Consider the following 72,089-nt stretch of genomic DNA (forward strand, 5'->3'; position numbering starts at 1 on the left):
CATCAGGATATCTCATTGTTATTAGCTGAATTCTGTTTTCTGACACTCACATGTACAGGTCTTAACCCCCAAACCTAGGATATGACCTTGTTTAGAAACATATGGAAAACTGTGGTTCTATTCCAAAATTCTCTAATCCCACAAAGGCTACAATCTCTAAAGATGAAAAGGCTAAGAAATCCCCACCATCACAATCCAGGAATCTTCAATACTAAAATCTTGAGAGACTAAATCCCCCCAATGAACAAGTCTCATGAGGAAAATAAAAAGACTGGGGAACATATCATAAGGAAAGGGATCAGAAAGCCAAATGCTGGGGAAAGGATCAGCCTCAAGGTACGCCAACAATAAGAACTTCAAAGTGGCCAGATGGAGATGGCATACCGCATTAATCCCAGCACAGTGGGAGGCAGACCAGGCAAATCCCTTTGAGTTTGAGTCCAGCCTGGTCTACAGAGCAAGATCCAGGACAGGCACTAAAACTACATGGAGAAACCCTGTCTTGAAAAAATAAAAACAAAAAAAAAGAACTTCAATAACAAAATGTATAAATTGTATTGGTATTCATGTCAGCTCATTCTGTTTTTTTTAATAAATTGAAGGCTCCTGGTGACTAGCTGTAAGGCTGTACTACATACATCAGGGGAATATCATGGTTTGCCACAACATGTCTACAGGTTACTTGAACTCAGCTAGGCTTCAACCTGGAAATCACCAACACATACACAGATGCCAACATCTCAATCAGCCTATGCTTATCTTCAACGCTGCATAGACTCCTGGTTTACAATATACATATTAGTCCTTTTTCCTTTCTGTAAGGTATTTTTTAGAGTTCATTCGTTGACAACATTTGCCAATTGCCTTCTATTTGTCATTACCTGAGGTCAGCATCCACACAGCCCCCTCTATTCCATGAGTTTCTAGGGACCTGTGGCTAGAGCTATGAAGATTACAGTGGGACTATAACGGAACTGATAAAGATGGCTCGTTTGAGCCACTGTGAGCAACTGAAGCTTTTTACTCTACATCAGGACCCTGTCCAACCTGTGGGGGCACATTCTTGAACATTAAGCAGTAATCACTCATAGCATGGGAGATGGCTGAGAGGGCAATGCATTTACATTGCAAGCCTGAGACTTGGGATTGAAACTTTAATGGGGTACCAAAGTCAGAGGGAATGGCAGGGCACTGACATGAACCTGTAGAGATAAGGGCTGCAGAGCAGAGAATGTTTGGAATCTGTAGTACCAGACATACTTATGTACAAAGCTCCTAACAAGAAAGACACTGTCTCAAACAAGGCAAAAATAAAGAACTGACAACACAGTCCTCTATTGTCCATTCGTGCTGTGGAACTGAGGCCAAAATAAAAGCAGACAAAAACTCACAAAATCACAAGCACAGGCCACACAAAATATACATGAGAGGCAATAGTATTACATTTCCATTCATTTATTTAATATGTATCAGGCAAAATTTATAAGCTATTTAAGGCTTTAGAAAAATATTACTTAACATAAAACAGACTCATTTTCTTTATCCACACAGACAGATGGAAAAATCCAGAAGTTACAAATCATGTCTTCAAAGGATACATACTGTTTAGAAGCTACATGCTTCTTCATCTACAGATGAAACAGTAAGCTGGAGCCCTGCTATTATGTGGTGAGGAAGGTACACAGTTCAGTCTGCTTTGTGGCAATTCCTCCGGTGACGGTGGTATGTGGATGACTGGCGGAAGCTACGGTTACACAGGGAGCAGGTGTAGGGCTTCTCTCCTGTGTGAATCCTCTCATGAGCTTTCAGATTTGTTTGATTGCTGAAAGACTTTCCACAAGTACTACATTTGAAAGGTTTATTTTCCTGGTGTATGACCTTATGTACTCTCAGGTCTGAGCGAGTATAGAAGCCCTTATGACATGTTTTACAGACAAATGACTTTTGCTTCTTGTGTATTCTCTGGTGGGCGGCAAGTCTACTGGGATATTTAAAGGTTCTGGGACATTCCTCACATTTGTATGTCTTTGAGTCTCTGAGGGGTCTCTTTTGACGACGCCCATGTGTGGAGCTTGCATCAGGATTCTGGCAGTCTTCTGTCTGCTCTGGACTGGAGATAATCTCTGGTTGTACCTCCATAGGGACATCTTCAGAAGAAGTTCCTCTATGAAATTCTTCCTGGTACCTAGAGGTGACTTGACTTGTTCTGCTTAAATCCAGAGGATTTCCATCAGAAACACTTCTGTCTTTAGGTTCATTAAACTGACCTTGTTGGATAAGGGAAAGGGAGTCCATCTCATTTCCAGGACTACTATCCCCATCATTTACATCACTATTGCTCCAGCCATTGTTTTGGCTATCTTCCCAGTCTTCATGTCCTGTGGAAATAAGACAGTCTATGAAACTGTGCCCAAGAAAAGATCCCGACACAACCCCCTTCCTCTGTGCAGCTTCCTGACACTTACCTGTTGTCAATAACATGTCTTGGGGGATTGGCAAGGGTGTCTTTGCACTCTCTTGTATTGAACTTCTTGCTGATTGCTCCTCTTTCAAAAGGTTGATGGTTTCTTCTAAAGACATGTTCTTAGAAAAGAGGGCTTCCTGCCCCTGCATGGAGGTGTGAACCTATAAACAAAGCCAGAGGACCATTGCCAATGAATCTGTGGATTTGTGGATGAGTGAAAACCTGTCCTCTAACTGATTGCACGGGATCACTGAACTATGAGTTAGGTCATTTGTCTATCTCTCATCTCTAATGGTGTTATTCTGTCATTCACAAGTTATGTTTTCTAAAGTCCTTATTCACAATGTTTTTGCAAGTGTTGAGTCACTGTACCAAGGGAAAAGGTAAGGTTAGGATTCTGCAATGTCTAGCCACAACATCTTCTTCACCGGGTCAATGCATTGAACAAGGAAATGTATTCCTGTTCCAATTCAGAAAATAGAGACTTACTCCATCAAAAAAGGCTTCTCATTTTTTTCCAAGGACTGTCCCCATTCCACCCAATCTAGGGCAACTATAATGAAATAGCTGGTTTACTGAGAAGACACCAAGGCTAGGTAGGACATATCAAGGACGGAGGTAGTCTGGAGATCGAGAAGACCCAAAGGAGCCTGTAAAAATTCTGACATAGACTTGCCTGTGGGCCTTGCACCTCTAGGGCCTCTTCTGTTAATTGATGGGTGTTATCTGTTCTAATAATTTTTTTTTGTTTAACAAAGAGTTGTATGGCTAGTGTTTCTCTGTGTCTCCTTAATTTGTAGCTCCTTATTTTTCCTCCTTCTCTTGCACCCAGGATCTATAGTTATTAATCAGTGCCCAGAACCCTTAACATTTCTGTAGTCTTTGTCTGACAGATGGCTGCTATGCTAGAAGCTCCTTATTCAGCCTTTGATTAGTAATAGTTAGTTTTTTTCTGAAATTCTTAGGATGTCTACAGTAACTGTGTAATTGATGTCCTTTTGGTGTCCTGGTGTCATATTGGCAATTGTAACTTTCTGCTTTCATGCGCATGACTCTGACATTTTCATTCCCAGGTAGCTGAGGATTTCCCATCCCCCACTTATGGCCATTAGTCTGTCAGTGGTCCCTATCTCTTCCACTGTCACTTCACTTTGCTGTGGGAGTGGGTTGTATTTCCAATACCTATATTTTTGGTTGCTAAATTTAACTACTAACTCTAGATAAAAACCCTTGGTTGATGATGCCCCTAGTAGCATAGCTCTATTTCTAAGGTGTGTTGTTTTCTATTATTAAGTCCTTAGTACCACACACATCTGACTGAAACCCTTCTAACACATATATTGTCTCCACCTAAACATGCTGTCTCTGCTGTTAGGAAGCTGACAGCATTTTATTTGGAATTCAGTTTCAATCATGAAATGATCAGTTTAAAACAAAATCAAAGGAGTGAAATGTGGGATAAAACAAACTGAAATGACAACGTGTGCATAGAGTAAAAACCTGAAATAAACATCAGGGTGTGGTGGTGGACAGCTTTAATCCAGTACTTGAAGTGCTGGGAAAGTATAATTCCTCTGAATCCTACTCAAGCCAGTTGAATAAAAGTCAGTCCCAAATGGGAAAAAACCCTAAAGAAGCAACGAAACAAGCCAACTAATGTCCAAATTTAAAAGTTTAAGGCAATAAGAACTTATTTCAACCATGACATTTAGAAATGTATGTATGGGGTGTTTGAAAAATATCACCACCTTGACCATTTCTGAGAGTAACTGAGAATTATGCAAACCTAGACATTTATAGAAGTTTCAATGTAGTTTCATCCAAATTAAGAATTTCAGTTCTAAAACTTTGAATTGCAGCACTATTATTCATCAGGACTTTTCTTCAGGGTGTGTTGGTGTTGAATGCTCATTTAATAGCCACATTTCAGCATCAGAAATCATATTCTACATTCCTGCACATTGAGTTTTTTACATAGGAACTTAATGACATGTAGTAGACAATTTAGAAAACCATTAAGACAATTAGATCCCCAGTTTACACAGCCCAGGTCCTGGAATAACAGACTAGGTCTGAGAGCCAGAATTTTAAGTGTGTGCTGCAATTCCAACTAAATACTCATAATTACAATATAAAATCACCTACCTAAATGAGCCATCTTCCAATCCCAGCCAGGGTCTCTATTCTAAACCCTTACAAGCTTTGCTCAAATATCATCTCCCAGTCTCCCTATCATCATGTAAAGAATCTAAATATAATTGTATCAGTCAAAAGAGCCATGAGCTTCTTAAACTTATAATCCCATTAAATTTATATCACATTTACAGTAGTAAATAATCTCCACTGTAAATATTTTGTTGAAGTGGGACAGCCTCACATATAAAATAACTACATCTTCTTACTTTTCCCCAAATATAAATGACTGTCTTGATTGATAACTTAACCATCTCTCAACCAAGGTACTCACCATGATGGGAGGCTTCAAGCACTCATCAGTCAGATCCTCCATGAATCTCCCCAGGTTTCTGCCATTTGATTGCCACTTCTCTTTCAAGACAGACTTGTCCTTGTAGTGCCCAGTTTTGAGAAACTCAGCCAAGACCAGCTGAGAAATCATCTGCTCCTTGCTACTCTTTTCTGGCTTCAACCAGGAGGTAAACCACTTCCACATTGCTTGCAGTTCCTGCTTTGCACAGTAACCATTGTCATTTGTGGGAAAGTTGAGCTGAGCAGTTGAGAAGTTACAGATATCTTCTTCCCACTGTAGAGAAGTATCCTGGCTTGGAAGGAAGTTCTTGTTGTCTAATACAAGGCCACTTTCTGGTGACTGGGGTTTAAAAGAGTTGTTGTGCTGTGAAGCCATTCTGTTGAGACTCCTCAAAAAATTCAACTTTCTCAGTCAAGTATCTCTCTTGTGACTTGAAGATCTATTTAAGAAAGTTGTGAATATGTTAAAGCTATAAATTAAACTTGACATAATTAAATAACAACAACTAAGAGTCTTATCACAGATGGTTTCTATCTTATTGAGGATTTTCTATTGCTGTGAAAGACACCATAACCACAGCAACTCTAATAAAGGAAATATTTCATTTTGGTGGCTCACTTACAGTTCAGAGGTTCAGTCACTCATTTTGGGGAGCATGGCCTCAGAAAGTCAGAGGTGGTGCTAGAGCTGAGACTGATACACAGTACATCAACAGATATACTCTTACACATTGATTGAAGCTTGAGAAAAAGACCTCAAATCCAACCTGAATAGTGACTCAATTACTCCAGACGGTGAGGTCCACACTAAAGGTGTGCCCTCCACATCAAGGTCTGGATTAAAGGCATGTTTCATTCAGTCTTCTACAACAAGGCCACACCTATTCATAGTGCCACTCCCTATTTGTTTATGGGTCTCAGATACATTGCAATAACCACAGTTCCATTATTTCTTGACAGTAAATACTTCAACAGAGTCCTACACAATTTATTCTAGAGACCAGAACAAAGAGATGGGAGTGTAACAGTCCATGACTCATCAGAGAGAAACAACCTGGGTTGAAGATGTTATGACCTGAAGGAAGAGAACAGCAAGGTGTTCAGTAGCACAGGGCTATCTGTTCCTTCCCTATAAAAGGTGAAGTTGTAGTTGCTGAACCTCAAATATTAAGATTCACCCTTGTCTCCCATTCTAAAGAGCCACAAAGCTAAACATTCATAAGAAAAACTTTGAAACTGAATGACCAACAACCTTTAACTCACAGGACAGCCAAGACAAGTCTATAAAAAAAGCATATTGCTATCCTTCAGAATTTTAATGGTTAAACCCTTAATCAGAAAGCTCCAAAGGACCACACTATATCTTTGAGATCTCCCAAAATTGTGAAGCAGCATCTCCCAAACCCCACAAATATTCACAAAACACACATACTCAAGCAACAAAGAAGTCAAAGGTTCCTATTCTACAGTTACTTGCCTCTACAGTGAATTTCTCCAGTGATTCCAGCTGGCACTAGGAGCCGATGTGTCTCCAGGTCACGACTCTTCTTCATCTGAGGTTCTGTTCAAGTTGAGTTCCTTTTATAGTGCCTGGCTTCAGTGATTCAATCTGAGATGCCAATCATTTGATAATAAGATTGGACCACACCTCCTGTGTGTGGGTGTGGCAGTCAACACTTTCATCCTAGCATTCAGTAAGTGGACTGAAGGGTCTCCAGTCCCAGAATAGCCTGGTAGTGTAGAAAGACCAGTGAAAAGCCTTACTAGAGCAGAAAAAAACAAGCTAACCAAGCGGGAAAGATACTTGCCCCTCTGATTGAATTACACATGGAATCCTCCCTCAGCCCCAGCTCTGCATCTCTATGCAATCCTGGATTATGCCATGGAAGGAGAACACATCCAAAGCAAGCATAGTCAGTCACTGCAGTGAAAGGGGACAGTAGGACGCTGAAAGGAATTATAAAGATTGTCAATCACCTACTATGACTTCTGACATACAACTCATTCCAAACTGGTTAAAAATTTCTGATATCCACAGGGTTGGGAATTCAAATGGTGTAGTGAACAAGGTAAAGCCTTGGCAGTAGAATGAGACACACAGAGAGAAGAGCCTAGGAGGTGTCTGAAGCACAACATAGAAAAGCCAGCCTTTCCTGGGCTCATCTCTAGGAACAAAGTGGAGATGTTTGACTTGTTTTACATGATGTACGATAGATATGTGAGGAGGATTGTAGATTAGGGTGGAATTAAAATGTATATACAAAATGAATATTTTTGCCGGGCGGTGGTGGTGCACGCCTTTAATCCCAGCACTCGGGAGGCAGAGCCAGGCGGATCTCTGTGAGTTCGAGACCAGCCTGGGCTACCAAGTGAGTTCCAGGAAAGGCGCAAAGCTACACAGAGAAACCCTGTCTCAAAAAAAACCAAAAAAAAAAAATGAATATTTTCCTATGGTGATATTTTAATTGTGCTAAAAAGTGATTTTATTTGTATGTTAATAGATAAAGTTTGCATGGAGATCAGAGGTTATAGGGAACCTGGAACAGAAATCAGGCAGTAGTAGACCAAGCCTTTAATCCGATGACATGGCAGGCAGAGTCTTTGTGTGGTCAAGGACACAGTCAAGCCTGGTGACACAAGCCTTTAATCCCAGTACCAACCATAGAGACCTGGAAGTCTGTATAGACAGGCAGTGACTAGGAAGACATGTGGCTGGTCTTAGAGTCAATGAGAAGGCAGAACAGGAAAGTAATAAAAGCTCAGGTTAGGCAGGATGAAGCTCTCTGGTGTAGGAAACTACAACTTGATGGTGAACTAAAGGGTAGTCAGTGGCTCTTCACTAATTCTCTGATCTCTTCGGCTATTACCCCTATATTTGGCTCTGTGTTTCTTTTTTATTAAGACTGTTTAGAAATTTGTCTACATTTTCCTGTCTTTTTTTCTTTGCTTTTCTAATTTTTTGGTGTTTGCTTGTTTTTTCAAATGGCTGCCTTGTTAGCCAGGTCTACTCACAAACTCATTAGGTTGTAGACAATGATTTTGCACTACAATTCTATGGCTTCAAAGTACTCAGTGCTGGGGGCCCAGAGCTGTCTCACTACTTCAAGAATCCATTTTGGTTTTCTGTCTGTTCTTTACTGTCTTGTTGTTGCTGCTGTTCTGTTTTTTAAAACATTGTCTCACTATGTATCCCTGGCTGGACTGTAACTCTTATGTAGTCCAGTTTAATTTCAAACTCGCAAATGCTTGCTCTGGGAGTAAAGTGCAGGGATTAAAGGCTTGTGTCATTATGAATGAATTTCTCCAAGCATGCTGATTGTTAGGCTGAATTGTTTCCTCTGATATCCACATGTTCGGATCTTATGCCCAAAGACTATGGTCTTATATCAAAATGTGCTGAATCCCAACAAATTGAAAGAACCCCAAATGCTATCATCCCAAAGAAGCCTTAAAGCTCAGTGACTAATATTTCTGAAGTCTGAAAACCATAACACTAAAATTGTGAATGTTTAAACCTCAACACTCAGTTCTTCTGGGAGAATAAAAAAATCCACATAATAGGAAAAAATGATCAAAGTTTGCAAATGGATTAACCAAAAGGTGTGAAAATGATTGAATCTTCAGTTTGTTGATAATATTCTGGGTTTTAGGTAATTAAAGCAATGTTGGCCAGAAGAAACACTCCTATGAAAACATTTGTTCCCAGAGAATCATAAACATACCCCTGTGTTTACTATTCATGAGAATTGCAGGGGAAACAATTCAGCCTTACAATTCCAATGCTTGGAGAAAGTCAGGTGCCTTTAATCCCTACACACACCTTTAGTCCTAGCACTAAATAAACACAAGCAGGTGCTTGTCTGAGTTGAGACCATCTCAGACTATGGAGTGAATTCCAGCTGGGGTTTCAGAGATAGAAAGTCTCTCAAACCAGAATTAAAGAGAAAAACAAACAAAAAGGATGCCTGAAGGAGGGAGGCAATCTTCAACCCCACATCGGAGGAGTAGAAGCCACAGAATTGTAGTGAAAGGCCACCCACAATGACTTTGTGAATTTATAAGAAGAATGGACTCAAAGTAAACATATTGCAACAACAAAATTAAAGATAGAGAAGTAAACAAAGGAAAAAAAAGTAATCAAAGGAAAAATGAAGAGAGACCAAAAATCACCTTGCTCTTTTGGGCCACCCAATTTTAATTGCTCCGCAGATCACAGTCCTCATCTCATGTCTATCAAACCTCATGTTTTCCAAAAAGAAATACATGCCACTCTCTCTGCCAACAGAAATGAACCTGCTACAACCTCTGGTTTTTTTATGTTGTGTCTCAGACTCTCCTGGTTGCCTCCTGCCCTCTGTCTCATTCCAGTGCCAATGGTCCACTAGATTGAAGACTATTGATTTGACCTCTCCTGGCAACAATCAATCATAAATAGCTCCTTGGTTACTGATGGAAATTTAACAACTCTTATCAAAACTACATTGAAAATGGAAGGAAGAATGAAGGATTAAATAAATAAAAAAGGAAAGAAAGAAGAAATGAAGAGAAGATTAGAAGATTGTACTTTAAGGTGCAAAGGTATTAAGCATTACTTTTGGGATCTGGTGGAAATAATTAGATTTTCATCAGAAAGGATGGATACAGTTCATTCTACATCTAGTAGTAAATACCCGACAGTTCCTGTTAAAATATTTTTAAACTCAATTCTAGTCACAGCAATATAGTCAATTCACCCTACCCTGGAAACTCTCAAGTTTATCTTTATCTATATGTACATATGAAAGTCATTCTCACCTGCATACTGTGGGATGCCACAGTAGCAATTGCTGAGCTGAACCGCTGAGTCTGTCCTGTGTTGAGATGACACTCTGGCCCCGATTTATTGCTTTCTTATACCCTGGTCCCCTTTCCCACTACAGAAGTGGATTTCAACTCATCTCTCAATCCATAATATCATGTACATAAAGAAATGAAGAAATTTTAAATGACTCTCCATCAATTAGGTGTCAGTTCAAATATGTACAAATCAAAAGAGCAAATCCAATGAATCAATCAGGAGGACTTCAGGAGAAAACATCTCTGTGAGCCAGAAGTTTCTCAAGGGATGCACAACATGCAAAGAGCCTGTGTTAAGAATATGAAGTTGCTGAATGTAGTGTTGTACCCAGAATCCCCAAAGATCACCAAGAGACCAAATCTGATAAAAAATAAAAAAGAAAGCAAAGTCTTTTTACTGTTGTTGGGTATACCCTGCCGTCACTGACTGTCTGATGCAGCAGAGCAGGAGAGACCCAGAGTAGCAATGGGGCAGGGTTTTTACGGGGTAAAGCAAGGGGTTCTTCTGGTCTTCAGACTACATAGGAACAGACTTGGGATTGATTTATGTGAGTGACAGTTATACAAGTAACTTTAATTGGCTAGGGTTATTTTGGGGTTACAGTTACCCATTTCTGAGCAGACATGGACCAGTCCCATGTTTTGTCCCTGAGCTGCTGTGGAGACTGGCTGGCCTAGCAAGTGCTGACTGTAGGGTCTGGCTCAGTGGCACAGACTTGGTGTGTCCTATCCCCTGTCCTGCTGGCAGGGGCATCAGTGATTAACTGTCTATTCATGGCCCTCCCAGAAACTAATAGCTCAGTTCATGAAACTGACATTGAGGCCTGATCTCTGAGAGTAGACTATGGTGGTATTGTGTTCCCCAAAATATTGTGTACCCTAATATCTGTGGTCAGAGAACTAGATACTTAGGATAGGCAGTGGTAGGTAGCACACACCTTTAATCCTACCATTCCAGAGACAGAAATCCATGTGTTCAAGGATACAGCCAAGCATATTGACACATGCCTTTATTCCCAGAAAGTGAGCCTTTAATCCCAGGGAGTGATGGTAGAAAGCAGAAAGGTATATAAGGCGTGAGGACCAGAAACTAGAAGCATTTGGCTGGTTAAGCTTTCAGGATTCGGAGCAGCACTGTTCAACTGAGAACCATTCAGATATGAGGACTCAAAGACTTCCAGTCTGAGGAAACAGGATCAGCAAAGGAACTGGCAAGAACTTTTAAGATTCCTGCTACATCTGGCGGCCAACATTTGTGCTACAAATTCAGGAAAAAGCCGCTTGCCTGTGGCCTTGTGGGCCCCAGCTCAGACCAGAACTACACTCTGCCGGTTGTGGTGGCACATGCCAGTAAGATTTACTGAAGAAAGCAGAGGGAGGAGGATCCTGAGTTTGAGGCCAAGGTAGGAGAAGCTTTGGCTGGGGCCGAGCCACAAACAGTGGTGGGACCATGGAGGCAGTGGCTGCTGCTCTGAGTTGCTGGCTCCTTCTCATCTTATTGGTGATGATGTTGATGCCTCTACCTGGGATGAAGGGTTTTCTGATGCTTGTTCAGAGAATTGCCAGGACCATCGTGTTACAAGAAAACATCGAAAAAGGTCAATTTGGGAAAGATTGGCAAGACTATTGCTGTGAAGATTTTCTCTTCTAGGGAAGAACGTTCACGGTTCCCGGAAACAGAGGTTTATGAGACTTGTGTTTCCTCCAAACCACAGAGGAGGGACAAAAAAAAAATTCTAAAGGGAACCATGACCACACCTAACAGCGACTTTGGAATCTTCAAAGGATGATAGGATCCCACAATGATGATTCCACATGGACTATGGTAAAGCCATTAAGCTGATTAACACCAAGGAAAGATGGCTTTGGACTACAAACTGCTCAGGAAAATTTGGAGATGGCTAGCTGAGATGATTCAGCCTGACAGACTACTCGAGCAAGGACTTGAGACAAGCCCTGAACTTTCCCACTAAGCAGCGACTGGACAAATGATACAGGACTTGACAATTAACCCAAAAATTTTCTTTTCAGGATTCCCTACAGATATCTTCACACCTAGAAAGCAGGAAGTAACTTTAAGAAAACAACACCCACATTCCCAAGCGGTGGAATGGGAGGTTTTTGGTTGTTTTATGAGTTATGAATATTGTCATTGTTTATGATGGTTGGTTACAAGTTGTTAATTGTTAATGGTCAGGAAAAAAGCTGATCATGGAGATTAGATTCAGAGGTTTTGTTTTAAAAAAAAAAAGGAAAAATAAAGAAGAGAATATACATATGAGGTAGATCACTGAATCTACCCTGAGAAAAACAGATAAAGAAGTAATAAGATAAATGGGTAGATAATTGAATGCACTCTAAAAAGAAAAAGAGGAATATATAAAAATGACAAAAGGTAGATTACTGAATCTATTATGAAAAGAAAAATACTTTTAAAAAGGAACTACTTGTTTTACATAGGATAAGTAATGAAAATTAGTTTGTCTGAGTTTTTCAAATGTTACTGGACTGGACATTGTTAATATATATATAATGGAGTTTTTTACTGTATATATTGTATATACTTATTAGATAGTTATTCTTGTATTAGTTATAAGCTTTTTTAATTTTAGACAAAAAGAGAAGAAATGTGGTGATATTGTATTCCCCACAATACTGTGTACCCTGATAAACTTATCTGGGGTCAGAGAACAGAAAACCCACTAGATGCTTAAAATAGGCAGCAGTAGGTAGCACACGCCTTTAATCCTACCATTCCAGAGGCAGAAATCCATGTGTTCAAGGATAGAGTCAAGCATGGTGACTCACACCTTTAATACCAGAAAGCAAGCTTTTAATACCAGGGAGTGATGGCAGAAAGCAGAAAGGTATGTAAGGCGTTAGGACCAGCATTTGGCTGGTTAAGCTTTCAGGCTTTGGAGCATCAGTTCAGCTTAGAGCCATTCAGATATGAGGACTAGATACTTAGGATAGGAGGTGGTAGCACACGCCTTTAATCCTAGCGTTCCAGGCACAGAAATCCATCTGTTCAAGGTTACAGGCAGGCATGATGACACACACCTTTAATCCCAAGAAGTGAGCCTTTAATCCCAGGGAGTGATGGCAGATAGCAGAAAGGTATATAAGGTGTGAAGACCAGGAACTGGAAGCATTTGGCTGGTTAATCTTTTAGGTTTTGAGCAGCACAGTTCAGCTGAGAGCCATTTGGATATGAGGACGAAGAGGCTTCCAGTCTGAGGAAACAGGACCAGCTGAGGAACTGGCGAGGTGAGGTGGCTGTGGCTTGTTCTGTCTGTCTGATCTTCCAGTGTTTACCCCAATACTTGGCTCTGGGTTTGTTTTATTAAAAAAGACAATTTAAGATTTTTGCTACAGCACTCTTTTATGTTGCATTTGTTTAACTCTGTAAAGCTGTTTTGCTTTGCCTGTCTAAAACACTCACTTAGTCTAATAAGGAGCTGAACAGAAGGTAGCTAAGTAGGAGAGGGGTAAGCATAGCTGCCAGGCAGAGAGAATAAATAGGAGGGGAAATCTAGGCTGCATAGAAGAGAAGAATGAGGAGCAAGAAAAGGAAATGGAGAAGAGGATTCCAGGGGTCAGCCACACAGTCACACTGCCAGCCAGGGAGTAAGAAGAAAAGCAAGATACATAGAATAAAGAAAAGTAAAAATCCCAGAAGCAAATCGTTTTGGGGTCACATGCTACTGTCTCAAGCCATATTTTAAGGGTGTGCTGAGGTTCCACCTCAGACCTCAAGATTACATTGTAAGCACCTCCCTGACTCCCTGACTGAGCCATCTCTAAGACCAGGGTATCTCCTCTAAAGCCTTAAGTTCCCAAATATTAATTCCCCAGTCTCTCTGTCACCATGTAAATAAATTACATTCAAGTATGTCTATCAAACCAGCAATGGGTTTATTTTGCTTTATTCGTGCTAATTTAGGGCACTGGATATCCTCCCTGGTAACGGTTTTGTTGGGGGAAGTACTTTCTCATGAATAATAAAAACTACAACATCTTCTTAGTACTTCTTCTCAAAATGACTGTCTTCCTGAGTTAGCCATCTCTCACCCCAGGAACTCACCTTGACAGGAGGCTCTAACACTCATCAAAGAGACCTTCCGTGTAACTCCCAGGGTTCCTGCCACTTGATCACCCAGCAATGGACAAATGGATGAGATCTACATGAGCAAACTGGGAGTGAGGAAGGGTAATGGAGGGCAAGAATTGGGAAAATAGATCTTAGGGGAGCAGGAGGTCATAGCTGGATCAGGAACACAGTGGGAGAACAATGAAAGAGATACCATGATAAATGAAGACACCATGGGAATAGGAAGAAGTAGAGTGCTAGAGAGGTCGCCAGGACACACCAAAAATGTGTCCACTATAAACTACTGGTAATGGTTGAGAGGGTGCCTGAGCTGAACTACATTGGTGATCGGATGGCAGAACACCCTAACTGTCATCAAAGAACCCACATCCAGTGACTGATGGAAGCAGATGCAGAGATCCATGACCAGGTCCCAGGTGTAGCTCCAGGAGTACAGTCAATGGGGGAGAGGAGGGATTCTATGAGCAAGAGATATGGAGACCATGATTGGAAAAAGTACAGCAACAACTAGCCAAACTAGTGGGAACACATGATCTGTGGACCAATAGCTGAGGAGCCCCCATGGTACTGGACTAGGCCCTCTGGATAAGTGAGACAATTGTTTAGATTCAACTGTTTAGGGGGACTCAAGGCAGTGGGACCAGGACCTATCCATAGTGCATGAGCCAGGTTTTTGGAACATAGTGCCTATGGTGAGACACTTTGTGCAGCCTTGGGGCCAGGATCAGGGGCTTGGACCTGACTCAACTGAATTACCAGGCTCTGCTGACTCCCCAGGGGAGACCTTGCCTCGAAGGAAGTGGGAATAGGAGGGTGGATTGGGGGAAAATTTTGGGGGGTGCGAGGAGGGAGGACAAGGGAATCTGTGGTTGATATGTAAAATGAGTAGAAAATCTCTTAATTTAAAAAAGGAGGAAAAAAGAAATCACTCCACAAGTCTAAGATAAAGTTTTCAGTGAAAATGAGAAACACAATAAAACCAAAATTTGTCTTTTCTCAGACCATCTCAAAAAAAAGTCATGGTTTAATCATATTGATCTCTATATTTTTTCAGTTTGTAATAGTTCTCTGAGAGTTTGGTATAAGCTGTTTTAACATATTCACCCCTCCCCCAACTCTTCCCAGAGCGACTCTCCCTCCCCTACCCACTAACTTTCTGTGTTTTAAAAACAGACCTACCAAGCAAGACCAATTGGTGCTGCGCAAATATTCTTGCATGCATGATCTTCCACTGGAGTATAGTCTTACTATAGTATTACCAGGAACTACGCTGTTAGAGAAAACAGTGTCTTTTCTTATCTCAACAGCTGACAATTGCCATTAGCCCCCAGCTAGGGAAGAATTTAGTGCCAATTCCGTTTTGTATGATGGGATTTGGTATGGCTTGGACGTGTACAGGTCTTGTGCATGCTGTCACAACCACTGTGAATTCACATGTGCAGTGCCCTGCTGTGCACAGAAGACATTGTTTCTGTATAGTCATCAACCACCTCCAGCTCTTACAGTCTTTCCATGTTCTTTTCTACAAAGATTCTTGAGTCTTATGAGGAGGGGATGTGATCGAGACATCCTGTTTAGGGATAAGCATTGTCATACAGTCTCTTATTCTCTGCACCTAGACAGTTATGCATTTCTAAGTTAATCATTATCTACTGCAAATAGGAACTTACCTGATGAGGACTGGGAGATGTAGTAATCTATGGGTCTGAGAAGTCATTAGGAGTCAGTCTAATACTATGTTCATTTAGAAGAATAGAAGCAATAGGTTCTCTCCTAGAGCCTATGACCTGTCTAGCCATGGATTCTTGGTCCAATAATGGTGCCAGGCATGGTTTTCAGCTTGTGGAGCAGGACTGATGCTTGTGTCACTATTACACCAGTGAGCATGTCTTTCAAAGTTATTCATTGTCATGGTGCACAGTGGCAAAGCTGGGTATAATTGATGATAACTTTTCAACTCCAGCAATGTAATAGAAATCCCTGGCACTTTGAAAATTACCCAGTAGGGATCAAGTTCCTAGGTCTATACCAGACTGCTTTCTCTTTCACTTTCTGGGGGGTAAATAAGAGCAATTGACATACTAAGTCCTATTTTTTTAAACTAAGACAACTTTTAGTTCTCAGTCTTCAAATGTTTTTGGTGGTGGTGCTGGTAGTGGTGATAGTGTTTTTTTTTTAAGTTTTGATTTGAATTGCTTGGGTCTCAAAAGGTATGGTGGGCTAGCCTCAGACTTTCTATCTTGTTTGAACTCACCTCAGATTCATAACCATCCTCCTGTCTCAGCCTACAGAGTGGTAGAATTATTGTACTAAAACACGATAACAGACACTACACATGTCTTCAACAGATTATCTTTAAATGATATTCACCTTATATAGATGTCTACTATCTTGGAAATCATGGAACTGAATAATCTCTTATAACCTATCCCATTATTCATATAGTGCAACTATTCAGACAAAAACACAGGCTTCAATACCCCCACCCTCGAAATATAAATTAGTAAAAAGAAGTGGATGAAGGAAAAAGTGCTTTAACAGAATTAGATAATATTAGATTAGAAATACATAAATCTTAAAAATCATTGTAGGAAAACTTTCAGTTTTATAATGAATAAAATTATGTATTTTTTTATTTATTAGCATTGATTTAAATGAACTTGTTCCTTGTTTAAATTCTTATTCCTGTTATTTCATAGGAAGAGGAAAAAATAGTTGTTGTCTTCTCTAGGGTATGTATTTTTTTCTCTTGTATATACAAAGCTGAAATTCTAAGCATGTATTAATCACATAAGTTGGAAAAATATAGACCCCATTCTACATAATGTTGTAAGTCCTGGAGGATCAACTTGAGTTGACAGCCTCCCCAAAGTTGCAGTATTTGCTATCTTCTGCCAGCAGCATTGAGATGTCCATTTTACAGCAATGTGAAAAGACAAAAAAAAAGCCTCAAAATTTAACTCCATTTAAATATGCTGTAGCCACCACAATGACTCATAAGATTTTATCAGTACAATTTAGAATACTATTGAGTTATTTAGTTAATTTCTTCAATGTTTTGACTAAAAAAATGACTAAAACAATTTAGAGTGGAATTGGTTTATTTCAGCTTGCAGTTTGAGTACACAGTCCATCATGGGAAGGAATCATGGTATCAAGAGGTTGACGCAGCTGATCACATGGTATCTCTAGACAGATAGCAAAGAGAGATGCATGCCAGTTCTCAACTTGTTTTCCCCAGTTTATTCAGTCCAGGAATCTAACCAGAGAACCAATGGCTGTGCCGAATTAGAGTGGGTCCTCTACCTCCATTAACCCAGCTTTAAACTCCCTCAAAGATGTATCCAGATTCTGTCTGTTGTGTGATTCTAGATCTTATAAAGTGGACTATCAATATTAACCATCATGTTACCTCATGTTAGACTTGCACAAATAATAAAGAGCATATGTATATATTCATGAACAGAAATCAACAACTGTGACACATTGAGAGATTAGAAAAATACTATCTTTTCTATGGCAGGGAAAAGAGAGTGTGGAGATTAAGTTGGGAACACTGATGAATACAGTAGGACAACGTATGGAGAATGCTTGTAGAAATGTAGAGGTTAACCTCCACAGCCTTGGGTTGTCATAGACTGTCATACAGAATGCCAGGGTGCAAGCAACTGAGTAGGAGGTAACAACGGCCCACAGCAGAATTGGGATGACTAGGAAAGTCTCTCTTTTCCAGGGAAGTCTTAGGAAACAATGGGCACAGCAAATAGACAGCATTTGTCATTTCTTCCCATAGAGGAACCTGGAAGTGGAGCCATAAACCCACATCATAAGATCAGATGCAGAACATCGGTGAAGTCAAAACGTGAATGAATAAAATGGAATTGATCATATAAACATGCCAAAGATTCTGGATTTCTCTTTGCTCTTCTTTTCTGTAATTCAGTTGCAGCAGTGGGATCAGAGTCCAGGCTGTGCTTGAAGAGAAACACATACCTCAACAGCTAATTAGATATCTTTAAGCGTATCATATTTTTTTTAATTTTCTATGAGCGATTTTCTAGTCATTATACATATCACCCACAGATTCCCCTGTCCTCACTTCTTCCACCCTCCAGCCTTCTCCCGCAATCTACCCACGATTCCCACCTCCTCCAAGGCAAGGTCTCCCCTGGGGAGTCAGCCCAGCCTGGTACATTCAGTTGAGGCAGGTCCAATCCCCTCCTCCCTGCACCAAGGCTGAGCAAAATGTCTCAGCATAGGCTCTGGGTTCCAAAAAGCTGGCTCATGCACCAAGGACAGGTCCCAGTCCCACCACCTGGGGGACCTCCTAAACAGTTCAAGTCTCACTTATCCAGAGGGCCTAGACCAGTTCCATGGGGGCTCCTCACTTCATTTGTTTCTGGGAGTTTGGCTATTTGTTCCTGTGCTTTTGCCAATCATGGTGTCAATATCTCTTGCTCATATCACACTTCCTCTCTCTCATCGATTGGACTCCTGGAGCTCCACCTAGTACATGATGATCCCCAATCTCTTAGCTTTTAGAATAAAAATAAAGGGATATCTTCATGTCATGGAACTGCTTAGGCAGCATTATGACTGCAGTAACAACTGGCAATGCTTAATTTAGAGAGCCATTAACTTGCTAAACAACACCTGGTCATGTGTGAGTCTAATGATCAGTAATAGATGAAAGAATATTTAAATTTATCATAACACACACATCATCATGTTAAATTACCTTCTCCTACAGCAGGGAAAATGATTCTTTGTACCAGATTTGTTATTACGGATGAGGATGAAGGGGCAAAATGTGGGAAAAAATGTGTCTAGGAATGTAAATATGTTGATTATCCACAGACTTGGATTGTCAAATGCCACATTATAGATAACTAATATGAAGGACATTGAATAGGAGAGGACAAAAGATACAGACAAGGGTCAAGATGGTTTTTGTGGCTCTGTCTTCAGGGGAGACTCTGAGAGAATGCTGGGCACTGTGAATATGTTGTAGCTGAATCTTGTGCCTGTAGAGGATGCGCATCATGAAGTCACTGGTCCAAACCATGAGACCCAAATACAGACCATCAATGAAACAATGCAATAACAGACATAGTACAGTTACAAGATTGCTAGCAACAAACACCGAGCAGTACCCCAACTTGATTTTCTTGGTGAAGTTTTTGTTAGTATCAGGTCCAATCACATCTATAGCTGTTTTGCTGTTTAGGAGCAGATGCACAAGCCAGCTGAGTGAGCAGGACCGAGCCATGTACTTGGAGACTCTGTGTTTAAGCTTCATCCACCTGGAGTTGCTGGGGCTGATTGTGATTGCTTGGAAGCAACTCAAGAGGCAGGTGCAGTGCAGGGAAATGGCCCGGGCCACTCGATTACTGTAGAGAGTGAGTTTACATAAAAGGTCACCCAGGAGATATTGCAAGCCCAGCTGTACCATTATGTGAGGAATTACTCTTGAGATAATGACCAAGGAATTGGCTAGAATCAAATGACTTAAAATCTGGTCTTTGGGCATCAGACTTTTTCCAGTGAATACAGACATGATATATGGAAGAAGAACTGACCAGTTGCCAAGAATCCCAACAGCTGTTAGAGAAAAAAAAAAGAATCCCCATTGGCAAGTTCTCAGGAACCATGTTCTTTTCACCTGAGATAAACAAATTTAACAGCATCAATACAACCAGGAAGAAGACATGTAAATGTGTATTAATTATTTGTAGCTCAAATTACATCATTATCGATATCATGAAATTTGCAGGCAAATGGATAGAACTAGAAAATATCATCTTGAGTGAGCTAACCCAGACTCAGAAGGACAAACATGGTATGTACTCACTCATAAGTGGATACTAGATATAAGGCAAAGGACAACCAGACTACAACCCACAGCTCCAGAGAAGCTAGCTAACAAGGACCCTAAGAAGGACACATAGATAGCCGAGTGAAGGAGAAAGAGATGAGGTCTACATTAGCAAACTGGGAGTGTGTGTGTGTGTGGGGGTGATGGAAGGCAAAGAATGGGGATGAGAACATAAGGAAATGAGAGGGTCAAGCTGGAACAGGGACAGGGTGGGAGAGTAAGGAAAGAGATACCATAAAAATGAAGACATCATGGGAATAGGAAGAGGCAGGGTGCTGGGGAAGTTCTCAGGAATCCACAGAATGACCCCACCTTGGACTCTGGCAATGGTCGAAAGGATGCCTGGACTGATGTACTCTGGTGAACAGACTAGTGAATACCTTAACTGTCATCATAGAGCTTTTATCTAGTGACTTATGGAAGCAGATGCAGAGATCCACAGCTGAGCACCAGGCTGAGATTCGGGAATCTAATTGATGAGAGAGAGGAGGGATTCTGTGGGCAGGGGAAGTGGAGATCATGATGGGAAAACATACAGAGATGGCCAGCCATGCCAGTAAAGCCCATGAACTGTGGACTAATAGCTGTAGAGCCCCAGTAGGACTAGACTAGTTCCTCTGAATATGGGAGACAGTTGTTTAGCTTGAACTGTTTGGGGGTGGGCGGCAGGTAGGAGGATCAGGATCTGTCCCTGGTGCATGGGCGGCTTTTTGGGGACCAGTGCCTAGGGTGTGACACCTTGCACAGCCTTGGTGCAGGGGGGAGGGGCTTGGACCTGCCTCAGCTGAGCGTGCCAGGCTCTGCTGACTCCCCATGGGAAACCTCAATTTGGAAAATGTGGGGATGAGGGGGTGGGTTGGGTGGAAGTCTGGTGGTGGGAAGAGGGAAGAGAGGGAGATTTGTGGTTGGCATGTAAAGTGAATAGAAAATTTCTACTCATAGAAGTTTATACTAAGTCACCTACTTGCTTAATAAAGCTTCTGCAGTTAAGTGATGTAGTGAGGTAGGAAGAGAGCAATCAAATACATTGTGTAGAACAAGAGACTTAACAGCACACTAGCCTGAAATTAGACAGGGAGAAGGGGATAAGACAAAATACATTGGTTCACAGGGTGAAAAGTGTCAGGCTATTAAACAATGTGGAAAATCAGGCAATGTATGAGATACTGTGTTCAAACAAGACAGCTCCAATGAGTCAGATTTTGTGATAGATGCCGTATTTGGGTTCAGTCATTTCATCAGTCTATAATGAATAATAAGCAGTTCTTCCAAAATAATGGGAAGTGGAAGATGTAAAGAGATAATAGAACATCTAGAAAGGAACGACTTTGTCAGTACACAGATAGCTCAATATGAAATTTCTTCAACAACATGGAGGAAAAGTGATAAAAGGTCTAAACCAGAAAATGAATGCTAGTCATCTCTCTGATGCACTTCAAAGGAGAATTTTCCATAAATTCATTTTGAAAAACTAGAAAAGTGTCTTTCAGGCTGGGCATCAAGGGAACTGGAGAAGCTGTGTCTGAATTTGTAGTGGATTCACATACAGAGGGAAGTGCTCAGAAGCAACAGTTCCCAGAATGCCCCCCCCGCCCTGCTCTCCTTGCAGTGTTCTTTGCTTGAGTCCAGCCCTGTCCAGCCTGTGATGCTCTTTCTGGGTTCCTGGAAGGGCCAGCACTCTCCATCACCTTTTCACTTGAACCCTGGGCTCATGTCCTACATGTCTGCTGAACTTCAGATTGTACCAGGAATGGTCAAAACCACACCAGTCAACAGTTAGCTTTCCCCATCGGGTTTTCAATCAAGAATAGTATTCATAAAACTCATGATAAAGTGCTGAGGATAATAGTAACTGTGTTTTCTGTACATCCCTTAAGCTGATGCAGAAGGGTATCTATTGTCCCAAACTTTTGCAAAACTAACTGGAAGAATTCTCAGTTGAAACACAGGAATTCTAAATGAGTCTGCAATGAGGAGGAGCCAATCATACTGTGTGTGCATTGTTGCTCAATATGCACACTGTCCATTCAGTCACACAAAAGCTGTGGTTTAAAGTACCTATTTCTTTAAGAAAATAAATCATCTTTTTTTAGGAAGTCATTAATGGCTTACACACCTGTGATTTTAAGATTGGTAACTTTGGGGGCTGGGGAGATGGGTTAGTAGTTAAAAGCACTTGCTATTCTTTCAAAGAACCTGGGTTCTGTTTGTGACACCCACAGAGTGCCTCACCACTGCCTGCAACTCTGGCTCTAGGAAGAATCTGATACCTCTGGGCTCTACTGGCTCCTGTACACATATATGAACATACCCACAAACAGATAGAAACACAAATACCTGTAATCTAAAATAATAGAAATAAATCTTAAAAGGAACTTTTCTCCAAAAGGAGGGAAAAATAAGAGCAGAATTCAACCCCTAAAATGGATAATACATGGGCAGAATAGATGGGGTAAAAGGTAAGAGCACTTACTACAAGTATCAAGACCTGAGTTAAGATCACACTGCCTACATGATATTGCTGGGGGTTGTTGGTCATCAACTTAGAAAAAAAAAACACAAGCTCTAGATTCAGCCAGAGATCTTGTTTAAATAAAAACGGTAGAGAGGAAAATGGAAGAATATCCAACCACTCCTCTGCTAGCCATACACATATACTACATTATCTATTATCTATCTACGTATCTATCTATCTCTGTGTATCTCTATGTATCTATGTATGTATGTATGTATCTATCTACCTACCTCCCTATGCAACATGTATCTATCTATGTATCTACCTACCTACCTACCTACCTACCTATTTATCATCTACTTATTATCTATCTATCTATCTGTCTGTCTGTCTAACTGGATGTTTTCATTTGCATGTATATTCATAACACATATAGAAATGAGTGGAGTCAATGTATCATAAGATAGGAAGGGACCCTTTGGAGCTTGCTGAATGCACAGAGAGGGAAAGGCAGGAAACTGTCCATCATCCTTTGCCAGCAAAAAATAGCTTCCATTTCATGTGAAATCCTTTTCATCATCTTACTTCAGTACTTAACAACAGTAACTTTCCCTTATTCCCTCTAAATATAGATTCTCCAGTCACTTGTGGCTTGGTATAAAGAGAAAATGTACTTACCATGTGTTCTGTTTAACACAGAAGTTGGAGTAAGCAACTAAGTCTGTCTTGTTGAGATGAGACTCTGGTCCCTTACTTACAGGCTTATAATTCCCTGGTCTTTTCCCTCACAGGACCTGTGATTTTCAGCTCTAGATCCATAACAGCATCTACATGGGGAATTAAGAATACCTTTTCAACAGCCATGCTCCAATTACCTGTAAAAGAAAAAAGTCCAGATTAAGACAGCAAATCCAAGAAGGCATTATAAAGAGTTGAGAAAAACTTTTCTGTGAGTCCTTAGAGTACTCAGGGTGTCACAAGGAGAGCCACACAAGTCCCATGCCTAGAGCAGAGGAGAGGGAACAAGGGAAATATGTGGCTTTGTCTGGATTTGAGCAGACCTGTCAGCTTTAACTCACCACCTAATATCTTAGGTGATGTCAGAAGTTAATAACCAGCACCAAGGGGCCTTGAAATTGGAGATTCCAGGAAAATTTTACATCTCACTTCTTTGAAGCCACATTTTCTAAGAGCTTCTCATTTCATTTCTGTGCAGCTGGAGTCCATTCATTTTCATGTCTGAAGAAACACTAGTGCATGTGTTTACAGTTATATATCTGAACAGCTGATGTGCGGATTCCAGTTTTGAGATTGCATAAATGAGAATTTTGAGCTTGTATAAATGAGGATTCTCTGAACTTCCTAGCAAAGGGATTCTATTTGCAATGTGCATGTATTTTGATGGCATAAATTTAAGAAAGAATCATTGGTTAGGGGGGTTTACGTTTATTTTAAAATACTTTTCTTTATGATTTTAAAATACACACACACACACACACACACACACACACACACACACACACACACACACAGTGTAGCCTGGTCATACCTATTCCCCCACCTCTTTTCCAATATCTCCTCTCCAGTATATCTACCTCTCAATTTCACATCCTTTCTTTTTTTTGTTTCTCTTTTTTGTGTGCCCCCTGAGTCCAATTAGTACTACTAATAGCTCATGGTTGTGGGTCATCACTGTTGTTTGGTCAACTTAGTTCTCAAACACCCAAGGAAAAGTCACTCTCCTGCTCTCAGTACCGACCACTTGCCAATGGTCCATATATAGGAGTGGGGCATTAGTAACCCTTCCCCCATCCATTCTGGAATCTTCACTGGCTGAACATTGTGTAGATCTAATGCCCGTAACCACAGTGGCTGTGAGTCCAGATGGGAAGAAGGCATGTCATATACGGAAGACAGAATTTCATAGCTGTCCTCTGTATCTTCTATATTGTAATTTTCTTTCTGTTTCTTCTTATATGCCGTGTCCCCTGCACCTGGAGTAATGGATGTCTATGGCTGAGTACTCACAACTCATTCTCAGCACTTGACTTGTTATGAGTTCATGCATTAACTGCTACAAAAAAGAAGCTTCTCTGACCAAGGTTTAGTATAACACAAATCTATGAGTACAAACATAAATATTTAAAAGGCAGCAGTTGGACAATATGACTACTTAAGAAAACAGCTGTGGTAGGTTGCCCTATAGGGTCTAAGATCTCCCAAGATTTGGAGATTTGACCAGATTTGCAGGAATAGGCATGAATTCCCTCTTGTGTTATTAGCCCCAGATAAAATAAGAAAGCAACTGGTTATCTGAGTAACAACCATGACACTAATGTACCATTTGCACATCTTGCTTGGGTAGGTCATTATTGTAGCCTGCAGGGTCCAGTGCTGAATAAGACCATTAATGTCTCTTCTCTCCCACAAGCTGATGTAGCACCTCCAGTACTATGCCACCTAGCCAACAGGAAAAGAGTTTTCTGGTCAGTTCAAGATTGATTTTTCAATGTTCTGCAACTAATCTGTATGGTGTACTGAGAAAGAGAGTCTTACCACCCAGTTCAAGTAAGCAACCAAGAACAATAGCCATACCTCAATGGTTTGGGAGTCTGGGGGTTGCAGCACACATTCTTGTTGGACTATCTTTGTACCACCAGCCCACAAATAATGACCCAGAGATTTATTATTAACTATGAAGCTTCGCCTTAGCTTATGCTTTATCACAACCAGCTCTTTTAACTTAATTAACCTATGTATTTTCTAATCTACATTTTTCCATGTAGCTCTGTTAGCCTCTCTTAGTTGGGCACATCTGACTTGTTCTGAATCTGCTGGCAAAATCCCAGTTTCCTGCTTCCTCCTCCCAGTTTCTCTCTCTCTGCCTGGAAGTCCTGCCTATTCTCTACTGTCTACCTATATTCCATTTAGCTATTTATTAAACCACTCAGAGCAACACATCTCTATGCAGGATACCAATATTCTGCAACACAGGAGACTCTCCAAATAATAAATAAAGAAATATATATCTCATCCAGAAGCAGAATTTTTTTTGAAAACCCATGGTTTCTGCTAAATCATGCTGAATATCTCTGTTAAAATTCCTTATTAAATTGTATTTTCCAGTCAGGTTATACACTGGTAAATTATTACATGAGTTTCCCAAACATCATTAGTTTTGGTTAAATCACACCTCTCCCAAATAGCTCCCATTCCTCTTCTACCACCTCACTGGCACAAATGATTCAGAAGTACGACTTTACAACATTGGGTTTAGGGTTCACCTAGGCTACTATTTCCAGAAGTTATTACTTCTGATCTATTCTACTCAGTTCAGTTTCTCAACATGAGTTGATTTTCAGCCCATCTCAGCACATCCCTCAAACCCCAAATGCTCTATTTCCCAGCACCAACCCTTCATATAAACCCCAAATCTACTGATAAAACTATCTTCCACCTCATGCTCCTAGAGGAATACAATAAAATACTCATTTCAAGATTTAAAAAGACAGCCAGGGAACTCTGACTGAACATTCAGGAAAGGTTAGTCCATCTGATGTATTTTCTCAGGGTCACAATTACTTCACCAAAAAGTAATCAAAAATTTTCAAGTTATATATAATTTGTTCATATATGTGTTAAATGCTGGGCAATGCCTAACACTGCACACATTTCACAGACAATTTTGAGTGCTATCACAGGATAGATTATCAGTGGATTTATAAAGCCAGGAGCCAGTTCTATAAAGATGCTATTTCAAATGACTGAAATTCCTAGATACTTTGCAGTGTCTCCTACTTTCATGTAAGTCATTCAGTTGAAGGACTAAGACTACAGTCAAGGCTGTTCCTGTTGTGAAATTCATATAAAACATTCTGGTTGATCAGGTCTAAGGAGACAGAGTCATGATTGATGAAGGAACACATGAATATATTAGAGAAAATAAGCTACTAGAACATGTAAAAATAGTTTAAAATTTTACATTTTCTACAATGAAGAAAGTACAACCTGGAGGGAGAATTTTATTTCTGAGGAGAACGAAAGGGCTGGATGTGGAAAAACTTGTTTGTAGAATTGCAAATATTTTTAGGACTGATCAACCTGAATTATCAAAGAACACCATATAAAGAACCCGGATGGAAAAGATGGAGTAGCAGGTGAGAAGGGTCCACATAAAGATCAGAATGGATTGAATGTCTCTGGATACAGGGGAGACTCTAGGAGACTCTAGGGCAGTCCTGGGCACTGTGAATATGCTGTCCCTTCTTTCTTGTGCCTGTGGAGGATGCACACCATGGTGACACTAGTCCAGACCTTGAGACCCAAATACAGACCATCACTGAAGCAGAACAGAAACAAATACAGTGAATCTGTAATGGTTCCAGAAACAAACCCAGCACAGTATCCAAAACTGAATCTGTTGGTGCCATTCCTGCTCTTATGAGGATCTGTTACTCTCACAGCAGTTGTGATGTTGAGGATCAGATGCACAAACCAGCTAAATGAGCATGAGGAACCAATGTACTTGATGGCTCTGTGTTTAAGCTTCATCCATCTCGTGCTGCTGGGGCTGGTTGTGATTGCTTGAAAGCAGCTGAGGAGACACGTACGTGGTGCACAGGGAAACACCTTGGGGTACTAGAATAAAGTACACAACAAGTTCACATATAAAGTCATCCAGGAAAGATTTCAATCCAAATTCTGACACTATTTGTGGAATCCTTCTTGAGATAATAACCAAAAAGTTAGCAAAGATTAGGTGTTTTATAATCAGGTCTTTCAGCATCAAACACTTTTCAGTACATATCAAAATGAAATAATGAAGCAGAAGTGACCAGTTGCCCAGGATTCCTATGGCTGTCTGGGAGAAGAGGATCCCTACTGCTACATTCTCAGGAGTCATTCTTTCTCTATTGAGAAAAAAAAGGATATGGATAAATTACTAATATTAAAGAATCAAGGGGAGGAAACTTGATACCTTATGTTAAGGAACATTTTCTGTTGAGATAAACAATATAAATTTTAAACACTGAAGGCTTGAAACTATCCTGCATTCTCAACTTTGGAAACTTCTATTCATCAATCAAAAGCCTTTCCTTGTGTAGGCCAAATATTCCTCTTTGTGTTGGTATTGCTCAGTCTTTTTTTTCATTTTCTAATCTTTTAAAAAAATATTTAAATTTATTTGTGTGTATGTGTGTGGGCATGTGTGTATGTAACCGTGTTTTTTAGTTCCTACAGAGATGAGAAGTGCCAGGTATTACAGGCTGTTGTGAGCCATCTGAAACAGATGTTGTGAACCAAAAGAAGTCTTCTGCAAAACCAGCCAGTTATGAACTGCTGAGCCATCACTTCAGTCCCCTAGCACCTGGTATCTCCCTAGCCACATGATATCTCTTTCTATCATGATATCTCTTTCGTTGTTCTCCCACTCTGTCCCTGTTCCAGCTTGACCATCCCATTCCCTTAGGTTCTCATCCCCCATCACCTACCCTCCATTGCCCCCCATCCCCATTTTACTCATGGATGTCATCTATTTCCCCTTCCTATGGTGATCCATGTGTCCAGCTTAGAGTCCTCCTTGTTAGTTAGCTTCTTTGGAGCTGTGGGTTGTAGTCTGGTTTTACTTTGCCTTACATTTAGTATCCACTTATGAATGAGTACATACCATGTTTATATGTACTTCTGAGTCTGGGTTACCTCATTCAGGATGATATTTTCTAGTTCTATCCATTTGCCTGCAAATTTTATGATGTCATTGTTGTTGCTGCTGAGTAGTACTCCATTGTGTACATGCACTACATTATCTTTATCCATTCTTCAGTTGAGGGTTATCAAGGTGGCTTTCAGGTTTTGACTATTACAAATAATGCTGCTATGAACATAACTGAGCATGTATCCTTGTGGTAAGATTGAGCATTCCTTGGGTATATGCCCAAGAGTGGTATAGTTGGGTTTTGCGGTAGATTGATTCCCAATTTTCTGAGAAATCGCCATACTGATTCCAAACTGGCTATACAAATTTACACTTGCACCAACAGTGGAGGAGTGTTCCCCTTGCTCCACATCCTCTCCAACATAAACTGTCTGCAGTGCTTTCATTAGCCATTCTGACAGGTATAAGATGGTATTTCAGGGTGGTTTTTATTTGCATCTCCCTGATGACTAAAGATGCTGAGCAATTCCTTAAATGTCTTTCAGCCATTTGAAATTTGTCCATTGAGAATTCTCTGTTTAAGCTCTATAGCCCATTTTTTAATTGGATTGTTCGTTATCTTGATGTCTAGTTTCTTGAGTTCTTTATATATTTTGGAGATCAGCCCTCTGTAAGATGTGGGGTTGGTGATGATCTTTTCCCATTCTGTAGGCTGTCATTTGGTCTTATTGAGAGTGTATTTTGCTCTACAAAAGCTTCTCAGTTTCTGGAGGTCCCATTTATTAAATGTTGCTCTCAGTGTCTATGCTACTGGTGTTATATTTAGGAAGTGGTCTCCTGTACCAGTGTGTTCAAGGATACTTCATAGTTTCTCTTGTATCAGGTTCAGTGTAACTGGCTTTTTTTTTCTATAAAATATAAACCATTTATCTTTTTTTAATTTTGAAATACAATTCAGTTCTACATTTCAGCCACAGATTCCCTTGCTCTCTCCCCTCAAGCCATCCTCACCTTCCCCCTAGCCCATCCCCCATTCCCACCTCCTCCAGGGCAAAGCCTCCCCTGTGGACTGAGATCAACCTGGTAGACTCAGTCCAGGCAGGTCCAGTCCTCTCCTCCCAGGCCAAGCCAAGCGACCCTGCATAGGCTCCAGGTTTCAAACAGCCAACTCATGCAATGAGCACAGGACCCGGTCCCACTGCCTGGATGCCTCCCAAACAGATCAAGCCAATCAACTGTCTCACCCATTCAGAGGGCCTGATCCAGTTGGGAACCCCTCAGCCATTGTTTTTATATTGAGGTCTTGGATAGACTGGGACTTGAGTTTTGTGCATGGTGATAGATATTGATCTATTTGCAATCTTCTGCAAGTTGACATTCAGTTATGCCAGCACCATTTGTTGAAGATGCTTTCTTTTTTCCATTGTACAGTTTTGGCTTCTTTTTCAAAAATGAGATGTGCATATGTGTTTGGATTAATATCAGGGTCTTTAGTTCTATTTCATTGGTCCATATATCTGTTTCTATGTCAATACCAAGCTGTTTTTTTTTATTACTATAGCTCTATAGTTGAGCTTGATGTCAGGGATAGTAATGCCTCCAGAGGTGGTTTTGTTGTGCAGTATTGTTTTAGCTATCCTGGGTTTCTTGTTTTTACAAATGAAGTTGAGTATTGTTCTTTCCAAGTCTGTGAAGAATTGTGTTGGGATTTTGATGGGGATTGCATTGAGTCTGTAGATTGCTTTTGGTATGACTGCCATTTTTACTATGTTGGTTTTACTATGACCATTGGAGATCTTTCCATTTTCTGATGTCTTCTTCAGTTTCTTTCTTCAGAACCTTAAAGTTCTTGTTATACAGGTCCTTGCTTAGTTAGGATTACCCCAAGTATTTTATATTATTCGTAGATATGTGAAGGGTAGTGTTTCTCTGATTTCTTTCTCCACCTGGTAATCATTTGTATATAGGAGAGCTACTGATTTTTTTGAGTTAATCTTGTATCCTGCCACATTACTGAAGGTGTTTGTCAGCTGTAGGAGTTCTCTCATAGAATTTTTGGGGTCACTTATGCATACTATCATATCTTCTGCAAGTAGAAAAATTTTGACTTCTTCTTTTCCAATTTGTATAACCTTGATCACCTTTTGTTGTCTTATTGCTCTAGAAAAACTTTGAGTACTATTTTGAATAGATATTGGGAGAGTGGACAGCCTTGTCTTGTTCCTGATTTTAGTGGAATCGCATTGAGTTTCTCTCCATTTAATTTTATAGTGGCTGTCTGCATGTTGTAAATTGCCTTTATTACGTTTAGGTATGTTTCTTGTATTCCTGATCTCTCCAAGATTTTTATCATGAAGGAGTATTGGATTTTGTCAAAGACTTTTTCAGCATCTAATGAGACGATCATGTGGTTTTTTCTTTCATTTTGTTTACATGGTGTTATATATTGACAGATTTTCATATGTTGAATCATCCTTGCATCTCTGGGATGAAGCTAACTTGGTCATAGTGGATAATTTTTTGATGTGTTCTTGGATTTAGTTTGCCAGTATTTTATTAAGTATTTTTGCTTCAATGTTTATGAGGGAGATTGGTCTGTAATTCTCTTTCTTTGTTGCATCTTTGTGTGGTACGGGTATCAGTGTAACTATAGACTCATAAAAAAAGAATTTAGTAATGTTTTTTCTGTTTCTATTGTGTTGAACAATTTGAAGAGTATTGATATTAGTTCTTCTTTGAAATTCTTGAAGAATTCTGCACTGAAACCATCTGGCCATGGACTTTTTTTGACTGGGTGTCTTTTAATGACTGTTTCTATTCCCTTAGGGTTTGTAGGTCTATTTAAATTGTTTATCTGATCTTGATTTAATTTTGGTATGTGGCACCTATCCAGAAACATGGCCATTTCTTTTAGATTTTCAATTTTGTGGAGTACAGGTTTTGAAGCATGACATGATGATTCTCTGGATATCCTCATTGTCTGTTGTTATGTTTGTTTGGTTTCTTTATTTTTAGAAACATGGTTTTACTGGGTAACCTTGAATGGCCAGGAACACAGGGAAATTATACATCCTCTGCTTCCAAAATGCTCAATTAATGATGCTGACAACTACAGAGTACTATTTATTTGAGTTTCTTAATCCGTACACAAGTTCTCATTTCACAATTTCTTTTATTCCACATTCACACCATTTTGAGCTTTGTTTTAAATTGAGAATTTCATGACTGAAACCAATTACAAGTACACTGCTGCCATAATGGCCAGTCATGTTCCTAAGAGCAGAGGCAGTGTGCATCTGTGGAGAAAATGTATGTGAGGGAGGATCAGATGAAGTTAGGCCCATGTGGTAAACAAAGGCTGGTCCCTTAAAGAAAGGCTGATTCTCCTTTAATGGCTTGAAGACTGGAAGACAACATTGTGGCCAGAGCTCATAAGAAACTAACTTTTTTTTCTCTAGCAACAGGGACTCAACATTGGAAACACTGTAAATAGTGACTTTAGAGAAAATAACCTGGGAATGCCAGGATGGCATCATTAGAGATGAGGGATAGAGAAATGAACCAACCTCCAGTCTGGGTACCCTGTACAAGCAGGTTGAGGGCAGGTTATCTGTCTTCTGAAGATTCATTGATAATGGTCATCTGATCTTATCTAGAGGTCCATTTCTCCAACAGGGACAGGAAGCCTGTAATTGGTTTTTTCTTTACATTTTGTGGGACCAGCACCCACCTCCCATATAAATACACGGAGAATCATTGTTACTTATGATTGCTCAGCCTTAGTGTGGCTTATTTCAAGACAGCTTTTCTAACTGAAATTATCCCATTTCTTTTTAACTACATTTTGCTTCTGGGCTTTTTACTTTTCTTTATTCTATATATCTTTCTTTTCTTCTTACACACTGGCTGTCTGTGTAGCTGGCCCCTGGATTCCACCTCTCCATCTCCTTTTCTTGCTCCTCCTTCTTCTATAGAGCCTAGAAATCTCCTCCTATTTATTCTCTCTGCCTGGCAGCCATGCCTATCCCTCTTTACTGCTTAGCTGCCTTCCTTTCAGCTCTTTATTAAACCAATCAGGTATTTTAGACAGGTCAAGCAACACAGCTTCACAGAGTTAAACAAATGCAGCATAAAAGAATGCAACACATCTTTGCATCAATAAACAGATATTTCACAGCATAAACAAATGGAACATATCTTAAACTAATATTCCACAACAAAAGCCCTCTTTTCTCAGAACATGTCCTCAAACAAGTCAAGAGGCCTTTGAAACAAAGGAAATCAGCAACAACTCTAGCACAAGAGAATGCAAGGATACTTTTGCAGATCCCACAAGATACATTCTTGGCAACATTCAGTAGGGAAGCTGGAAGGCAGAGGGGTGTCTTGTGGGGTTCCCTTCCCAAACACAGTTTCATAGGCTCTCTTATTTCCACAGGGCATGAAAACAGAGACTATGGCTACAACTCCTCTGCAATGCTGAAAGAAATGGCTGTGTTAGTAGTCTTATAAATGAGATGGATTCCCTTCTTGTTATCCAGAGATGGCATTATCCTAAGCCTGAAAATGTGGGTGTTTCTTTTGGAATCCCTCAGGATGTCAGAAGAGCAAGTCAAAATACCTCTAGCTGTTAGAAGAATTACTCTGGGACCCTGTGTACCAAAATCATGCGATAATCTCCACATATGCAGATCAAAGCTCAAGACTCCAGCAAAACCTCAAAACTACAAATTTGAATAATGTCCCAAAATCTTCAAATATCCCTGTAAACTTTCAGCCCACCACAGAAGACACGGCAATGAGAGGCCATTTTGCTGTCCCATTTGTCAGAAAGACTTCTATCCAGTCTCAGACTTCCTAGCTCATGAGGTCTGACATAACCCACAGAAGCCACAAGACCACCCTGAAAGCTCATGAGATGATTCATGCAGGAGAGAAGCCCTACACCTGCTCCCTGTGTAACCATAGCTTCCACCAGTCAGCCACATACACCATCACCTGAGGAAGTGCCACAAATCAGCCTGAATTGTGTACCCCCTCCCCCGAGGTTAGCAGGGCTCCAGCTCAGGTTCTCATCTGCACATGAAGAAGCATGTAGCTTCTAACTAGTACTTAGTCAATGAAGATGTGCCTTTAACTTCTGGATTGTTCCTTCCATCTGTTGTCACTTCCAAGTGCCATGTGAGGGTAAAGAAGACGAGAGATTTGACAGTTTGGTCACTAAAGATTACCAAATGCCCAAATATTGGCTGTTATCTTAATTCTCATTAGTAAATAAATTGTGAGGTTTCTGTGTAACTCCTGTGTATTATGTTTCATGTGAGTATGTGTGCGTCCTATGTGTTAGTGGGCCTCTGTACTATAGGGTTTTGGGGCCTTATGTTCTACCTTACTTAAGAGAGACTGTTTTGTTCTACAATTTGAATCCCAGGAGAGATCAGATTCTTAGAGATCCTCTTGTCTTCATTTTTCACACCTCTTAGGAGCTCATAGGACAGATGTCTCTGCCACTGGATCTGCCCTTCAAATTTTTTGTTTCACTTTATTTTATTTCATTTTATTTTGTGTGTGTGTGTGCCTAAGTGTATATATGTTTACATTTGTGAAGAATCCCTTGCATATCAGAAGGGTCATCAGATCCTCAGGATCTGGAATCACAAGCTCTTCTGAGCTGTCATATCTGAGCTTGAAACTGAACCTTGGTCATCTACAAAAGTAAGAAAGGTTCTTACCCACTGAGCCTTCACTCCAATCCTTGGTACTGTGTTCTAATGTTGTTCATTGATACAAACTTTGGTCATCAGATTTCTACATCAAACATATTTATCTACTGAAATATTGTCCTATGTCTTGAGTGATTCTGCTTTGATGTGTTAATAGCCAATTCAGGTAGGCATTTTTCCTGACTGTCTTTGGGACCTCATAGTTTGGAGATGTTGATAGTATCTAGGATACAAGGTGATAGGGAAAGTCCCTCTTGGGGCAAGGCCATGCAGCTTGCCTCTATTTTAATAACAATGGGGATCTGTTCCTTCTGCATGCCTCTCTGCCATATGCTTTGTGCCCAAAGGACTGGCAGAAAAGTTCCCATTCTAATTTCTAATTGCTTCCTTGGAGTTGCTCATTTTATTTTCTTTTGTGACATGACGAAGGTATTTAAAAGTTACTTCAGACCCTTGTGGAAAGGCTGTCATCATGGGTCTAGAAGTTATTTGAAAATCACCAATCTTCTGGGAAAGAGTACCAAGAGATCATGAACCTTTAATTCAGGGCAAGTGTCCCATCCCAGTTATAGCAGAGTCTCACTTCTCAGGGCAACACCTACCATCATGGTGTCACCGAGCACTAAGGTGAGTGACCAGAGAATAGGCACACCAAGAATTAAAGACATTAGAAAGCACGCCTTGGAGAAGCCATGCTTATGCTATTGGATAAGTTTTATTTTCCAGCTAAGTGCCTCTCTTAATCATACTTGTACTTAAAAATATTAAAAAATTCTTTCAACAGCTCTGGTAAAAGAAAAGAGAGAAGGAGGTGAGGAAGGAAAGAAGACAGAAAGAAAGGAAGGAAGAAAGGAGGGAAGAAAGGAAAGAAGGAAGAAAAAAGACAGAAGGTAGGAACGAATATAAGGAAATAGGTGGGTAGGGGAAACTCTGGTATTGGGTCAGGAACAGGGAATTTGAATGGATTTTTGGATGAAACTGGGGCTACTTATAACTCAGGGCAGAGTCAACTGTCGCCAGTCCTCCCCAAAGTGCGTGAACCTTGCTCTTCCCATGAGCTGGTACTGAGTCTCTCTTAGTAGAAATATCTTAGTAAAATATCTCCTAGTGATATCACCTCATTTTCATCTGTCTAGCTTCACTTGGTCGCCTTTGTCTCTATCTCTCCTCTATGTCTCTGGCTCCATCTCCATCTTTCTCACCTTCTCTCTATCACTTTCTACATGTCTCTTCCTAAGTTTTAGATTTTGAAGGGAAGATTTAGTTGCATTCTTCTTTTTGTTTACTAATGATACTGGGAATCACAACCAGGGCCTTGCACCAACAGGAAAAGCCATGAGCTGCATCCCCATCTCATCCTAAATAGCTTGAAGTACTTTTAATATTTTCATTCCTATTATGAATCATTTTATATACTTCTGGAAAATGCTATATTCTATTTTTGTGTCTAAATAGCTTTATTTAGGAATGGGTGGAATAGAACATTGATACTGGTAATTAAAATTTTTATCTATGATAGAATTATAGGATAGTTTTCTACTAGGAAAGATGAATTTTTTGGAAGCTTGAAGAGTTAAAAATTAAATGAATTACAAGTAAGAAATAGATGCATACGAGGAGTATGCTTTATTTCTTGGTATTTCAGCTATTCTTAAACATGAAAGATGTTTCCATGACTCTATTTCTATGTTCTATTTCTAACAACCCCAAATTGGTTGTTAGAAGCTTCCAGCTCATGTGTTATCTGCAAGAACATAAAGGTATAGTACTCTGGTCATATGAAGAATTAGGCCTCTTCCCCTCTGGGAAATACACACAGGTGTGTTTGGCTTTCTATATTCCTGTTATCTTAGTCCCTGTCTACAATTTCAGAAGCTATCATATATCTGTCTCATGTCAGGGAATTCATTAATTAATGAATCCCAAACCAAAATAACAGCATCAAAAGTCTATCATATTGTATACCTATCAAATACTTTTCTAATTCTTCCTTCTAGACAAAAATGCAAGTTTATCAATATGACCTCAAGCTTTGTATCACTAAACAATGAGCCCAAGTCAGTGTCATCTTAAATGACTGTCATCCCTGCAGCTGTGTAGCACACAACATTGCAAGAATTTCTCATTTATTGACCACAGTGCCCTTACTTTTTAAGTTAAAATCAAGTTTTAACTACAAACATTTATCATATTAACTATTGTCAGTTTATAGTCCAGTCATTTGAAAAAATAATCCTATTGTTCTGCAGCTGATTTCCAGAACATTTCATCACAAGCTTAAAACTCGAGGCAGAGCCAGGCGGATCTCTGTGAGTTTGAGGCCAGCCTGGGCTACCAAGTGAGTTCCAGGAAAGGCGCAAAGCTACACAGAGAAACCCTGTCTCGAAACAACAACAACAACAAAAAAAAAACAACAACAAACAAACTTAAAACTCTGTGCCCAAGAAACAAACACTCATCACCTTCTGTTTGCATCCCTGTCAATCATCACTCTAATATCTTTTACATTTTCATCCCTTGATTCAGTGACTGTTGGGAAGGAATATGCACATCACACAGCATGCATGTGTGGAGATTAGAAGATGTTTGGCAAGTTGGTACTCACCTTTCATCATGTGGTTTGGTTTTTAAAATTTTAATTAGCAAACATAGTACTTGATATCATTATGGCATTTTCAAGCAAATTTATTGATTATTCTCTTCCACTTTTCTTGTCCATTCCCCCAAAACACCCTTCCACCTCCCTATACCTTTGTAATTCTTTTCACTTTAATGACAAATTTGTCCTATTTCCTCCCCCTTGACTCCTCAATACCACTTTCTTCTGCATCTTTTGATCTCCTTTCTGGAAGCATATCCTATAAACACATACTCTCAACTCTTCCATACATGTGGACATTGTTATCCATGTCCCTCTTTGAGAAAGAACATGTAGTTTTTGTTTTCCTGTGTCTCTGTCACCTTCTTGACTTCCCTGTAAGTTTTTCCTGAGTATTTCATGGTTTCATTCTTCTTTACAGATAAACAAAATTCCACTGTGTGTGTGTGTGTGTGTGTGTGTGTGTGTGTGTGTGTGTGTGTGTATATATATATCACTTCCATATCTACCGATGTATATCTAGGATGGACATCATTTCCTTGTTATTTTGAATAATGCAGCAGTTTACTTGGATTTACAAACTTCTCTCAAGTAAGACATAGAGTCCTTTGTGTGTATGCTCAGAAATTATACAGCTGGGTTACATAGTAATTCTACTTTTAGTATATTGAGAAAGCTTTTATTTAATTCTATAATAAACTTAATACATTCTATCCGACCAGTATAGAATGTAGAATTCATTTCCCACATTGTCAGTCTTTGTTGTTTTGTATTCTCTTGATGTTAATCATTCTAAGGGTTGCAATGGAGTCTCAAAGTACTTGCAGTTTGAATTTTCCTGATAGCTAAATATGTTGAAGGCTTTTAAAAATCATTTACTCCCATATGCATCTTCTCACTGCCCATTTAATTAACCAGATTGATGACTGGAAAGTTTGTGAAGAGACTGTTCATTCTTTATTTTACTTTATACATTCTAGTTTAAAAAGCTCCTTAGTGAAATACAGAAGTCAATGACTCTCTCCCATTCTGTAGGATGTATCACCCCTCAGCTGGTAGTTTTCTTTAATGTGAAGAATGTTTCTAATTTCATGCAGTTCCACTCTTTAATTTTTGGTGCATTTCCTGTGCTATTGGGCCTTGTTGCCACTACCTACATCTTGTATTACTAACATTTTCCTGAGAGTTTTAGTATTTCAAATTTGAATAATAAAACATTAATTTCTATACACTGTAAGGCTATATAGAGATATTGCTATACTTATGTGATGAATATTCATTTTATGCAAAGCCATTCAAGATCAGAAAGTCTGAGCACTTAGCTACACAAAAAAAAATGGTCAAGAAAGAAGTGATTGTATCTTCCTGATATTCTTCCTAAGAACTGCTGAGACTCAGCAGGGCAATGGTGGGGAATGCCAGACCTCTCATTTATCCTTCTTACTCAACACTTGGTAACGATTTATAAATTTTGTTGAAGAAAACCAACACTAATTTGTAAATCTTCTACAACATTCTATGTTCTTATAGAGTAGACACAAGGGATCTTATTTCACCGTGTGCTCGGCAGCTTTAACTCTTGCTTTTGTTTATGTTTATTTTTTTTGCTTAATACCTGTTTGTACTGCATGTGATGATAGCTCATTGCAACTTGTATTTGCATCACCTCATTGTATTCCCTTAATTAATGGTGGTGTTGAGCCTCATTTTGCACACATTATGGACATTTTTTAATTGTTCATAGGAAATTTATCCAGGGATGAAATCCATCTCTTATTTGTTTTATATTTAAGATTTTTCAAACTTAGTTTTAAATACTCTTTTTAGGGTAGAGAGATGAGTCAGTGTTTCAGAGTGCATACTGCTCTTACTTTGAATCTGAGTCCAGTTACTAGCTCCTACTGGTGACTCATAACCATCTACAAATCCAGCTGTGGGAGAACTCATGCCTCTGGCCCCTGCTAGGATTCACTTTCATATGCAACCACCACAAGCACACACACACACACACACACACACACACACACACACACACACACACACAATTAACACTAAAATATATCTCAAAATAAAATATTCTTTATATTCTGAATATTTAACCCCTCATTCTCAAAATGATTTTCCTTATTTTCTCATGTATTTCTTGATGAATTTTGAGTTTTGGTCATGTGAATTTCAGAAATTATGGCATGTTTTAAAAATTCTATCTTTGAAAATTGACCCTAAATCACTGTGTTTGGTCAAAAGCAATGAAAACATTAGACTTTGGGGGTGGGATTTTTGAGACAAAGTTTCACTTTGTGTAGCACTTGCTGTCCTGGAACTAACTCTGTAGACCAGGTGAGCCCCAAATTTATATGTATGTCTGCCTCAATCTCTTTATTACTGTTTTGAAAGTTATGTGGTACATCATCCAGTGAAAACACTAATCTTTAGTAAACATCTCAAAACTTTCCGTTTAAAGAGTGCAGATATGTCCTTCAATAAAGAACAAAGTTTTAGAAATTCTTCTTCAATGAGAGAGCTATGTAAATACAGTAAATGGATACATATATTATTTTAGCTAACATCTTGAAATAATTCACATTCATAATGTATTCCCAGGTTCTATTGACCATAATATTTTTTTCTTTTCTCCTTTTTTTTAATTAAGAGATTTTCTATTCATTTTACATATCAACCACAGATTCCCCTGTAATCCTTCCTCTCACGCCCAACCTTCTCCTGCAACCCACCCCCCATTCCCACCTCCTCTAAGGTAATGTCTCCCATGGGGAGTCAGCAGTGCCTGGTACATTCAGTTGAAGCAGGTCCAAGCCCCTCATCCCTGCACCAAGGCTGCACTATGTGTCTCAGCATAGGCCCTAGGTTCCAAAAAGCCAGCTCATGAACTAGGGACAGATTCCGTTCCCACTCTCTGGGGACCCCCTGAACAGTTTAAGCTAAACAACTGTCTCGGTCATCCAGAGGGCGCTATTGGTCCATAGTTCATGTGATTCCACTAGTTTGGCTAGTTGTCTCTGTACTTTTTCCAATTATGGTCTCGATATCTCTTGCTCATAGAATCTCTCCTCTCTCTCATCGATTGGATTGCTGGAGCTCCTCCTGTGACCTGGCCATGGATCTCTGCATCTGCTTCCATCACTCACTGGGTGAGGGTTCCATGATGACAGTTAGGGTATTCAGCCATCTGATCATCAGAGTAGGTCAGCTGAGGCACCCTCTCCACCATTGCCAGTAGTCTATGGTGGAGTCATCTTTGTGGATTCCTGGGGACCTCCCTAGTACTCTGCTTCTCCCTATTCCCATGGTGCCTTCATTTACCAGACCATAATAAACTTATTTACAATTTTAATAGGAATGAAAATGGCTTCTGACAACTTGGCAATAGGAATTTTCCTCTTTTCCCAGATTACAGTAGGAGTGCTTGGAAATTCCTCAATACTATTTTATTATCTCATTTTGATAGTCACTGGAAAGCATTTAATGCCAAAAGATCTGATTATACAGCACTTGACGTTCGCCAACTGCTTGTCTATCATCTTAAGAGGCATTCCACGGACAATGTCAGATTTTGGATTTAAGTATTTTCTAGATGATGTTGGATGTAAATTGATAGTGTATATTTACCGCATAACAAGGGGGATGTCCCTGTATGCCATGTGCCTACTAAGTTGCTTCCAAGTGATCACAATCAACCCCAGCAACTCCAGGTGGATGACTCTTAAACACAGAGTGACCAAGTACATTGGTCCCTCCTGCTCACTAGGCTGGCTTAAACATCTTGACTCCAGGAAAGGCGCAAAACTACACAGAGAAACCCTGTCTCCAAAAACCAAAAACCAAAAAAAAAAAAAAACATCTTGACTCCAACTAGAGTGTCAGGCCCTATTTACAACAACAAAAATGCAACTAGCAGGATGAATTATGGGTACTGCTCATGGTTTGCTTCTGGCAATGTGGCTATAGTACTTTATATGTTCTTACTGTGCTTCTCTGATGGCCTGTGTCTGGATCTCATGGCCTGCTCAAGTGTCTCCATGGTGAGCCTCCTCTACAGACATAAAAGACAAGTCAAGCATATTCACAGTTCTCAACACTTTCTAAAAATCTCACCTGAGGACAGAGCCACCCAAACTATTCTCACCCTAGTCTGCATATTTGTCATCTCTTATTCATTCTCATCCATTGTGGTCATCTTCACAAACTACTCCAAAGGTTCTGTTCCATGGGGTGTAAGTGTATTTCTATTTCTAGAAGTATGCTTTCCAATAGTTTGCCCCTTTGTTCTTATCAGCAATATCAAGTCTAGTTCCAGCATATTTTTACCCTGCTGTGTTAAGAGAAAGCTTCTCCCAAGTTTGACATGACCCCTCTTATCTCCCTTTGTTTATATATTGCCATATTCTTTTATCAGTTTTATAATACCAAGACTCCAGATTAGAAATATCAAGCATCTTTCATCTCCTTCAGCAAATCCTACTGGTGTTGGCCACAACAACTGTCAATAACACTCAAGTCCATGTAGATCAAAGGCCTCAACATAAAATGTGATACAATGAACCTGGCAGCATAGAAAAACTCATTCATATAGGGACAACTCCTGAACAGACCATGTATAGCGCAAGTACTAACATCACCAATTAATAACTGGGACCTCATGAAACTGAAAATCTTCTGTAAGGCAAAGGACACTGGCAATATGACAGAATGGCAGCCTGTAGAATGTGAAAATGTCTCAGTAACTCCACACATACAGAGGGCTGATATCCAAAATTCATAAATAACTGTAGATGAAATTCTAAATGGTCTTATTAAATAAGAAACACAGAGCAAAATGCAGAGTTAAAAGCCCAAAAGATCAGAGCACTAGCGAAGCCTTTAGCCTACCAGTTGCTGCCGTCCTTCCCCTGAGAGAGAAAGAGACCTTCTCCTGTGTGACCCGTCTTTTTATTGCCTTTCTGTTCTGTCTTCTCATTGGACTTAAACCCAACCACATGGTTTCCTTGTCACTGCCTGTCTATACAGACCTCCAGGTCTCCATGGTTCATACTGATATTAAAATTTCAGGTCACCACTTGGCTGTGTCCTTGAACACACAGAGACTCTTCCTGCATTGTGATCAGATTAAGGGCATGTGCCACCACCTCAGGACTTCTGCTAAATGGCTTGCTTTTAGCTCTGACCACTAGGCAACTTTATTTACTAACATACAAATAAAATCACATTTCAGAATAAATAAAATATCTCCATAAATGACTCAAGAAACTAGATGTGAATTAACCATACAATCTAACTTTAAAATGAGGTACAGATCTGAACAGAGAATTCTCACTAGAGGAGATTCAAATGTCTAAAAAAAAACACTTAAAAATGATAATGTCCTTAGCTATTGGGGAAACACATATCAAAACTACTTTGAGATTCTATCTTACACTTGTCAGAATGGCTAAGGTCAGTAACAAGTGATAGCTCATGCTGGCGAGGATGTGGAGCAAGAGGAACACTCCTCCATTGCTGGTGGGAATGCAAACTTGTTCAGCCACTATGGAAATCAGTGTTGCAGTTCCTCAAAAAACTGGCAATGGATCTACCTCAAGATGAAGTTTTCCACTCTTATGCATATACCTAAAGGATCCTCCATTCTACCAAAAAGATACTTGACTAAATATATTCATAGTAACTTTAACTATAACAGCCAGAAACTGGAAGCAACTTATATGGCCCCCAATTGTAGAATGGGTAAAGAAAATGTGATACATTCACATAATGGAGTAGTATCAGTAGTTAAAAAAAATGGGATAATGAAATTTTCAGGTGAATAGATGGGACTTTAAAAAGTAATTGTGAGTGAAATAACCTGTTGCAGAATATTTGTTTAGCTACTCAAAGATGTGCTGCATTTGTTTAACTTTGTATAGATGTGTTGAATTGGTTTAACTATGTAAAGATATGTTGCATTTATTTATGTTGTGGAACATTTGTTTAACTATGTAAAGATGTTTTGCTGTTTTACTTTGCCTGCCTAAGGTACCCTATTGGTCTAATAAAAAGATGAACTGTAAATATTGAGGGAGGAGGTATAGGCATGACTTCCATGCAGGAAATGTAAATAGGAGGAGGAATTGAGGCTCCAGAGGGAAAGGAAAAAGAAGAAAGGAAAGGAGACATCAGGGGCCAGCCAGCCACACACAGAGGAAACAGGATAGTAGAACATACAGAATGGAAGAAAGGTAAAAAGCCCCAAAGTGAAACACAGCTGAATAGGAATAGGGTAAACTAAGTTAAAAGACTTAATGTAAGGGACAAGCTTAAGCTAAGGCTAAGCATTCATAATTAATAATAAATCTGTTTGTCCTTATTTGGGAACTGGTTAGTGGCCCAAAGCCAATGACAACCCCAGTAACACATACCCTGAAAGACAACCAGGTATGTGCTCACTTGTAATTGGATATTACCTGTAAAGTAAAGGATAATCATGCTACAACCCACAGACCCAGAGTGGCTAAGTAACAAAGAGGGCTCAAGTGGACACACATGGATCTCCTTTGGAAGGGTAAATGGAATAGATTTTGCAGGTGGACTGGGGGTAGGTAGGGATGGGAATGGGTGGGATCAGGTTTGGGTGGAAGGAAGGAAGGAAAGCGTATGGGGAGAAGACAAAAATTAGACAGTTTTGGGGACAGGGGTGATGTGGAAACCTAGTAGAGTGGAAACTGCCTGGAATCTACAAGGGTGACCCTAGTAAGTACTCCTATTAATGAAGGATATGGAGTCTGAATCATCTTCTGTATCTAGGCAAGACTTGTAGTCCTGGAACTGGGACACCAACCCAGTCACATAACGCTCAACCTACAATCTATCTTGACTGTAATTTGTGCTGGGGCAATGGTTGCACAGAACTTAGGGGAGTGGCAAAGCAATGGTTTAATTTGAGGCCCACATCACAAGAGGGAGTCCAAGTCAACACTGCCTGGATGACCAGACATGGAGGTTGAATAGTCCAGAGACTAGGATTGGTGCCTAGTCCAGCCCTCATCAGAGAGGTTATCTCTGACAGCTGTTGGGAACTGATGCAGAGACCCAAAGCCAAACATTAGTCAGAGAGAGAGAACCCTGGTTGGTGGTCTGTGGGGGCCCAAAGAGGTTCCCTAGTAAGGCCTTACTCAAGGTCAGAAAGTCTGAGCTTGCTTTACCCAGCAGGGCTACATAATAGGATGATTTGGCCAAATGCGTGGTTACCAGGTGTTTTGAAGGGTCTACACTTGGTGTACATTATGCTTTGATCTTGAAAATAGGAGGTCTTTTGCTCCTCTTCTTGCTCATGTGTAAAAAGCCCATCATGATTAAACTCTGGGCAGCTGAGTATTGACCTAGAGTCCTCCTGAAGCTGTCCTCTGTCTCTATCATTTTTCTTCACCTATATTTCTAATACTTCTTCATTCCTCTCTCCCCCCCAAGATCCCTGGGATAGGTTTTCTACATATGTTGCCCAATGGTGGGACTTGGGGAAGGAGGATAAAAAGAAGAAACATGACAGGTTAAGGGAGCATGCTCAGATAATTAATTAGGGTGTGGTGATTCTCTCTTTCAGGAGTAAAATTGTAAATACAGACCAGAGCAATAGTATACACTTGTTTGTACTTTGCTTGTAGATAACTTGAAAACTAGGGGAACTAAGGTTAGGCTGCAGCAATTCTCTCTCTCTCTCTCTCTCTCTCTCTCTCTCTCTCTCTCTCTCTCTCTCACACACACACACACACACACACACACACACACTCACACACACACACACACTCCTAAGTTAGGTCTGAAAAATGCAGGCTTAAGTATAATAGAAAATAATTTAGGATAGAATAGATTTTCCCCAGTGTGGGAGCCAGTATGCAGAAATCAGTGTCTGGGACTGAGCAGCCACAGCTAGACCAAGCAGCCACTGTAGACTTAGCAGTACAAGAACAAGCAGTGACTTCAGAAGACCCCTCCACAAGCAGGAGCAGCAGGAGCAGCGGCTGACTTAGCATCTGCATTGCTGAGACCCTCAGGGCATTATGGACAATCTCAGGTAGTAGAGGCCAAGAGAGCCAGCTCAAGCAGTGAGAGTCTGTGCATTTTCTGCTATGAAGGAGCTTTGGTAAGGAGAGCACAGTCAGCCAGGACTTGCTTGCAAGCACCACACAGACATGGCTGGAGGCTGTGCTCTGTGGCCTTAACAAGCAGGGCAAGAGAAGGCATACAAGCAGTGGCAGAGGCTTTGTGCCCCAGTAGCTGGAGTAGGTCTGTCACCCAGGGCAAGAGTCTTCAATAGCCAGGGTTAAATGCAGGGACACTCTAGAAGATCATGGGCAGAGTTTTGATGTCTATTTTCTTGAATTCTTTATATATTTTGGAGATAAGCCCTCTGTCAGATGTGGGGTTGGTGAAGAACTTTCCCAATTCTGTAGGCTGTCATTTTGTTATATTTACTGTGTCCTTTGCCTTACAGAAGCTTCTCAATTTCAGGAGGTACCATTTATTGTTTCTCTCAGTGCCTGTGCTACTAGTGTTATATTTAGAAAGTGCTCTCCTGTGCCAATGCATTCAAGACTACTTTCTACTTTCTCTTCTATCAGGTTCAGTGTAACTGGTTTCATGTTGAGATCTTTGATCCACTTGGACTTGAGTTTTGTACATGGCAATAGATATGGATCTATTTGCAATTTTCTACATGTTGACATCCAATTATGCCAACACCATTTGTTGAAGATACTTTATTTTTTCCATGGTACAGTTTTAGCTTCTTTGTCAAAAATCATATGTTCATAGGTGTGCAGATTAATGTCAGGGTCTTCAGTTTGATTACATTGGTCCACATGTTGGTTTTTATGCCAATACCAAGCTGTTTTATTACTATAGTTCTAAAGTAAAGCTTGAGGTCAGGCATGATGATGCCTCCAGAGGTGGCTTTATTGTACATGATTGTTTTAGCTGTCCTATGTTTTGGTTTTCCCATATGAAGTTGAATATTGTTTTTTCCAGGTCTGTGAAAAATTGCCAACACATTTCTTTACAGATCTTTAAAAAACAATATTCAGTTTTATATAGAAACACAGAAAAATCCAAGGTAGAAAAAATACTGAATAATAAATGAACTGTGGGAGGTTCCATTATCCCAAATTTCCATTTCTACTACAGAACTATAACAAAAAAACCCCACTAAGATCAATAATTAATAACTGGGAAAAGGTGTCCTATGGGAATCCCCAAGCAACCCGGGCTGTTTCCAAATTTATAGGCTACTCCCCACAAACTGACAGCAAGGCTCTATTGCTGAAGACAACACCTACATAACTTATTGAAGGTGAAGAAGTCAGCTGGTGCCTACATAGAGCCTTTACCACCTCTATGATCTAATGTCTTTGGTACAAGAATGTACTCTGTATCCCACCAAAATAGAAACATAATCATACCCCTATCTCCAAATGTTTTATCTACAAAGGTGTTTTGCCAAAGTGGCACTAAGCTTGTGAGGGTAACCAACCAACATCTGATTTTACTTGAAGTCCACTCCATATAACAGAACCCATTACCAGCACTGCTAGACCAAGAACATGAGACTAGATACCCCAGGGACCTAAGGTCCCCAAATTAAAAAAAAAAATGTAGTAATAAAATGACTCCTGATGGCATTCTGCTATACTCATATATCAGTGCCTTGCTCTGTCATTATCAGAGAAGCTTCCTTCTACAGGAGACAGGAACAAATACAGAGGACATTACACAGAGAGTGAGAGACTTTGGAACACTCAACCCTAAACTGGATGTCTTTATCAAATCCCCCCTCCCTCAGGTCTCAGAGAACGCCTCAGAAGAGGGTGTGGGAAGAGTGTAAGAGTCAGGGGGGATGGAAGGCACCAAGAAAATATCAAAGCTCAAATTAAATGAAGTAGCATGCTCAACAGGATCTCCACGGATCTGCACCAGATCCTCTGTGTATATATTTTGGCTTCCAGTTTAGTGTTTTTATGAGATTCCTGAGTGTGTGGATGAGTAGGTAGGTCATCTTGTGCCTTCTTATGGGCTTGTTTCCTTCTGTTTGTGTTGTCCAACTTCAGTGTGTTGCTTTTTGTTTTAATCTTATACTTCATTTTATAGGAAGGGAGTGTATCCAAATGGGAGGGGAGGGGATGAGGAACTGAGAGAAGTAGAGAAAGGGGAGGGACAAAACCCCAATTTCAAAAAAAAGGGAAAAAAGAAAATAGAGTACCAAAAAATGCCTTTAAATACTTTTCTGTAGTGGTATCTTCCAAAACAGCCAGCAGGTGAAAGTTGCTTTCATGATCACCAAAAAAGAGTGCATGGACATAATATGGTGGAGCAACAAAATGGAATAGATTCCAGCCATAAAGTAAACATTCTGTTCCTGTGTAAATAAGTCTTCAAGTGCATGAAAGCAGCTATAAATACTGTATCATTCAACCTAGGTACTCAGGCCCTAAACAGAAACTACATTGATGAAGCTAATGGGTTTTTTGTTTTGGTTTGGGGTTTTTTTTGTTTCTTTAAATAAGTTTCCCAGTTTGTAATAAAAAGGTTCAGGTGGTTTGCCAAAGAGCAATCAGATTGTTCCTCAAATTTTTGATTGGTACAACTAAAATGAATGCAATGATAAATGGCCTGCTCTCTGTGTTTTTCAAAAACTACACAGGAAAAATAGAACAAAATACTGGCAGAGGGACATGTTAGGTGGGAGATCCAAGAGGAGTGGGAGGAGAAAATTAGTTTAGAGATGAACAAGAGCCATTGTAAATATGCATGAAATCTTCAAAGAATTAAATAAAAGTATTTTTAATAAAATAAAAAGATATTTGGACAAGAAATGATGGGTTTCTGCTTTGTTGTATTGGTATAGAGATGAAGAATGATTGCTACTTAGAAACGGCCTTTGCTTGGGTACACAAATCAGTGGTAAAAAGGGAAGAGTCCTGATGATGAACTTGCTTTTTTATCTGCAAGACAAAAAATAAGACATAAAGGTATTAGACCAGAGGAAAATGTGGAATGTTTATGTTTTAATATTCATTTAGTGACAGCATTGCCTGCTGTTGGACTGTCGTAACTATCAAGAATCTAAATCAGTGGTTCTCAACCTTTGGATCATGACCTTTTTGAGAGCTGAAAGACCCTTTCACAAGGGTCACCTAAGACCATTGGATAACATAGATATATACATCACTATTCCTAACAGTAGCAAAATTACAGTTGTGAAGTAGCAACAAAAATCATTTTATGGTAGGATGTCACCACAACACAAGGGACTGTGTGAAAGGGGCACAGCATTAGGAGGGTTGAGAATCATTGCTCAAAGCCAAGACATTAGGAGTAGAGAAAACCCAAGAAATTTACAAATTTGGGTTTTGGTTGGTTTTCTTTGTTTCAGAAATTTCAAGAGTAATATTTGTACACCGCTTTTGATACCTATGTGTCTTTCCTTTCACAAACTAGATTGTGTACAATAATAAAGGGTTTTATTTCAAACGGAAATCCTAACAGAATGAGATCAAAGGCCTGTCTGACCTAATATTGCACAATGCAGTACTCAGTGTCATCAAGTTTCCTTCCAATGTTTTAATTTCTACATTGATACATGCAATTTGATGCCCTAATGGCAATAATCAATGTAAGTACTTCCTGTAATCAAACCACTCAAACAAACACAAAATGAGAAACTAAAAGAGCCTCCAAATAGCTCATAATCTTGTAAACTGGAGACCCAGCATCGGCTTTAATCCTGGTACTCTGGAGGCAGAAACAAGCAAGTCTCTATACTATGTTCCAGGCTAGCCTGATCTACATACATGTTCCGGGCCAGCTATGGCTACATAGTGAGAAACAGTAAAAGCATGTTAAGAGACTTCACACGAGATAAGTTAAATCTGCAGCATGTAGAAAATTCACGATAGGAAATCTCAACATTTTAAACGGATAAAATCTCTTTCATTATCACACTCAGTGTGTGGAGAGAGAGTAGGGTATCCTAAAACTCTTTTTCCTTGAAGGGAAAAAGTATCTGTTGTCCCTGTACTAAATGCCATTGATTTTGTGCGGTGGTAACTGAGTTAGAGAAATACAAACCACATTCTACATATTGTCTTAAAAGTTACAGAAGCCATCTGTAAGGAGCATCTCTGATACACTGAATTACTTGAATCATGCACTGGTTCACACTATGGTTTCTGTAATATGAACAGAGAACATGAAACAGTTATAAGGCATGTGAACCTGCAAAGGAAGACAGAAGAGTCAGTAGTGGCATCATGAGACTTCAGATTTAAAGCTATATTAAAGCTTGTGAAACTCCATTATTGAAGAGCCAGTGTGTGGGGAGAGGTAAAGAGGGAGAGGGAGAGGGAAAGAAATAAGAGAGGTTGGTGAAAGAATGCTTGAATACAGATATTCTACTGAATTCAACAAAGGAACATTTTAATCATCTTAGCTTGATAAATCCATTTGAAAATGAATACGAGACTAGGAAAAATAACTAAATGGCTTCACAGCTTCCTATATTTCTCTGCCTAAAAATTTAACACAGGGTCAGTTGTTCCTTTAATAACTGTTCTGTGATCAGGTGTGACTATTGGTAAGGAAGACAGTGGGAAATATATAAATCAAAAGAGATTAAATGAGACTACTTCCTACTTTCTCGTCTAGCAGGTTCAGAGTAGCTGGATTTATGTTGAGGCCCTTCAACCTAGATGCCCTTCAAGTGAAGAATGGATAAACAAAATGTGGTACATATACACAACGGAATACTACTCAGCACAGAAAAACAATGACATCGTGAGGTTTGCAGGCAAATGGATGGATATAGAAAAAATCATCCTGAGTGAGGTAACCCAGACTCAGAATGACAAACTTGGTATGTACTCACTCATAACAGGATACTAGATGTGGAACAAGGATGACTGGACTGCTACTCACATCACCAGGGAGGCTACTTGGAAAACAGGACCCAAAGAAAGACACTGGGATTGCCCAATGACAGAGAAATGGAATGAGATCTACATGAACAGCCTGGACATGAGTGGGGGTAGTGAAGGGCGAGGATCCAGGGAAAGAGAGCTTGAGGGAGAGGGAGATCCCAGCTGGATCAATAACAGAGAGGGAGAACAAGGAATAGGAGACCATGGTAAATGAAGACCACATGAGAATAGGAAGAAGCAAAGTGCTAGAGAGGCCCACAGAAATCCACAAAGATACCCCCACAACAGACTGCTGGCAATGGTCGAGAGACAGCCCGAACTGACGTACTCTAGTGATGGGATGGCCAAACACCCTAATTGTGCTAGAAACCCCATCCAACGACTGAGCGATCTGGATGCAGAGATCCATGGCTATGCCCCGGGTGGATCTCTGGGAGTCCAATTAGCGAGAATGAGGAGGGTTTATATCAGTGAGAATTGTTGAGACCAAGGTTGGATAAAGCACAGGGACAAATAGCCAAACAAAAGGAAACACATTAACTATGAACCAATGGCTGCTGGGGCCCCCAACTGGATCAGGCCCTCTGAATGGGTGAGACAGTTGATTGGCTTGATCTGTTTGGGAGGCATCCAGGCAGTGGGACCAGGTCCTGTGCTCATTGCATGAGTTGGCTGTTTGAAACCTGGGGCCTATGCAGGGTCACTCGGCTCGGCCTTGGAGGAGGGGACTGGACATGCCTGGACTGAGTCTACCAGGTTGATCTCAGTCCTCGGGGGAGGCTTTGCCCTGGAGGAGGTGGGAATGGGGGGTGGGCACAATATTTTGGGGAACACAATACCACCACACATATCAACATAATAAAGTCACTATACAGCAAGCCATTTTCATGCTAAGAAAAACTTGAAGTATGCCCAAGAAAATAAAGAATAAGATAAGGATATCCACTGTCCCCACTCCTGTTCAACATGATGCTTGAAGTCTTAACTAGATCTAAGTGAACACAAGTGAAGAAGATGAAGGGGATATAAATAGGAAAGTATTTTATTTGCAGGTGATATTATTCTATACATAAAAGACCTAAAGACATTCTACTAGCAAACTCCTATAGCTGATAAACACATTGAGCAAGAAGCAAGATACAAATTTAGCACTGAAATCCAATGGTCTATCAACAAACAATAGACACACCAAGAAAAAAACAAGATCATTCATAATAGCTCCAAAAATAACCGGGAATAAATATCACTAAGGAAGTGAAAGACTTAAAGACCTCCTGTGCTCATAGATTGGTAGAATTAATATTGTAAAAATGACTATCCCACCAAAAACAAAACACAGATTCCACACAATCCCCATCAAAAGTCCAACATAATTCTTCACACAAGTTGAAAAAACAATTTAAAACTTTATATGTTAACACAAAAGACTCAAAATAGCCAAAAACAATCCTGAATAATAAAAACTCTGCCTGAAGAATCACCACATCAGATTTCAAGTTATACTACAAAGAGATAATTATAAAACAGTATGGTGCTGGCACAAAAACAGACACGTTATTTAGTGAAATACACTGAGATCCCATATATAAGATGACACACAACCACCCAATTTTTTTTCAAAGTTCCAAAAAACCCTATGTTGGAGAAAAGAGAGCATCTTTAACAGATGGCTTCAGGGAAACTGGATGTCTACTTATGGAAGAATGAGATCCTTACATCTAAATCGGTACACAGATAAATTCCAAACAGATCAAACATTGTTGGGCCTAAACTCTGGAGCTACTAGAAGAAAGAGTAGGGAGTAGTACACTTGAGTATATATGCTAAGGTAAAAATTTTCTGAATAAGACTATTATGCCAGCAAAAAAATACAACAGAATTGAAGAAAAAAATAAAACTTTCCCTGGTAAAACTACATTTTTAAAAATTGTGATTACTAAGTCAGCTATTCAGAGGATCCTAGAAGGAATGCTCCCCATTAAAGGAAAATGACAGGAAGTGGCCACAGGAGTAAAAGAAACAATACCAGGACAGTCATTAAAACAAGATCTAAGAAACCACAAAATGGTAGGAGCTAGTGCACATCATTCATTTACCATCTTGAGACGGTGTCTCATTGTGTTGTTCTTTCCAGCCTGATACTCACTCTGCAGACCAGACTGGCCTGGAACTTGCAGAAATCTACCTGCCTCCACCTCTAAACTGCATGGATTAAATGAATGCACCAACATGCTCAGCTAAATTATTTTTTTCAGTAGAGACATAATGTGAAGTTTATGGGAATAATCAGATGAACTCACTAGAGAAACATTAACTATAATTCACACCATGCAATCCAACTTCAAGTGTCCATCTGAATGCAGAGCCTCCCACATACAGTGTTGTTTCCTGTGCAATCTAGTTTGCATTATAATGTACCTCTCTACAATGTGAAGAAACTGCGTGAGATGTTAACAAGACAAATCAGCCAGTTTGAGAGACTCAATAGTTATAATGTGAAGGTTAGGTTTCAAAATTTTATCAAGTTTTGCGCAACTCTATTCTTGAGAAATCAGCTATATAGCATGACATAGAAACATAGAAAAGGGGAGAGAGAAGTATGATGAGAGAAAGAATGTGAGGATCCACCTGTGCAATGTGAATGTCTTTGCAGATAGAGGATCTATCCAGGAGCTTCTGAATTAACTGAGGAACATTATCTCATCATCTTGCCATGTATACATCCACATAAACAAGATTTTTGTAGAGGAAGAGATCTCTGATGCTTCAAGTATAGGAAGGCACCCCTGATAGCTCCTTTTTCTACTCTCCTCCCATTCCTGAAAATTGACTACAAAGTCACACACTCATTTACTAGGCAGTCTATGGTTAAACATTATTGTGAGTTAGGAAGATAATGAACAAGTAGATATTGTAAGTCAGGACAGACTAACAGAGCATACCAACATGAAGTGAGACAGGGAGAAAGACCAAATGTGAACGATGGTTTCTAGGTAAAAAATATCAGTCCTTGGCACAGTGTTGGCAAATGAGATGTCAATGTTATAGGTGTGGTGTTCAAATATGGAAAAGCATAAGTAGTACAATCTCATTACAGAAACAAAACATAAGTCAGTTTTTCCTCAATAAATAGTCTGGGAAACAGTTCACCTAAAAGAATGGGGGACAGATGCTTTAAAGAGAAACTAAGAATCTGAAACCAAAGGACAACATTTTTAGACAATCGATTCACTATGAAAAGCCTATGACAATATGGAAGAAAAGTGACGAAATTCAAGGATAGAAATTGAACATGAGGAATGTATTTGACATAATTGGAACGAGGTGACATTCAAAGTAGAGCCACTGTAAAATGATTTTCATAAAAGTTCACTTCATGAAGCTAGAAAAGGCTAGGGTGTTGCTTGGCCACAGTGCAGAAAGTCCCATAAATGGGAGGGAATTCACAGAGAGAGGGAAACACCCTCTGAAGCTGCAGTTCCAGGGCACCTTGGGAGTTGTCCCCACTCAGTGCCAGGCCGTGTCATGCTCCATGCTCCAAGCCTGGTCCTTCCTCTCTCATGGCTCCCACCCTTAGGAATCTAGGAGTATATGCTGCTGGACAGAATATATGCCAGGGCTTTCTCTGTGCATCTAAACAAGACAAGACCCCTATTCCTTTTCCACGTAGAGCCAATTCCCAAAAAAATCTCTTTCGTTCGTTCTAGCCTTCACTAGAAGTCAACATTAGTCAACACATCTTTTTCTCAACTTGGATTTCAATCTGTATTTCAGTTTACTGAGGTTTTAGGGTTAAAAGAAACTGCTAGTAAAAGGAGATATTTACTCTCTGTAGAAACTTATCGCAAAACTAATTGAGAAATCTCTCCATTGCAACATTATTTTACAACGGAACTCTAGTGCAGACTTCAGAAAGTCAGAACTCCCAATCACAATCATTAGGTGGTAGCAAAATATACATATTTTCCATTTAGTTATATAAAAGCTTCCGTTGCAGACGTATCCCTTTCTTTGAATTTTAGCTTGTACAATTAATTAAAACCATTTTGAGTAGTTATGTAATATTCATATATTGTGTCATTTTCTAATTAATAACATGAAATTAACAAAAGAGAAGAGAGAATGAAAAGAAGAGAAATTCACCCCTCACAATGGGTGACATAAAGAATTTCTGCAGCTGAAAGAGGAACCTGCTTCGTGCAAAGTAAGGAAGACCCAAGACAGTCCATCCCCACGCCTCACAGGGGAGAGGTCCAGTTTCCCATGAAGCCCCTTTCAGAGTCTCACTTCCCAAGACAGAAACAAGGCTATTTTCCCAACTTTTTCAGCTACATCTAGATTCTCTGGTCACCTCTGTCTTGGGTTGAAAGGAAAATTGACTCACCTGTGTTGTGCATGTTAGAGTGAGTTGCTGAGTCTGTCTTCTGATTGGACTGTGGTCAGTGACTTACAGTTTTTTATTCCCTGATCCCTTTCCCCTCATGACCACTAATTTTTAGCTCAACTCTAGATCCATGACAACAATTTCATTAGGGATTGATAATAAGTTTTAAACACTCTATTCCAATTACCTGTCAGGTAAAACAAACCCAGTTTACATGAGCAAATCCAAAGAAGTGATTAGCAAGATTCCGAGAACTTTTTTGTGGTCCCTCAGAGTGCACAGGATATCACAGGGACAGGCACCAGTGGCACCTAATTGTCTGCCTCATGCCCATTTTAGAACTTCTGAGAGAAAGTCCAGCACACACTCCTGGTCAAATGCAGTGTTTCAATTCAGTTTCACCTATTTACAACTTCTGAAGGAGTATCCTTGAAGTCTTGACTTTTTCCTATGCTGTCAAGCTTTCCTATGCTCTGCCTGCTTTGAGGCTTTGCCACCTGTAAATGATGGTTCTTATGAATATATATGAGGTGATTTCATTTGACTATTGGTTATTTCCAGAGTTCTAGAGAGTTTATGAAAATTTAGTGCAAAACTAAATTTTAATTTTAAAAAATCAGCAAAGTCAAAACCCTATAATTATAAATTCATTTGAATTAAACTCATTGTGATTGTACAAGAAGCAGGCAATGGATGAATGGTGAGGATAAAAATAGCAAGATTATTCTTGATTGTTCTCTCTCTGTGAACCAATGAACAACCAAAAGATAGATTAAAAAACATGTATGAACATAAATTGATAAGCTATATATTAAGAGGAATCTGAACAATAATCTATACAATTCACACAAGCAAACCTTGTTGTGTGGTTTTTTTGTTTGTGTTCTGACAAATAAAGCTTGCCTGGAGATCAGAAGGCAGAGCTAGCCACTAGTTAACCATAGAGGCCAGGCAGTGGTAGCACATGCCTTTAATTGCAGCATTTGTGGGGAGAAAGCAGGAAGATCAGGAGTTCAATGCCACCCTGAGCTACAGTAGATTGAACCAGTCTAAAACAGAACAGAGTTGGGTAGTTTTAATGACCGCACTAGGGAGGTGGAGATAGGATCTCATCCCAGATTCAATCTGAGATTTTGTAGAGGTAAGAAATATCTATTGGCTGCTGCTCTGCTTCTCTGATCTCCAAGTAAGCGTTATTTGTCAGAATATAAACAAAACAACATACAACAAAATCTATTCACTATCTATACAAAGGCATTAACGAATGAGACAGAAAAACAGATCAAAAAGAAAGTGTAAAATACTACTGTATATAATTAAAACCTGGGAAGACAGGCAGTAATTTTTTTAAATGAGCCCGAGTGTCCTGGACACCACTAATAATGCACAACTTCCAAGGTGCTGTACTAATTTTGATCCTATCACCCGTCCCAAAAGACCAAATATGTAACCTAACCAATCACATACATTGTTCTACATGTAGCCAGCCTACCAGCAGAAACCCAGTGAGAGAATGTCTAAACCTTCCCCTTTTTCCTAACACTAACCAGCTTTCCTGCTTCTTCTGTCTGCTTTTAAGGAATTCCTAAAACGCAAATGGTCCTGATTGTCTCCCTTGCTGTAGCAAGTTGTGATGAATAGTTATTAGGTATTCACAGCTGGTTGGTTGTTAATTATTTCTAAAGGTCTCCAGTTATCTTATTAAAATGTTACAAGACATATTGTAAGTGAATTTGGAATTATTCTATTGTGTGTTTGTAACGGGGTTGTTTGGTAATGAGTTCAATGTGTCTCCTCTGAATTCCTATCTTCAACTGTTGACTTTGTACCAGTGTGTAGTTCCTATCATAGAAGTACACCTAGACAAACATCTTACAGAACTCAGTCTTAGCATCCCATTTGCATCTGGCAGCCTCCTGATTACAAAAAAAATAATAAAAATATAATTCACTGACAATTATTTTCCCTTTTGTTGTGAATAGAAAGTACTGTACCATTAAGACAACTCTAGCTAGATTTTGGAGAACTTATCACTAAATCTTCACCAGACATCAACCTGACTTTTTGACATCCTGGGACATCAACCTGACTTTTTGAATTATGAATATGCCCCCTTCCGTGATGACTAAATTTGGATGTCAGTATGGCACACCTAGGAAAATGGAATATCAATTGAAGAATCACCTCCATAAAGTTGGACTTTGGGCGTATCTATGAGGCACTTTCTTGACTCTTCTAATTGATATAAGAGGGCCAAGCCCACTATGGGCAACAGCATCATTATGCATGTGGGTCAGGGCTATATAAATAACAAAGCTAGTAAGCAGCATTCTTCTGTGGCTTATGTTTCAAGCTCCTGCCTTGAGTTCTTGCTTTTTTTCCTCAGATGATGGACTGGACTCTGTAAGCCATATAAACCCTTTCTTCCCATGTTTGTTTGGTCAGTGTACTGTGGGATGCTCTTTCTGTACACTGTGAATATGTGTCGCTACCATTGGTTTATGAAGATTAGATTTGATAGAGGAAGACCCCCTGAAAAATATTTGATGCTGTGGGATGGTCTGTATGTCAAGTGTGTTGCTGATTGGTCAGTAAATAAATCACTGATTGGCCATTGGCTAGGCAGGAAGTATAGGCAGGACAAGGAGAAGAATTCTGGGAAGTGGAAGGCTGAGAGAGGGAGACACTGCCAGCCGCCACCATGACAAGCCGCATGGGAAGATCCCGGTAAGCCACGAGCCATGTAGCAAAGTAAAGATTAATAGAAATGGGCTAAATATAAGAGTAAGAGCTAGACAATGACAGGCCTGAGCTAATGGCCAAGCAGTTTAAATAATATAAGAATTTGTATATTTATTTTATAAATGGGCTCTGGGACTGGCGGGACTTGGTGGTGGGAGCTGGAGAAAAATTCTCCAGCTACAATTTGATGGGAACAGATGGCCTAGATGATCTAATGTTTCATGAAACCTCTGTTGTAGTTTACTCTGAGTTCTGCATCCAGAAAGGATTCAAGGATGCTTGTTGAGATAATCCAGCCACACAGATTTATGGTGATACCTTATTTGTGCTGAGATGTGATTTTATTTGTATGTTAATAAAGTTGCCTGGGGATCAGCGCTAAGAGCAAGCCATTAAGCAGAAGTCTGGTAGTGGTAGCACATGCCCTTAATCTGATCACATGTTAGGCAGAGTCTCTGTGTGTTCAAGGACACAGCCAAGCGGTGACCAATTCTTTAATCTCAGTACAAACCCTAGAGACCTGGAGGTCTGTGTAGACAGGCAGTGACGAGGAAGTCATGTGGTTGGGTTTACAGCCAATGAGTAGGCGGAACAGAAAGGCAATAAAAAGACAAGACACAGGAAGAAGGTCTCTCTCTCAGGGGAAGGACAGCAGCGACTGGTAAGATAAGGTGGTCTTAGCTCTTGGCTATTGCTAGATCTCTGGGCTTTTAAGTCTTTATTTGGCTCTGTGTTTCTTATTTAAGAAGACCATTTAGAATTACATCTACACAGACTACTCCAGTCAGTACTTGACCATAATCCTAAATTTTCTGAGGATCCCCATAACATTAACAGCACCCACAATCAGCAGGAAATAGCCTAGAAAACTACACCTACATGCCACCCCCCCAAAAAAATGGATTATGGATGTTTTTCTTTGTTTAGAATGTTGGTTACAAATTGTTATGGATAATGGCTTAAGTCTTTTTTTCTTTTTAAAATAAAATCCCTGAATCTAATCTCCTTTGTTTAGCTTTATTATTGACAATTATCCATGTCTCAACTGAATGTACCAGGCCCCACTGACTCCCCATGGGAGACCTTGCCTTGGAGGAGGTGGGAATTGGGAGTGGGTTGGGGAGAAAGGCTGGAGGAGGCAGGAGGAGGGAGGAGAGGGGGAATCTGTGGTTGGTATGTAAAATTAATAGAAAATTTTTCAATAATAAAAAGAAAAAGAAAGAAAATGGGGGAAATGTTGTGGGATAATGCTCTTGTACACTGTAAAGATTTTTCATTCCTATTGGTTTAATAAAATGCTAATTGGTCAGTAGCCAGGCAGAAAGTGGAAGTGGGGTGATCAGACTAGTAGAGGGTGGGAAGAGGAAAGGTGGAGTCAGAGTTACCAGTCAGCTGCAGAGGAAGCAAGAAGAGAATATCAGACTTAGAAAAGAGCCACATGGCTAAACATTGGTAAGTATTATGGGTTAATTTAAGTGTAAGAACTAGTCAGTAATAAGCCTGAGCTACCAGCCAAGCATTCATAAGTAGTTTTAAGCCTCTGAGTCAATTATTTGGGAAGTAGCTGCCAGGTATTTGGGAGTTGCTGGCCAGAAAGAGAAACTTCTGCCTACAGTCAGTGTTTTACTACAGCAACAGAAAGAAAACAAGGATACCTTCATTCCTTTCTCTTTTTTCCTTTCTTATATTGAGCTTCCTATGGGGACTATATGTAACTACTCTTGAAATAGCGAAACACCTGACCAGGTAGCCAAACCGCACTTCATTATATATAAAATGAGTAGCTCAACGCTACATCAACATTCCCCACATTATAAACAGGTCCAGGTCCACAGTGGATGCTCTGAGCGCATAGACCAAAAGACATCTTCCCCCATAGCCTCAACTCAAGAAGCAGCATCTTGTCCTATTTCCAAACTATAAATATGTACAGTTGAAAAAAACAGAATTCCTAGACAACAATTACATAGTTAACACCATTTTACAGATTAAAAACAAAATGCCAGTAACATGGTCAAATGCCCTATCATACCCACACAGACTGGAAACAACATAGAACAGAAGTACCTTTTCATTTTTAAAATGTTTAAAAATAGATGCAGCTTTAATAAGATTTTGGGGTGCTCTTGATATCTTCACCCCTTCATATAACCCACTGGCACCTTGAGAGGTGACTATAACCAGATATTTAATAATGCATAATGAATGAAATAACAGCTGTGTCCTATTACATGCACCTCCCTGACTCTATAGAGTTATTTTTTTCTTCCGTCTCCTACTTCTTCTCTTCCTCATCTTCATCTTCTTCTGGCTCCCCTTACTCACTTCCTCTTCTACCTCCTGCTGGGAAATTTTACCAAACCTCTTTGTTCCATCAAAGTTTCCTCAAGACTTATATATAGTTCATAATATCCTTCTCAGTGATGTACAGTTTCTTTTCACTGCTGATAAGTTATTATAACCCAGTTTTGCTCCATGTCACACTTGTCAGGTAGCTCCTCTGGCAAGCAGGGTCCTTTCTTATATCTATGCTGGAATTTTGACTAGCTTGATCTTGTGCAGGTCCTGTGTAGGTAACTACAGCTACTATGAGTTGGTGCATGATACAGCCATGTCGTCCCAGAACTTGGCGTTCCCAAGCTCCCCCAGTCTACAGCTCTGATTGCATTCTTTCTATCCATTTTTTGTGATGCTCCTCTGAGTTTAAAATGGGGAGTAGGTTATATAGATGATTCATCCACATCTGTGGCTCTAAACATTTCTAAACACAACCACATGCACAGATGCTTTTAATGGGGGAAAAATCTTTTTTTCTTTTTTTGGAAAGAGGTTCTTCTGCATCCCGTAGACTAACCTTGGTCTCTCTATGATAGCTGATATTGACTTGAATTTCAGATCCTCCTACCTCCATCTCCTGAGTGGAGAAATTACAGGTGTGCATCACCACATCTAGAGAATACGTTTTAATTGAAAAGATTTTTTCTCTTAGAATATATTTTGATCATGTTTTCCCTCAACCAATTCCTCCTAGGTCCTCACCAGCTACCTACTCACCCAACTTTATGTTCTTCTCTCTCTTGTCTCTATTTAAAACCAACAAACAAGTAAAACAAAACAAAAACAAGAAAACGACCCAAAACCCACAAAACAAGAAATCAGATATACAAGCAAAAAAACAATAAGACAAACAAAATGCCCAAACAAAGCAAATGGAACAAAACAACTACAAAAATACTACAGAGTTCATTTTGTGGTGCCAACTACTCTAGGGCATAGACTTACCCTTAAGCATGGTTAATATATCCAATGAGATGCCATTGGAGAAAACCACTTTCTCTTTGGCACTAAGTCTCAGTTGTAGCCAACTGTTTGATTGGGGGTGGGACCCTGTACCCGGAAATTTCTTAAACTTTGTTTTTCAGTAATGAATGTGACTCCTAAGTTGCCAAAGAAATAAGACACCATCAGAGGGTTAACAGATACTCCTGATTCTTTATATACATAGATCATATGTATATATGTTACAAATTCTATTTCATCACCTTCTTGTAATGTATACATTATTGTGAATTTTTGAAAGACCAAGTGATAAAGCTCTTAATTTTATGGTAAAATTACATATTCTTGCTGATTTAAAAAAACAGATTTATGACATTACTAAATTTATATAAGATTAAAGTTTATCAAATAAAAATTGAAAATTGGGAAGGGAGCTAGAGAGATTACTTAGCTATGAGGGTACTTGCTGCTTTTGCAGAAGACCCAAAATCAGTTCCTAGCACTGACATGGCAGCTCAGAACCATTTGAAACTCCAGCTCCAAGGGACCCAATTCCCTCTTCTAGTTTCATTAGGCACAAGTGTGGTGCACAGACATACATGTAAGCAAAATACTCACACATATTGAAAAACATGAATAAACCCAATAAGTAAATAAAGAAAGAAAAAAGAGTTGGTGAGATAACTGGGTCAGTGAAGTGTTTACATTTGCAGCTAAGTTGAATCCCTGAAACACACATTAAACACACACACACACACACACACACACACACACACACAGAGAGAGAGAGAGAGAGAGAGAGAGAGAGAGAGAGAGAGAGAGAGAGATGGCACACACCTGTAACTCCAGTCAATTCTACCTGAAGAGTTTCAGGCCACCAGTAGAGATATTTTTTCAAAGAAACCCAAAGGACAACAGCTGGTGTTTGCTCTGCATTCTACATTCATGTTCACACACAGGCGCACAAACCTGTACATACATGAACATACACACACACACTCACATAAGCATGATAAAATTGACACATTCCTAAATGTGGTATATGTGTTAACTATGATATTATTTCCACAGATAATTTATTCAGCTAATAGCAGTGCCTTAGAATGATTTATGCTTCCTTATGTCTTTCCCCTTTCCTTCACTTAACCTGAATAACTCAAATTACTTTCCAGCACAAACCTCCCTCTCTCTTCCTCTCCAACTCACTCTCCCTGTTTCTCTTTGGAATATACTTTTCAGTATTGTCTAAAGAATTTTCCCATGAGGTTCAGGGAACTAGCCATGATCCCTTCTATGGTCCCAAAGACAAACCAGAGTTCAATTTCACCAAAGTTCCCAGTGGGAAAACAATTGGTTTATTGGGCTAACTTACAGAGCAGGTAAAGTCTTTACTGTTAGGATGAAGGGTGACCCAAAAGCAGTGGAAAGTTTTCACCCTTCATCAGTGAGGGCTTCCCCATAGCCATGTGGTACATATACACAATGGAGTACTACTCAGCAGTGAAAAAAAATGACATTATGAAATTTGCAAGCCAAGAGTGGGAGAGCAATGAAAGACATTCAATAATAGAGAGAGATATCATGTGGATAGGAAGAAACCAGGTGCTAGTGGACTGAAGGGATAGTTCCACAGTATCTAACTCTTGCTGGTTTTGCAGAAGATTTCTATTGGTTCACAACATATGTGTCAGTTGGCTCACAATGGCCTGTAATGCCTGGCACTTCCGATCTCTGTAGGAACTCAAAAACGTGGTTACATACACATATGCCCACAAACATAAACATAAATAAATTTAAATAATATTTAAAAGATTAGGAAATGAAAAAGGTGACCGATCAATGCCACCACAAAGAGTAATGTTTGGCCTACACAAGGAAAAGCTTTTCAATGATGAATAGAAGTTAACAAAGTTGAGAATGTAGGATGGTTTCAAGCCTTCAGTGTTTAAAATTCATATTATTTATCTCAACAGAAAATATTCCTTAACATAAGGTACCGAGTTCCCTCCCTTTGATCCATTAATATCAGTAATTTATCCTTATCCTTTTCTTTTTCTCGATAGAGAAAGAATGACTCCTGAGAATGTAGCAGTGGGGATCCTCTTCTCCCAGACAGCCATAGGAATCCTGGACAATTGGTCACTTCTGCTTCATTATTTCATTTTGATATTTACTGAAAAGAGTTTGATGCTGAAGGACCTGATTATAAAACACCTAATCTTTGCTAACTTTTTGGTTATTATCTCAAGAAGGACTCCAAAAATAGTGTCAGAATTTGGTTTGAAATCTTTCCTGGATGACTTTATATGTAAACTTGTTGTGTACTTTAGTCTAGTACCACAAAGTGTTTCCCTGTGCACCACATGTCTCCTCAGCTGCTTTCAAGCAATCATAAGCAGCCCCAGCAGCACAAGATGGATGAAGCTTAAACACAGAGCCATCAAGTACATTGGTTCCTCATGCTCATTTAGCTGGTTTGTGCATCTGATCCTCAACATCACAACGGCTGTGAGAGTAACAGATCCTCATAAGAGCAGGAATGGCACCAACAGATTCAGTTTTGGATAACGTGCTGAGTTTTTTTTCTGGAAACATTACAGCTTCACAGTATTTGTTTCTCTTCTGCTTCAGTGATGGTCTGTATTTGGGTCTCATGGTCTGGACTAGTGTTACCATGGTGTGCATCCTTCACAGGCACAAGAGAGAAGGTACAGCATATTCACAGTGCCCAGGACTTCCCTAGAGTCTCCCCTGTATCCAGAGACATTCAGTCCATCCTGATCTTTGTGTGGACCCTTGTCACCTGCTACCCCATCCTGATTCTTTATATGGTGTTCTTTGATAATTCAGGTTGATCAGTTCTAAATATACTTGCAATCCTACAAACATGTTTCTCCACATCCAGCCCTTTTGTTCTCCTCAGAAATAAAATTCTGCCTCCAGGTTGTACTTTCTTCATTGTAGAAAATGTAAAATTTTAAACTATTGTCACATGTTCTAGTAGCTTATTTTCTCTAATATGTTCATGTGTTCCTTAATCAACCATGGCTCTGTCTCCTTAGACCTGATCAAGCAGAATGTTTTATATGAGTTTCACAACAGGAACAGCCTTGACTGTAGTCTTAGTCCTTCAACTGAATGACTTACATGAAAGTAGGAGACACTGCAAAGTATCTAGGAATTTCAGTCATTTGAAATATCATCTTTATAGAACTGGCTCCTGGCTTTATAAACCCATTGATAATCTATCCTGTGACAGCATTCACCACTCAAAATTGTCTCTGAAATGTGTGCAGTGTTAGGCAGTGCCCAGCATTTAACACATATATGTACAAATTATACATAATTTGAAAATTTTTGATTACTTTTTGGTGAAGTAATGTTGACCCTAAGAAAATATATCAGATGGACTAACCTTTCCTGAATGTTCAGTCAGAGTTCCCTGGCTGTCTGTTTTAATCTTGAAGTGAGTATTTTATTGTATTCCTCTAAGTGCAGAAGGTTGGTGAGAGTCTTATCAGTAGATTCGGGGTTTATATGAAGGGTTGGTGCTGGGAAATAGAGCATTTGGGGTTTGAGGGATGTGCTGAGATGGGCTGAAGATCAACTCATGTTGAGAAACTAAACTGAATAGAATAGATCGCAAGTAGTAACTCCAGGAAATAGTAGCCTAGGTGAACCCTAAACCCAATGTTGTAAAGTTGTACTTCTAAATAATTTGTGCCAGTGAGGTGGTAGAAGAGGAAGGGGAGCTATTTGGGAGAGGTGTGATTCAACCAAAACTAATGATGTTTGGGAAACTCATGTAGTAATTTACCAGTGTATAATCTGATTGGAAAATACAATTTAAAAAGGAATTTTAACAGAGATTTTCGGCATGATTTACCAGAAGCCATAGGTTTTCAAACAAAAATCCTGTTTCTAGATGAGATATATATTCCCTTATTTATTATTTGGAGAGACTCCTGTGTTGCAGAATATTGGTACACTGCATAAAGATGTGTTGCTCTGATTGGTTTAATATAGAGCTAAATGGACAATAGCTAGACTGTAGAGAGTAGGCAGGACGTCCAGGCAGAGGAAGCAGGAAACTGGGATTTTGCCAGCAGACTCAGAACAAGTCAGATGTGACAACTAAGAGGGACTAACAGAGCCACATGGCAAAATGTAGATTAGAAAATACATGGGTTAATTAAGTAAAAAGAGTTGGTTGTGAAAAAGCATAAGCTAAGGGGAAGCTTCATAATTAATAATAAATCTCTGGGTCATTATTTGTGGGCTGGGGGTACAAAGATAGTCCAACAAGAAAGTGTGCTACACTCCTGAGACTCCCAAACCATTAAGATATGGCTGTTGTTCTTGGTTGCTTACTTGAACTGGATGGTAAGATTCTCCTGCTGAGTACACCATATAGGTTAGTTGAAAAACATAGAAAAATCAGTCTTGAACTGACCAGAAAACTCTTTTTCTGTTGGCTAGGTGGCATAGTACTGGAGGTGCTACATCAGCATGTGAGAGAGAAGAGACATTAATGGTCTTATTCAGCACTGGACCCTGCATGCTACAATAATGACCTACCCAAGCAAGATGTGCAAATGGTACATTAGTGCCATGGTTGTTACTCAGATAACCAGTTGCTTTCTGATTTTATCTAGGGCCAATGTCTCAAGAGGAAATCATGCCTATTCCTGCAAACCTGGTCAAATCTCCAAATCTTGGGAGATCATAGACCCTGTAGGGCAACCTACAACAGCTGTTTTGTTAAGTAGTCATATTGTCCAACTGCTGCCTTTTAAATATTTATGTTTGTACTCATAGATTTGTGTTGCACTAAACCTTGGTCAGAGAAGCTTCTTTTTTGTAGTGGTTAATGCATGTACTCATAACTAGTCAAGTGCTGAGAATGTGATTATGAGTACTCAGCCATAGACATCCATTACTCCAGGTGCAGGGGACACAGTATATAAGAAGAAACAGAAAGAAAATTACAAACTAGAAGATTCAGAGGAGAGCTATGAATTCTGTCCTCCATATAAGACATGCCTGTTTCCCATATGAACTCACAGCCACTCTTGTTAAGGGCATGAGATCTACACAATGTTCAGCCAGTGAAGATTCCAGCATGGATGGAGGAAGGGTTACTAAGGCCCCACTCCTATATATGGTACCATTGGCAAGTGATCAGTTCTAAGAGCAGGAGAGTGACTTTTCCTTGGGTGTTTGAGAACTAAGTTGTCCAAACAACAGTGATTACCCACACCCATGAGCTATCGGAAGTACTAATTGGCCTTGGTGGGTCACATGAAAAAAGAGAAACAAAAGTAGAAAGGCTGTGAAGTTGAGAGTGAGATATTCTGGAGAATATATATTGGAAAAGAATTGGGGATAGGTATGACCAGGCTACACTGTGTGTTTGTGTTTGTGTGTGTGTTTGTGTGTGTGTGTGTGTGTATGTATAAAAACTTACATATATATATATATATATATATATATATATATATATCATAAAAGTAGTTTAAAATAAACATAGACCCCCTCAAACTGATGATTCTTTCGTAAATATATGCCATCAAAATACATGCACATTGCAAATAGAATCCCTTTGCTAGGAAGTTCAGAGAATCCTCATTTACACAAGCTCAAAACTGGAATCCACATATCAACTGTTCAAATACATAACTGTAAACACATACACTAGAGTTTCCTCAGACATGAAAACGAATGGACTCTAGCTGCACAGCAATCAAACAATAAGCTCTTAGAAAATGCAGCTTCAAAGAAGTGAGATGTAAAATTTTCCTGGAATCTCCCATTTCAAGGCCCCTTGGTGCTGGTTATTAACTTCTGACATCACCTAAGACATTAGGTGGTGAGTTAAAGCTGCCAGGTCTGCTCAAATCCAGACTGAGCCACGTATTTCCCTTGTGCCCTCTCCCCTGCCCTAGGCGTGAAACTGGTGTGGCTCTCCTTGTGACACCCAATGTATTCTAAAGACTCATAGAAAAGTTTTCTTCCCAACTCTTTATAATTGCTTCTGTGGATTTGCTGTCTTAATCTGGACTTTTTCTTTTTTTTTTTTTTTTTTTGGTTTTTCGAGACAGGGTTTCTCTGTGTAGCTTTGCGCCTTTCCTGGAACTCACTTGGTAGCCCAGGCTGGCCTTGAACTCACAGAGATCCGCCTGGCTCTGCCTCCCGAGTGCTGGGATTAAAGGCGTGCGCCACCACCGCCCGGCTGGACCTTTTCATTTACAGGTAAGTGGAGCAAGGCTGTTGAAAAGGTATTCTTAATTCCCCAGGTAGATGTTGTTATGGATCTAGAGTTGAAAATCACAGTTCCTGTGAGGGAAAAGACCAGGGAATTATAAGCCTGTAAGTGAGGGATCAGAGTTTCATCTCAACAAAACAGACTCAATCGCCCAGTACAACACTCACTACAATAACTTCTGTGTTTCACAGAACACACTGTAAGTACATTTTCTCTTTATAGCAAGTCACAGGTGACTGAAGAATCTATGAGTAGGGGGAATAAGGGGAAATTACTATTGCTAAGTATTGAAGTAAGCTGATGAAAAGGATTTCACATGAAATGGAAGCTATTTCCTGCCGGCAAAGGTTGGACAGTCTCCTGTCTTTCCCTCTCTGTGACTTCCACAAGCTCCAAAGGGTCCCTTCCTGTCTTGTAATTCATTGCCACCACTCATTTCTGTATGTAATATGAATATACATGCAAATGAAAATATCCAGATAGACAGACAGATAGAGATAGATAGATAGATGATAGATAATAAACAGGTAGATAGATACATAGACAGACAGACAGACAGTTGATAGATAGGTAGGTAGATAGATACATATAGAGAGATAGATACATGGAGATAGATAGGTAGATAGATGATGGAGAATGTAGTACATGTGTATGGCTGCCAGAGGAGTGGTTGGATATCCTTCCATATTCCTCTGTGCATTATTTATTTTAACAAGATCTCTGGCTGAATCTGGAGCTTGTGTTTTTTTTTTCTAAGCTGATGGCCAACAACACTCAGCAATATCTTGTAGGCAGTGTGATCTTTTCTCAGGTCCTAAAATTTGCAGCAAATGTTCGTACCTGTTACCCCATTTATTCAGCCCATTTTAAGGGTTGAATTTTGCTCTTGTTCTTCTCTCCTTTCAGAGAAATGTTCCTTTTAAGATTTATTTCGATTATTTTAGATTACAGGTATTTGTGTTTCTATCTGTTTGTGGGTGTGTTCATACATGTGTGCAGGAGCCAGTAGAGCCCAGAGGTATCAGATTGTTCCTGGAGCCAGAGTTGCAGGCAGTGGTGAGGCACTCTGTGTGGGTGCTGCAAACAGAACCCAGGTTCTTTGAAAGAATAGCAAGTAGTCTTAACTACTAACCCATCTCTCCAGCCCCCAATGTTACCAATCTTAAAATCACAGATGTGTAAGCCATTAATGACTTCCTAAAATCTTTTAAGTAATGAAAAGATGATTCATTGTCTTAAAGAAATAGGTACTTTAAACCACAGCTTTTCTGTGACTAAATGGACAGTGTTCATATTGAGCATCATTGCACACACAGTGTGACTGGCTCTTCCTTCTTTTTGCAGACTCTATCAGAATTCCTGTGTTTCAACAGAGAATTCTTTCAGCTAGTTTTACAAAAGTTTGGGACAATACATACCTTTCTGCACCAGTTTAAAGGATGTACAGAATACACAGTTACTATTATCCTCAGCATCTCATGATTAGAACTGTGAAGATTTTCTTGATTGAAAACCCGAAGAGGAAAGCTAACTGTTGACTGGTGTGTTTTTGACTGTTCCTGATGCAGTCAGAAACTCAGGAGACATTTAGGACATGAGTCCAGGGCTCAAGTGAAAAGGTAATGGAGAGTCCTTTGACTTCCAGAATCACACAAAGAGCATCATGGGCTGGACAGGGCCAGACTCAAGCAAAGAACAGTGCAAAGGGAGCAGGGCAGGGGGCATTCTGGGAACTTTTTCTTCTGAGTGCTTCCCTCTGTATGTGAATTCTCTGTGATTGCAGACACAGCTTCTCCAACTCCCTTGATTCCCAGGCTGAAAGGTACTTTTCTGGCTTTTTCAAATTAATTTATGGAGAATTCTCCTTGAAATTACAACAGAGAGATGACTAGCAGTCATTTTCTTGTTTGGACCTTGTATTGCTTTTCTTCCATATTGTTGAAGAAATTTCATATTGAGCTATCTGTCTACTGACAAAGTCTTCCTTTTCTGGATGTTCCATTATCTCTTTACATCTTCCACTTCCTATTATTTTGCATGAACTGCTTATTATTCATTATAGACTGATGAAATGACTGAGACCAAATATGGCGTGTATCACAAAATCTGACTCATTGGAGCTGTCTTGTTTGAACACTGTATTTCATACATTGCCTGATTTTCCAACACTGTTTAATAGCCAGACCGTATTTACCTTGTGAACGAATGTATTTTGTCTTATCCCTTCTCCCTGTCTAATTTCATGCTAGTGTGTTGTGCAAGCGTTGATAGTTTGAACCCTAACATTTGTAGTACAATTTATGACTGTCTGTTTAACTGACTGTTAGATCTGTCTTGATAACATTTAATGTTGTTTCTTCACATTGCTGAGGCACTGAAATTTTAATATATGTAACAGAGTCATGCTAATAACTCTGCCTATGGAGGGATGGTTAATGTTTTCTAGTTGGGTGTTCTCAAATTACTTATAAACTTCATATTCTTTGTGTTTTGAAAATACAATCAGAGACCCATAGGAAGAAAACCTTTTCTCTCTCTTTTAAATTAAGGAAATATGAACATAAATGGTTGTATTTTTAAAAATAAAACAATGCTAGTAATAATTTTCACCAGATTCAAATTTTCAGAATTTCTTTCCATTTTTTTCTGGTTTCTCTCAGCCTGTGTGTTGACGTGTATTTACCCTTTTCACTCTTCTTCTCACCTGTTCCTGTGTCTCTGGGAATAGTGTGAAATTTCCACTTTTGTCTGTTAGAGATGCATTACAGGAAGCAATGAAGTCTAATGTTGCCATTAATACACTCAATTCTTTCAGGATGTTAGAAGTATATATTGGATATTAATGCAGAAAAAAAGAGCATTAGTGGAACTGTGAAGACTATAAAGCATTAGAGGAATTATGAAAACTGTGAGTTCAATTTCCATCTTTTTTTTACTCCCACATTTGATAACCCACAATATGTTTGATCATGGCATTGTATCCTATTTATTGGGTAACTTGAGCTAAGACAGACTATTGGCCTGATGAGACAATAAAACAATTTGAGCTCCTAAAAATTAATACACATTTAAATGTCTTCTTCCTGGTTGTACTGATGTGATTAAATTTATTTACCTCAGGTGAAAAGAATATGGTTCCTGAGAACTTGCCAGTGGGGATTCTTTTCTTTTCGCAAACAGCTGTTGGAATTCTTGGCAATTGGTCAGTTCTTCTTCCTTATATCATGTCTGTATTCACTGGAAAAAGTCTGATGCCCAAAGACCAGATTTTAAGGCATCTGACTTTAGCCAATTCCTTGGTTATTATCTCAAGAGTAATTCCTCACATAATGGTACAGCTGGGCTTGCGATATCTCCTGGGTGACCTTTTATGTAAACTCACTCTCTACAGTAATCGAGTGGCCCGGGCCATTTCCCTGCACTGCACTTGCCTCTTGAGTAGCTTCCAAGCAATCACAATCAGCCCCAGCAACTCCAGGTGGATGAAGCTTAAACACAGAGTCTCCAAATACATGGCTCGGTCCTGCTCACTCAGCTGGCTTGTGCATCTGCTTCTAAACAGCAAAACAGCTATAGATGTGATGGGACCTGATACTAGCAAAAACTTCACCAAGAAAATCAAGTTAGGGTACTGCTCAGCATTTGTTTTTGACAATACTGTAACTTTACTAAACCTGTCATTGCTTTGTTTCACTGATGGTCTCTGTTTGGGTCTCATGATCTGGGCCAGTGTCTTCATGGTGAGCATCCTCTGTAGGCACAAGAGTCAGTTACAGCACATCCACAGTGCACAACACACCCCCAGAGTCTCTCCTGAAGACAGAGCCACAAAAACCATATTGACCCTTGTCTGTACCTTTGTCCTCTCCTATTCAATGTCCTTCATATTAGTTATCTATACTGTGGCATTTGACAATCCAAGTCTGTTGATAATCAACATATTTACATTCCTAGACACATGCTTCCCCACATTTTGCCCCTTCATCCTCATCCGAAATAACAAATCGGTTCCCAAGAATCATTTTCCCTGCTGTAGGAGAAGGTAATTTAACATGGTGATTTGTGTGTTATGATAAATTTAAATATTCTTTCATCTATTACTGATCATTAGACTCACACATGACCAGGTCTTGTTTAGCAAATTAATGCCTCTCTAAATTAAGCATTGCCAGTTGTTACTGCAGTCAAAATGCTGCCTAAGCAGTTCCATGACATGAAGATATCCCTTTGTTTTTGTTCTAAATGCTAAGAGATTGGGGATCATCATGTACTAGGTGGAGCTCCAGGAGTCCAATCGATGAGAGAGAGGAAGTGTGATATGAGCAAGAGATATCAAGACCATGATTTGAAAAAACACAGGAACAAAGTGCCAAACTAGCGGAAACTCATGAACTGTGAACCAATAGCTGAGGAGCCCCCATGGAACTGGGCTAGGCCCTCTGGATAAGTGAGACAGTTGATTAGCTTGAACTGTTTAGGAGGCTCCCAGGCAGTGGGACTGGGACCTGTCCTTGGTGCATGAGCCAACTTTTTGGAACCCCCGGCCTATGCTGAGACACTTTGCTCAGCCTTGGTGCAGGGAGGAGGGGATTGGACCTGCCTCAACTGAATGTACCAGGCTGGGCTGATTCCCCAGGGGAGACCTTGCCTTGGAGGAGGTGGGAATCAGGGGTAGATTGTGGGAGAAGGCTGGAGGGTGGAAGAAGGGAGGACAGGGCAATCTTTGGCTGATATGTAAAATGATTAGAAAATCGCTTATATAAAATTTTAAAAAAAGAAAAAAAAGAATATTATATGCTTAAAGATATCTAATCAGCTGTTGAGGTATGTGTTTCTCTTCAAGCACAGCCTGGACTCTGGTCCCACTGCTGCAACTGAATTATAGAAAAAAAGAGCAAAGAAAAATCCAGAATCTTTGGCACGTGAGAATAACATGTTTATGTGATCAATTCCATTTTATTCATTCACGTTTTGACTTCACCTATGTTCTGCATCTGGTCTTATGATGTGGGTTTGTGGCTCCACTTCCAGGTTCCTCTATGGGAAGAAATGACAAATGCTGTCTATTTGCTGTGCCCATTGTTTCCTCAGACTTCCCTGGGAAGACAGAGACTTTCCTAGTCATCCCAATTCTGCTGTGAGCCGTTGTTACCTCCTACTCAGTTGCTTGCACCCTGGCATTCTGTATGACAGTCTCTGACAATCCAAGGCTGTGGAGGTTAACCTCTACATTTCTATAAGCATTCTCCATACGTTGTCCTACTGTATTCATCAGTGTTCCCAACTTAGTCTCCATACTCACTTTTCCCTGCCATGGGAAAAGATAATATTTTTCTCATCTCTCAATTTGTCACAAGTTGTTGATTTCTGTTCATGAATATATACATATGTTCTTTATTATTTGTGCAAGTCTAAAATTAGGTAACATGATGGTTAATATTGATAGTCCACTTGATAGGATCTAGAATCACCAGCAAACAAAATCTCGATACATCTTTCAGGGAGTTTAAAGCTGGGTTAATGGAGGTAGAGGACCCACTCTAATTCGGCACAGCCATTGATTCTTTGGTTAGATTCCTGGACTGAATAAACTGGGGAAAACAAGTTGAGAACTGGCATGCATCTCTCTTTGCTATCTGTCTACAGATACCATGTGTTCAGCTGTGTCAACCTCCTGATACCATGATTCCTTCCCATGATGGACTGTGTACTCAAACTGCAAGCTGAAATAAACCAATTCCACTCTAAATTGTTTTTGTCATTTTTTTAGTCAAAACATTGAAGAAATTAACTAAATAACTCAATAGCATTCTAAATTGTACTGATAAAATCTTATGAGTCATTGTGGTGGCTACAGCATATTTAAATGGAGTTAAATTCGGAGGCTTTTTTTTTTTTTTGTCTTTCCACATTGCTGTAAAATGGACATCTCAATGCCTTCTGGCAGAAGATAGCAAATACTGCAACTTTTGGAGGGTGTCAACTAAAGTTGATCCTCCAGGACTTACAACATTATGTAGAATGGGGTCTATATTTTTCCAACTTATCTGATTAGTACATGCTTAGAATTTCAGCTTTGTATATACAAGAGAAAAAAATACATACCCTAGAGAAGACAACAACTATTTTTTTCCTCTTCCTATGAAATAACAGGAATAAGAATTTAAACAAGGACCAAGTTCATTTAAATCAATGCTAATAAATAAAAAATACATAATTTTATTCATTATAAAACTGGAAGTTTTCCTATC

At 39.6% G+C, this 72,089-nt stretch overlaps 2 protein-coding genes and 2 pseudogenes across 2 annotated transcripts; 2 read left to right on the forward strand and 2 right to left on the reverse strand.

Moving 5' to 3' along the window:
- Nucleotides 1-1,686: 1,686 nt before the first annotated feature.
- LOC131904553 (zinc finger and SCAN domain containing protein 4C-like) lies at nt 1,687-5,327 on the reverse strand. Its single transcript, XM_059255658.1, has 4 exons — nt 4,932-5,327; nt 2,466-2,625; nt 2,268-2,378; nt 1,687-1,895 (listed from the first exon to the last, which is right to left on the reverse strand). Exons 1-4 carry the CDS (start codon nt 5,325-5,327, stop codon nt 1,687-1,689), a joined length of 876 nt encoding a protein of 291 aa, XP_059111641.1.
- Nucleotides 5,328-18,632: 13,305 nt separating this feature from the next.
- Nucleotides 18,633-19,585, reverse strand: LOC131904564 (vomeronasal type-1 receptor 1-like; annotated as a pseudogene).
- Nucleotides 19,586-39,542: 19,957 nt separating this feature from the next.
- On the forward strand, nt 39,543-40,576 carry LOC131904575 (vomeronasal type-1 receptor 4-like). The gene is made up of 2 exons (XM_059255672.1): nt 39,543-39,991; nt 40,057-40,576. The coding sequence occupies exons 1-2, from the start codon at nt 39,567-39,569 to the stop codon at nt 40,574-40,576; spliced, it is 945 nt and encodes a 314-aa protein (XP_059111655.1). The 5' UTR covers nt 39,543-39,566.
- A 28,357-nt stretch (nt 40,577-68,933) lies between these two features.
- Nucleotides 68,934-69,884, forward strand: LOC131902762 (vomeronasal type-1 receptor 4-like; annotated as a pseudogene).
- Nucleotides 69,885-72,089: the final 2,205 nt, after the last annotated feature.

Source organism: Peromyscus eremicus, chromosome 1 (assembly GCF_949786415.1).
Source record: "Peromyscus eremicus chromosome 1, PerEre_H2_v1, whole genome shotgun sequence".
Classification (NCBI taxonomy): Eukaryota; Metazoa; Chordata; class Mammalia; order Rodentia; family Cricetidae; genus Peromyscus; species Peromyscus eremicus.

What these genes read in the sequence shown, in the direction of transcription:
- LOC131904553 (XM_059255658.1), bottom strand. Translation starts at nt 5,327, where the DNA reads ATGGCTTCACAGCACAACAACTCTTTTAAACCCCAGTCACCAGAAAGT. An exon ending in AGACATGTTATTGACAACAG is followed by an intron (nt 2,379 to 2,465) that starts GTAAGTGTCAGG and finishes TTATTTCCACAG; the next exon opens with GACATGAAGACTGGGAAGAT. An exon ending in CCTTTCCCTTATCCAACAAG is followed by an intron (nt 1,896 to 2,267) that starts GTCAGTTTAATG and finishes ATACTCGCTCAG; the next exon opens with ACCTGAGAGTACATAAGGTC.
- LOC131904575 (XM_059255672.1), top strand. Translation starts at nt 39,567, where the DNA reads ATGAAAATGGCTTCTGACAACTTGGCAATAGGAATTTTCCTCTTTTCC. An exon ending in CTAGGCTGGCTTAAACATCT is followed by an intron (nt 39,992 to 40,056) that starts TGACTCCAGGAA and finishes AAAACCAAAAAA; the next exon opens with AAAAAAAAACATCTTGACTC.